Source organism: Triticum urartu, chromosome 2A, assembly GCF_056163025.1.
Source record: "Triticum urartu cultivar PI428250 chromosome 2A, HENAU_Tu73, whole genome shotgun sequence".
NCBI lineage: Eukaryota > Viridiplantae > Streptophyta > Magnoliopsida > Poales > Poaceae > Triticum > Triticum urartu.
This window is the reverse complement of record NC_141874.1, coordinates 183,345,416-183,417,504: the sequence shown is the minus strand read 5'-3', so window position 1 is coordinate 183,417,504 and position 72,089 is coordinate 183,345,416.

Here is a 72,089-nt window from a genome sequence, read left to right as displayed (position 1 = left end):
TTAAGTCCGTCCGAATCATGTTAGAAATTGCCGCATTTTATGATTATGAAATTTGGCAAATGGATGTCAAAACTGCATTCCTTAATGGATACCTTAAGGAAGAGTTGTATATGATGCAACCAGAAGGTTTTGTCGATCCAAAAGGTGCTAACAAAGTGTGCAAGCTCCAGCAATCCATTTATGGATTGGTGCAAGCCTCTCGGAGTTGGAATATACACTTTTATAGTGTGATCAAAGCATATGGTTTTGTACAGACTTTTGGAGAAGCATGTATTTACAAGAAAGTGAGTAGGAGCTCCGTAGCATTTCTAATATTATATGTAGATGACATATTGTTGATCGGAAATGATACTGAATTTCTGAATAGCATAAAAGGATACTTGAATAAGATTTTTTTAATGAAAGACCTCGGTGAAGCTTCTTATATATTAGGCATCAAGATCTATAGAGATAGATCAAGACGCTTGATTGTACTTTCACAAAGCACATACCTTGATAAAGTTTTGAGGAAGTTCAAAATGGATCAGGCAAAGAAAGGGTTCTTGCCTGTATTACAAGGTGTGAAGTTGAGTCAGACTCAATGCCCGACCACTGCAGAAGATAGAGAGAAAATGAAAGGTGTTCCCTATGCTTCAGCTATAGGTTCTATCATGTATGCAATGCTGTGTACCGGACCTGATGTGTGCCTTGCTATAAGTTTAGCAGGGAGGTACCAAAGTAATCCAGGAGTGGATCACTGGACAGTGGTTAAGAACATCCTAAAATACCTGAAAAGGACCAAGGAAATGTTTCTCGTATATGGAGGTGAAAAAGAGCTCATCGTAAACGGTTACGTCGATGCAAGCTTTGACACCGATCCGGATGACTCTAAGTCAGAAACCGGATACGTATTTTTATTAAATGGTGGAGCTGTCAGTTGGTGCAGTTCCAAGCAGAGCGTCGTGGCGGGATCTACGTGTGAAGTAGAATACATAGCTCCTTCGGAAGCAGCAAATGAAGGAGTCTAGGTGAAGGAGTTCATATCCGATCTAGGTGTTATACCTAGTGCATCGGGTCCAATGAAAATCTTTTGTGACAATACTGGTGTAATTGCCTTGGAAAAGGAATCCAGATTTCACAAGAGAACCATGCACATCAAGAGACGCTTTAATTCCAGCCGCGATCAAGTCAAGGAGGGAGACATACAGATTTGATAGATACATACGGATCTGAATGTTGCAGACCCGTTAACTAAGCTTCTCTCATGAGCAAAACATGATCAACACCAAGACTCCATGGGTGTTAGAATCATTACAATGTAATCTAGATTATTGATTCTAGTGGAAGTGGGAGACTGAAGGAAATATGCCCTAGTGGCAATAATAAAGTTGTTATTTATATTTCCTTATATCATGATAAATGTTTATTATTCATGCTAGAATTGTATTAACCGGAAACTTAGTACATGTGTGAATACATAGACAAACAAAGTGTCACTAGTTTGCCTCTACTTGACTAGCTCGTTGAATCAATGATGGTTACGTTTCCTAACCATAGACATGAGTTGTCATTTGATTAACGGGATCACATCATTGGAGAATGATGTGATTGACTTGACCCATTCGTTAGCTTAGCACAATGATCGTTTAGTTTGTTGCTATTGCTTTCTCCATAACTATACATGTTCCTATAACTATGAGATCATGCAACTCCCGAATACCAGAGAACACTTTGTGTGCTACCAAACGTCACAACGTAACTGGGTGATTATAAAGGTGCTCTACAGGTGTCTCCGATGGTGTTTGTTGAGTTGGCATGGATCAAGATTAGGATTTGTCACTCCGATTGTCGGAGAGGTATCTCTGGGCCCTCTCGATAATGTACATCACAATAAGCCTTGCAAGCGATGTACCTAATGAGTTAGTTACGGGATGTAGCATTATGAACAAGTAAAGAGACTTGCCGATAACGAGATTGAACTAGGTATTGAGATACCGATGATCGAATCTCGGGCAAGTAACGTACCGATGACAAAGGGAACAACGTATGTTGTTATGTGGTTTGACCGATAAAGATCTTCGTAGAATATGTAGGAACCAATATGAGCATCCAGGTTCCACTATTGGTTATTGACCGGAGATGAGTCTCGGCCATGTCTACATAGTTCTCGAACCCATAGGGTCCGCACGCTTAACGTTCGCTGACAACCGGTATTATGAGTTTATGTGTTTTGATGTACCAAAGGTAGTTTAGAGTCCCAGATATGATCACGGACATGACGAGGAGTCTCAAAATGGTCGAGACATAAAAATCAATATATTGGACAGCTATATTCGGACACTGGAAGTGTTCCAGGTGATTTCAGAGAAAACCGGAGTGCCAGAGGGGTTACCGGAACCCCCCGGGGAAGTATTGGGCCTTAGTGGGCCTTAGGGGAGAGAGAGGGCAGCAACCGAGGAGGTGGCGCCCCCCCAAGGGGAGTCCGAATAGGACTTGGGGAAGGGGGCGCGACCCCTCTTTCCCTCTCGCTCTCCCTCTCTTTCCTTCCCGCATCCTCCTTCCTAGTAGGACTAGGAAAGGATGAATCCTACTCCTACTAGGAGGAGGATTCCTCCTCTCCTTGGGCACCACTAGGGCCGTCCGGCCTCCCCCTTGCTCCTCTATATACGGGGGAAGGGGGGCACCCTAGGACACACAAGTTGATTGTTCCAAGCCGTGTGAGGTGCCCCCCTCCACCATAATTGTCGGCGTCCTGGGAACAGGGGTCCCCAGACTTGCCTTCCTGCGGCCCACAACGTGGCTGAGCTAGCAGGTCTGGACGGCCCATCTTCATCGATGAGGTATTCAAGACCCTCGCGAGGGGGCCAAGCCTCGCGAGGCGGACGACACAAGACCTCCTCAGAAGCGGCCTCGCCAGGCAGGCTCACTAGGGGTGGAGAGATCAAGGCAAGGCAAACCTCACGAGGTCCTCGTGATGTGAGCCATGGCGATCGAGGCCAGGCAGGCGCCAGGCGGGCGCCAGCGCGCGCAGCGTCCTTGCTTCCTCTTTGGTGCCAAGGGGGCAAGTGCAGGCGCGGAGTACCGAGGCATCAAGGAAAGGTTTCCATATCGGTGCAACGAGACCAAGACCAGCAGGACGGCAAGATAGAGGTCACCATGGAGCCCAAGACGGCGTCACCACCAGAGCCTTTTGCAGGCGAAGACTACTATTGTGAGGATAAGCTATACTAGTTGTCCCCTTTCAAATTGGCCGTTGTTGGCTCCCTTCCCGCTCAATATTTGGGAAGAGGACCAGGGCCCATATAAGTAGAATTAGCCACCATAGTAGGGGAGAGGAAAAAAGAGGAGAAAGGAGGGAGAACTCATTCAGAGGCATCTCACCCACACAAGTTCGCCAAGCACAAGAACACCTCAACCTCAGGAGGCTCTTCTTCCCCTTGTACTGTTCATCATCAGCCCAAGAGGCAATCCACCACAACCACACTGGAGTAGGGTATTACACCACAATGATGGCCCGAACCAGTATAAATCTTGTGTCTTTGTGTCGCCAAGTTCGTCGAGTTCGTCCACGAGATCTTAGAGACCTAGGGCGTGGAACGATAGGGAGAAAACCTTCACACGCACCCCAGTGTTTGAACCTCGAGGGTTTTGCCGGAACCCGTGATCCGACAATAATCCACCTCGGTCATATCGTAGCGGTGCTTAGGCGAAGCCCTGTTCCGGTAGCAACATCATCACTGTCATCATGCCGTCGTGCTGACGAAGCTCTCCCTTGAAGCTCTACTGGATCGTGAGTTCGTGGGACGTCACCGAGCCGAACGTGTGCAGATCGCGGAGGTGTCGTATCTTCGGTGCTGAGATCGGTCGATCGTGAAGACGTACGACTACATCAACCGCGTTGTCATAATGCTTCCGCTTATGGTCAACGAGGGTACGTAGTCAATACTCTCCCCTCTCGTTGCTATGCATCACCATGATCTTGCGTGTGCGTAGGAATTTTTTTGAAATTACCGCGTTACCCAACAAAAGAGACATGGTTTAAAGTAGGATGAACATACTATGACATCATTCATATCATGGGCAAACAGATATAAAACAGACAGGCTGTTGTATCATTGTGTGCGCACGTGAACATCACAACTAGATTACAGATCAAGACCAAAAGAATATCCTTCATCTCTTTTAAACCATGTAAGGTGAAATGATACGTTAAGACAACTGTGTATAAAAGTGAACAGAGTAACTGACATTGGCTGCAAACCAAGCAGTTAAATGAACACATCATAGTACCAATCAGTTCAAAGGCAGGAGAAGTAAGGACTTACAACAGCGGCCTGAACTGGTGTGCTCATGCCCTTCATCTTGCTGGTGTGGCAATCCTTGAAGATTTGCACTGCATTCGGTTCAGGTTCTTTTTGGTCCGTACGGGTTTTCCTCTATATTTGGAACAAGTCAATATAGATACGATAATATGGCACAGAAAAAAGAAGGAAGTAGCAGCTTACTCTTTTCCTTCCTCTTTTTTGATTTTGCCTTGTCAAGTCAAACCCATAAGAAAAAGGAATAAAATTTGCTCTTCAGAACTCATTGATGCATGATACCGACGATCACTGCTTTCATGTAAGACAACCGCATGATAGGAGGACGGAACATGTATGAAAAACAGTACAACATGACATATTGACATGTATGATGTATAAAGTGTAAACTAAGAACAAGGTGTTTGAACTAGTTAGAAGCAATGCAAGCTAGAAACCATATGAAAGATGAAACCAATATCACTCTACCAAATTAAAAGGGTGCCCTAACAAATGTATTTGACCAAATTAGAAGCTATACATCACAACAGGCTGTTGGGGATCGTAGCAGAAATTTAAAATTTTCTACGCATCACTAAGATCAATCTATGGGGTAATCTAGCAACGAGGGGAAGGGGAGTGCATCTACATACCCTTGTAGATCGCTAAGCAGAAGCGTTACTAGAACACGGATGAGGTAGTCGTACTCGTAGCGATTCAGACCGCGGTCAATTCCGATCTAAGCGCCGAACAACGACGCGTCCGCGTTCAACACATGTGCAGCCCGGTGACGTCTCCCATGCCTTGATCCACCAAGGAGAGAGGGAGAGGTTGGGGAAGACTCCGTCCAGCAGCAGCACGACGGCGTGGTGGTGGTGGAGGAGCGCGGTACTCCAGCAGGGCTTCGCCAAGCACTACGAGAGACGAGGAGGGAGAGAGGTAGGGCTGAGCCTTGGGAGAGAGAGACTCGTGTGTTGTGCAGCACCAAAACCTCCACTATATATAGGGGCAATGGCAAGGGGAGGCGCCCTAGGGTTTTCCCTAGGGGGGGCGGCGGCCAGGGCAGATGGGATCTCCCCCTTGGGTGACTTGGCCCCCAAGCCAGGAGGTGGGAACCCTAGATGGGGCGCCCCAAACCCCCTGGTCATGTGGGAATAGGTGAGGGGGGCGCACAGCCCCTTAGTGGGCTGGTTTGCCCCTTCCCTTGGCCCATGAAGCCCCCCAACACTTGCCGGGGCTCCCGAAACACCTTTCGGTCATGCTGGTCATCACCCGGTACCTCCGGAACACTTCCGGACTCCAAAACCCTTCGTCCAGTATATCAATCTTCACCTCCGGACCATTCCGGAACTCCTCGTGACGTCCAGGATCTCATCCAGGACTCCGAACAACATTCTGTAACCATGTACATACTTTCCCTATAACCCTAGCGTCATCGAACCTTAAGTGTGTAGACCCTACGGGCTCGGGAATAATGCAGACATGACCGAGACATCTCTCTGGTCAATAACCAACAGCGGGATCTGGATACCCATGTTGGCTCCCACATGTTCCATGATGATCTCATCGGATGAACCACGATGTCAAGGATTCAGTCAATCCCGTATACAATTCCCTTTGTCTACCGGTATAGTACTTGCCCGATATTCAATCGTCGGTATCCCGATACCTTGTTCAATCTCGTTACCGGCAAGTCTCTTTACTGGTTCCGTAACACATCATCCCATGATCAACTCCTTGGTCACATTGTGCACATTATGATGATGTCCTACCGAGTGGTCCCAGAGATACCTCTCCGTTTACATGGAGTGACAAATCCCAGTCTCGATTCGTGCCAACCCAACAGACACTTTCGGAGATACCCGTAGTGCACCTTTATAGCCACCCAGTTACGTTGTGGCATTTGGTACACCCAAAGCATTCCTACGGTATCTGGGATTTGCACAATCTCATGGTCTAAGGAAATGATACTTGACATTAGAAAAGCTTTAGCGGACGAACTATACGATCTTGTGCTAGGCTTAGGATTGGGTCTTGTCTATCACATCATTCTCCTAATGATGTGATCCCGTTATCAATGACATCCAATGTCCATGGTCAGGAAACCATGACCATCTATTGATCAACGAGCTAGTCAACTAGAGGCTTACTAGGGACATGTTGTGGTCTATGTATTCACACATGTATTACGGTTTCCGGTTAATACAATTATAGCATGAACAATAGACAATTATCATGAACAAGGAAATACAATAATAACCATTTTATTATTGCCTCTAGGGCATATTTCCAACAGTCTCCCACTTGCACTAGAGTCAATAATCTAGTTCACATCACTATGTGATTGCAATGAATCCAACACCCATGGGGTTTGTTCATATCTTGCTTGTGAGAGAGGTTTATTAGTCAATGAGTCTGAACCTTTCAGATCCATGTGTCCTTTACAAATCTCTATGTCATCTTGTAGATGCAGCTACCACGCGCTACTTGGAGCTATTCCAAATAACTGTTCTACTATACGAATCCGGTTTACTACTCAGAGTCATCCGGATTAGTGTCAAAGTTTGCATCGACGTAACCCTTTACGACGAACTCTTTTACCACCTCCATAATCGAGAAAATTCCTTAGTCCACTAGTTACTAAGGATAAGTTCAGCCGCTGTCGTGTGATCCATTCCTGGATCACTCTTGTACCCCTTGACTGACTCATGGAAAGGCACACTTCAGGTGCGGTACACAGCATAGCATACTGTAGAGCCTACGTCTAAAGCATACGGGACGACCTTCGTCCTTTCTCTCTCTTCTTCCGTGGTCAGGTCTTGAGTCTTACTCAATATTCACACCTTGTAACACAACTAAGAACTCCTTCTTTGCTGATCTATTTTGAACTCCTGCAAAATCTTGTCACGGTATGTATTCATTCGAAAGTACTATTAAGCGTTTTTGATCTATCCTTATAGATCTTGATGCTCAATGTTCAAGTAGCTTAATCCAGATTTTCCATTGGAAAACACTTTTCAAATAACCCTGCATGCTTTCCAGAAATTCTACATCATTTCTGATCAACAATATGTTAACAACATATACTCATCAAAAATTCTATAGTGCTCCCACTCACTTCTTTGGAAATACAAGTTTCTCATAAACTTTGTATAAACCCAAAATCTTTGATCATCTCATCAAAGCGTACATTCCAACTCTGAGATGCTTACTCCAGTCCTTAGAAGGATTGCTGGAGCTTTGCATACTTGTCAGCATCTTTCAGGATTGACAAAACCTTCTGGTTGTGTCACATACAACCTTTCCTCAAGAAAAATGTCGAGGAAACAATGTTTTTTACATCCTATCTGCAAGATTTCATAAATAATGCAGTAACTGCTAACATAATTCCAACAGACTCTTAGCATCGCTACGAGTGAGAAAGTCTCATTGTAGTCAACTCCTTGAACTTGTCGGGAAACATCTTAACGACAAGTCGAGCTTTCTTAATGGTGACACTTACCATCATTGTGTGTCTTCCTTTTAAAATCCATCTGCACCCAACAGCCTTACGACCATCAAGTGGTTCTTTCAAAGTCTATACTTTATTTTATACATGGATCCTCTCTCAGATTTTATGGCCTCGAGCCATTCTTTGGAATCTGGGCCCACCATCACTTCTCCATAGCTCGTAGGTTCATGGTTGTCTAGCAACATGACTTCCAAGACAGGATTACGTACCACTCTGAAGTAGCATGCATCCTTGTCGACCTATGAGGTTTGGTAGTGACTTGATCCGAAGTTTCATGATCACTATCACAAGCTTGCACTTCAATTAGTGTAGGTGCCACAGGAACAACTTCCTGTGCCCTGCTACACACTAGTTGAAGTGACGGTTCAATAACCTCATCAAGTCTCCACCATCCTCCCACTCAATTATTTCGAGAGAAACTTTTCCTCGAGAAAGGACCCGTTTCTAGAAACAATCACTTTTGCTTCCGGATCTGAAATAGGAGGTATACCCAACTATTTTTGGGTATTCTATGAAGATGCATTTATCCACTTTGGGTTCGAGCTTATCAGCCTGAAACTTTTTCACATAAGCATCGCAGCCCCAAACTTTTAAGAAACGACAGCTTAGGTTTCTCTAAACCATAGTTCATACGGTGTCATCTCAACGGAATTGTGTGGTGCCCTATTTAAAGTGAGTGCGGTTGTCTCTAATGCCTAACCCATAAACGATAGTGGTAATTCGATAAGAGACATCATGGTATGCACCATATCCAATAGGGTGCAGTTGTGATGTTCGGACACACCATCACACTATGGTGGTCCAAGCGGTATTAGTTGTGAAACAATTTCCACAATGTCTTAATTGTGTGCCAAACTCCTAACTCAGATATTCATCTCTATGATCATATCATAGACATTTTATCATCTTGTCACGACGATCTTCAACTTCACTCTGAAATTACTTAAACATTTCAATAATTCAAACTTGTGTTTCATCAAGTAAATATACTCAGCATCTACTCAAATCATCTGTGAAGTAAGAACATAACGATATCCACTGCGTGCCTCAGCACTCATTGGACTGCACACATCAAAATGTATTACTTCCAACAAGTTGCTTTCTTGTTCCATCTTACTGAAAACGAGGCCTTTCAGTCATCTTGCCCATGTGGTATGATTTGCATGTCTCAAGTGATTCAAAATCAAGTGAGTCCAAACGATCCATCTGCATGGAGTTTCTTCATGCATATCTACCAATAGACATGGTTCACATGTCTCAATCTTTTAAAAAACGAGTGAGTCCAAAGATCCATCAACATGGAGCTTCTTCATGCATTTTATACCAACATGACTCAAATGGCAGTGCCACAAGTATGTGGTACTATCATTACTATCTTATATCTTTTGGCATGAACATGTGTATCACTACGATCGAGATTCAATAAACCATTCATTTTAGGTGCAAGACCATTGAATGTATTATTCAAATAAACAAAGTAACTGAGGGAGTCCTGGATTAGGGGGTCTCCGGACAGCCGGACTATCTCCGTTGCCGGACTGTTAGACTATAAAGATACAAGATTGAAGACTTCATCTCGTGTCCGGATGGGACTCTACTTGGCGTGGAAGGCAAGCTAGGCAATACAGATATGGATATCTCCTCCTTTGTAACCGACCTTGTGTAACCCTAACCCTCTCCGGTGTCTATATAAACCGAAGGGTTTTAGTCCGTAGGACAACAATCACAACATACAATCATACCATAGGCTAGCTTCTAGGGTTTAGCCTCTCTGATCTCGTGGTAGATCTACTCTTGTAACACCCATATCATCAATATTAATCAAGCAGGACGTAGGGTTTTACCTCCATCAAGAGGGCCCGAACCTGGGTAAAACATCCTGTCACCTGCCTCCTGTTACCATCCGGCCTAGACGCACAGTTCGGGACCCCCTACCCGAGATCCGCCGGTTTTGACACCAACAGTAACCATTATTCTCCTTAAATGAATAACCGTGTGGCGATAAACATAATCCAATCATGTCTATGCTCAACGCAAACCGCAAATATCAATTATTTCGGTTTAATACCAATCCCGATGGTAGAGGGAGCGTGCGATGTTTGATCACATCAACCTTGGAAACACTTCCAACACATATCGTCATCTCACCTTTAGCTAGTCTCCGCAACCTTTTATTTCGAGTTACTAACGCTTAGCAACCGAACCGGTATTTATTACCCTGGTGCTACTAGGAGTACTAGTAAAGTACACAATAATATGACGTATATCCAAAATACTTCTGTCGACCTTGCCAGCCTTCTCATCTACCAAGTATCTAGGGTAGTTCTGCTTCAGTGACCGTTCCCCTCATTATAGAAGCACTTAGTCTCGGGTTTGGTTCAACCTTGGGTTTCTTCACTAGAGTAGCAACTGATTTGCCGTCTCATGAAGTATCCCTTCTTTCCCTTGCCCTTCTTGAAACTTGTGGTTTAACCATCAACAATTGATGCTCCTACTTGATTTCTACTTTCGCGGTGTCAAACATCGCGAGTTGCTCAAGGATCATCATGTCTATCCCTGATATGTTATAGTTCATCATGAAGCTCCAATAGCTTGGTGGCAGTGACTATGGAGAACCATCACTATCTCATCTGGAAGATTAACTCCCACTCGATTCAAGCGATTGCAGTACTCAGACAATTTGAGCACATGCTCAACGATTGAGTCTTTCTCCCTTAGTTTGCAGGCTTAAGAAACTTGTCAGAGGTCTCATACCTCTTGACGTGGGCATTAGTCTGAAATTCCAATTTCAGTCTTTGGAACATCTCATATGTTCTGCGACTTTTCAAAAACGTCTTTGGTGCCACAATTCTAAACCGTTAGTATTATGTACTGAACTATCACGTAGTCATCAAAACGTGTATGTCAGATGTTTCCCAACATATACAGACGATGCTTGAGGTTCAACACACTGAGCGGTGCATTAAGGACATAACCCTTCTATGCAGCAATGAGGACAATCCTCAGTTCACAGACCCAGTCCGCATAATTGCTACTGTCAACTCTCAACTAAATTTTCTCTAGGAACATATCTAAAACAGTAGAACCAAAGCGTGATCTACGACATAATTTGCAAAGACCTTTTGACTATGTTCATGATAATTAAGTTCATCTAATCAAATTATTCAATGAACTCCCACTTAGATAGACATCCCTCTAGTCATCTAAGTGATACATGATCCGAGTCAACTAGGCCGTGTCCGATCATCACGTGAGACGGACTAGTCATCATCAGTGAACATCTTCATGTTGATCGTATCCACTATACGACTCATGTTCGACCTTTCAGTCTTCCGTGTTCCGAGGCCATGTCTGTACATGCTAGGCTCGTCAAGTTAACCTAAGTGTATTGCATGTGTAAATCTGGCTTACACCCGTTGTATGCGAACGTTAGAACCTATCACACCCGATCATCACATGGTGCTTCGGAACAACGGACCTTAGCAACGGTGCACAATTAGGGGGAACACTTTCTTGAAATTACTGCGAGGGATCATCTTATTTATGCTACCGTCGTTCTAAGCAAATAAGATGTAAACATGACAAACATCACATGCAAATCATAAAGTGACATGATATGGCCAATATCATCTTGCGCCTTTGATCTCCATCTTCGAGACGCGGCATGAACACCATCGTCACCGGCATGACACCATGATCTCCATCATCGTGTCTTCACGAAGTTGCCTCACTAACTATTACTTCTACTACTATGGCTAACGGTTAGCAATAAAGTAAAGTAATTACATGGCGTTTTCATTGACATGCATGTCATAAATAAATTAAGACAACTCCTATGGCTCCTGCCGGTTGTCATAGTCATCGACATGCAAGTCGTGATTCCTATTACAAGAACATGATCAATCTCATACATCACATATATCATTCATCACATCCTTTTGGCCATATCACATCACATAGCATACCCTGCAAAAACAAGTTAGACGTCCTCTAATTGTTGTTGCATGTTTTACGCGGCTGCTATGGGTTTCTAGCAAGAACGTTTCTTACCTACGAAAAACCACAACGGTGATATGCCAATTGCTATTTACCCTTCATAAGGACCCTTTTCATCGAATCCGATCCGACTAAAGTGGGAGAGACAGACACCCGCCAGCCACCTTATGCATCAAGTGCATGTCAGTCGGTGGAACCTGTCTCACGTAAGTGTACGTGTAAGGTCGGTCCGGGCCGCTTCATCCCACCATGCCGCCGAATCAAGATAAGACTAGTAACGACAAGAAAATTGAACAAATCATCGCCCACAACCGCTTTGTGTTCAACTCGTGCATAGAATCTACGCATAGACCTAGCTCATGATGCCACTGTTGGGGATCGTAGCAGAAATTTAAAATTTTCTACACATCACGAAGATCAATCTATGGAGTAATCTAGCAACGAGGGGAAGGGGAGTGCATCTACATACCCTTGTAGATCGCTAAGCGGAAGCGTTACTAGAACGCGCATGAGGTAGTCGTACTCGTAGCGATTCAGATCATGGTCGATTCCGATCTAAGCGCCGAACAATGGCGCCTCCGCGTTCAACACACGTGCAGCCCGGTGACGTCTCCCATGCCTTGATCCAGCAAGGAGAGAGGGAGAGGTTGGGGAAGAATCCGTCCAGCAGCAGCACGACGGCGTGGTGGTGGTGGAGGAGCGCGGTACTCCAGCAGGGCTTCGCCAAGCACTACGAGAGACGAGGAGGGAGAGAGGTAGGGCTGTGCCTTGGGAGAGAGAGACTCGTGTGTTGTGCAGCCCCAAAACCTCCACTATATATAGGGGCAAGGGCAAGGGGAGGCGCCCTAGGGTTTCCCCTAGGGGGGGCGGTGGCCAGGGCAGATGGGATCTCCCCCTTGGGTGACTTGGCCCCCAAGCCAGGAGGTGGGAACCCTAGATGGGGCGCCCCAAACCCCCTGGTCACGTGGGAATAGGTGAGGGGGGCGCACATCCCCTTAGTGGGCTGGTTTGCCCCCTTCCCTTGACCCATGAAGCCCCCAACACTTGCCGGGGCTCCCGAAACACCTTTCGGTCATGCTGGTCATCACCCGGTACCTCCGGAACACTTCCGGACTCCAAAACCCTTCGTCCAATATATCAATCTTCACCTCCGGACCATTCTGGAACTCCTCATGATGTCCGGGATCTCATCCGGGACTCCGAACAACATTCGGTAACCGCGTACATACTTTCCCTATAACCCTAGCGTCATCGAACCTTAAGTGTGTAGACCCTACGGGCTCGGGAATAATGCAGACATGACCGAGACATCTCTCTGGTCAATAACCAACAGCGGGAACTGGATACCCATGTTGGCTCCCACATGTTCCACGATGATCTCATCGGATGAACCACGATGTCAAGGATTCAGTCAATCCCATATACAATTCCCTTTGTCTACCGGTATAGTATTTGCCCGAGATTTGATCGTCGGTATACCGATACCTTGTTCAATCTCGTTACCGGCAAGTCTCTTTACTCGTTCCGTAACACATCATCCTATGATCAACTCCTTGGTCACATTGTGCACATTATGATGATGTCCTACCGAGTGGGCCCAGAGATACCTCTCCGTTTACACGGAGTGACAAATCCCAGTCTCGATTCGTGCCAACCCAACAGACACTTTCGGAGATACCCGTAGTGCACCTTTATAGCCACCCAGTTACGTTGTGGCGTTTGGTACACCCAAAGCATTCCTACGGTATCCGGGAGTTGCACAATCTCATGGTCTAAGGAAATGATACTTGACATTAGAAAAGCTTTAGCAGACGAACTATACGATCTTGTGCTAGGCTTAGGATTGGGTCTTGTCCATCACATCCTTCTCCTAATGATGTGATCCCGTTATCAATGACATCCAATGTCCTTGGTCAGGAAACCATGACCATCTATTGATCAACGAGCTAGTCAACTAGAGGCTTACTAGGGACATGTTGTGGTCTATGTATTCACACATGCATTACGGTTTCCGGTTAATACAATTATAGCATGAACAATAGAAAATTATCATGAACAAGGAAATACAATAATAACCATTTTATTATTGCCTCTAGGGCATATTTCCAACACATGCTAGAAATAATATGCAATATGCAACGAATAAAGGTATCTCATCGTAAGTGATTGATGCAGGATACAGAAGAGAGGTAGTTTCATGTAAGAACATGGTTAACACATAGATGTAGTGTGTACCAAAAATAGGAAGGCATGTCATATTCACAGGTATAATGTGTAAACTAAGCATATGCAATTTACCCTAAATAGAAGCATTACAAGCTAAACACCGTATGCAACATGCAACCACATATCACGCTGCGAAGTTAGAGCAAGCACCTGCGATGGTGGTGTAGGGGAAGTGCAGTCTTCAAGTACAGAGCTATGTTCAATATCTTCATTTAGGCTTGCTGTTTCTTGAGAATCATGTGGAGAGGATGAAACTGCACTCTTTATAAGAGTAGCGCGTCTCGTACTATCCCACGGGCGTGACTGTCTCATCATAAGCGATAGATGCATGATACACAAGAATAGTAGTTTGATGTAAGAACATGGTGTGATAGGCAGATGTAGTATGTACCAAAAACAGGAAGGCGTGTCGTATTCACATGTATAATGTGTAAGCTAAGGAGATGCAATTTAACAAATTAGGAGCAATACAAGCTAGGAACCATATGCAACATGCAACCAGATATCACACTGCCATGTTAGAGCAAGCACCTGGGGTTGTGGAGTAGGGGAGATGAGATTTGGAACTTGCACTACAGTAGGAGTTGCAGGAGAGTCTGCAGAGATCATCTGTTTCGGTTGCTCCAAAGGACCACCATCATTCTATGCCTTCGTCCTTTTAGATTTTGCCTTGTCAAGTAAACACACAAGAAAAAGGAATGAAATTCGCACTTCCAAATTCGTTGATGCATGATACTGACGAACACAACTTTTATGTATGGCAACCACATTGTAGGAGGATGGAATATGTACGAAAAATGCTAAGCAAAAGGAATTTCAACAAATTGGAAGCAATGCAATCTAGACACCATATGAAAGATCCAACCAAAATCACTCTACCAAGTTAGATGTGTCTCATAATAAGTGGCACTTCAACAAATTAGAGGCAATACATGTTTGAAATGATATGCAAGATGCAACCAATATTTCACTGTCAACTTGAAGGTGTCTCGTCAGCAGTGATTGATGAGGAATACTGTAACACCCCGGATGTAACTTTCCCAATTTGTACTCCAACTCTTGCCGTTTTCGGCGTTAAGTTATTTTATTTTCCTCGGGTTCGGGTCTTTGTCTCCGTGTGTTGTTTTCGTTGTCATGCATCTCATATCATGTCATCATGTGCATTGCATTCGCATACGTGTTCGTCTCTTGCATTCGAGCATTTTCCCCGTTGTCCGTTTTGCATTCCAGCGCTTCGTTCTCCTCCGATGGTCATTTCTAGCTTTCTTTCGTGTGTGGGGATTAAACATTTCCGGATTGGACCGAGACTTGCCAAGCGGCCTTGGTTTACTACCGGTAGACCGCCTGTCAAGTTTCGTATCATTTGGACTTCGTTTGATACTCCAACGGTTAACCGAGGGACCGAAAAGGCCTCATGTGTGTTGCAGCCCAACACCCCTCCAATTTGGCCCAAAACCCACCTAACTCTGCTCCATCATCTAGAGCGTTCGATCACGATCGCGTGGCCGAAAACCGCACCTCATTTGGACTCTCCTAGCTCCCTCTACCTCTATTTAAAGAACCCCTCCGTTTTCGGATCTCCTTCCTCCCCGAAACCCTAAAAAATCCACCTCGAGCGCCGGACGTGTCTGTTCCCGCCGGACACACCGCCGCCGCCCGCCCACGCCTATCAGACGCTGCCACGTGGCGCCCTCAACCGCCTACCGCCGCCGCGGCCCGGGAGCCCATCCGCGGCCCTCCCGGCCCGAAGCCTGCCGCCGCCATCCTCGCCTACCCCGCCGCCCGCGCCGCCTTCGTCTCCCCCGCGACCGGCCGCCACCCCGCCGCCCAAGTCCACCGGCGCTGCCCCATTCCTCGTCGCCGGCGAGGCAAGCTCGACGCCGGCCGCCACGAGTCACCGCCGCCCGCCCGACGCGCTCCGACCGCCGTGCGCCGCCCCTCGCCCTCCACGCCATCCCCTGCGGCCGGATCCGGCGCCTCCCTCTTCTCCGGCCGCCTGCTCCGGTGAGAGCTCCGGGCAGCCATCCTCGGGCGACGTGGGAGCTACAGTGTGTCGGCCGGACCTGGGATCTGTTTTTTTTTCTTTTTAGGGTTGACCCCGTTTTTTTCCTAAGTCCCTAATCCATGTGCCTTTCTTCCTAGCTCCGTAACTTTGCATCCGTAGCTCCGTTTCATGCGTATAGCATATCAAAATGTTCATCTTAGAGAGTACATCATTTCATTCCATTGCATCATTTTCATTTGAGTTCATCTTGATGCCCGAAATGCTGTTAAAAGAGGGCTACTTGAGATAATTGCCAGATCTGCTACTCCGTTTAGGTTTTTGTCATTTTTGCCATGATTAATGTGTGCATGCTATGCCCTGATGCTCTACATGTGTTTTGTTAAGGGTTTTGACATCTTTCCATAGGTGCAACCCATGTATTTTTAGGATGTGTGTGGTGTCTTGTGCAAGCTTGCAAAGTGGTGCACTTGCTAATTCCGTTTTCAGGGACTTAGAAATTCCACTAAGTCCTTGAGCTGTTTATCTCATGATGCCATATGTTCTTGTTGTTTCCTAGTGATCCGTGCCTCTTTTGAGGATTATCAGTAAGGATGTTTTGTTAATATTGTAGTGCTCTATCCATCCATGTCCTTGTCTGCAATTATGGAGCACCCTAGCTTGAGTCAATCAAGCTCTACTTTTGCTACTTTGTGAATCTGGGCAGATTGTCAACTTGTTTGCAATTTTGCCGGTGATGTTGTAGTTGATCCGTGCATGCTATGCTATTGTTCTTGCCATGTCTAGATTGCATTTTGTGCCTTCTTGATGGGTGTATGCTTGTCTTTGCATGACTTGCACCGTAGTGAGTGCATCGAGCTCGTAAACATGCCTACTTGAGTTATATTTCAGCATGTGTTAGTTTTTCACTAAGTATGAAAACTGATTATGTTTTTGCTATGTTCGCATGCTTGCAATTGTATTTTCTGATCCCTTTTGGCTCAAGGTCACTAAGGGACTTTTTTTTAAGCTCTTTGAGTATCTCCATGCCATGCTTTACTTTTCCATGTTCAGGTCCTGTACCATGTAGTTTTGTGGCTCCGAAGAGGGCTACCTGATCTGAAATTCCAGACAAGTGTTAATTTCACTAAGTCTGAGATCTGTTTGTCATATGCATATTTGCCATGCTCGTTTGAACCTGTTAGTGGATGTTTTGGCCATAGCTCAGTGCTAGACTCTTGTTAAGCATCTTGTGTGCATCCCTGCCATATATTTTTTTGTCATGTTTGGGTGCTGTAGCATGTTCATTTCATTGCATTTAGATGCCTACTTGCTGTAAATCGCAGATCGGTGTCATTTTTGAATCGCTTGCCATTTCCAAACCGTAACTCCGATTCCGGCGTTCTTTATATTGTTTTCAAGCAATTTCATCCCATATTTCCAGTGGCACACTTGGATTTCCAAGATGAGGCCAGGTTCGTGCTTTCACTGTCATATCTTGCATTTTGCATCCCGCATCGCATCCCGCATAGCATATCATCTTTGCATTGTGTTGTTTCAGTTTGCACGTGGTTGATTGTGTCCTTGTTGCTTGTTTGTCTTGTTTTGGATAGAGCCGGGAGACGAGTTCGCTAACGAGGAGCCCGTTGAGTTTGCTTTCGAGGATCCAGTCAACTCTGACAATTGTGCAGGCAAGATGATCATACCCTCGAAATCACTACTATCTTTGCTATGCTAGTTTGCTCGCTCTTTTGCTATGCCATTGCTACGATGCCTACCACTTGCTTTCAAGCCTCCCAAATTGCCATGTCAAACCTCTAACCCACCATGTCCTAGCACACCGTTGATTGGCTATGTTACCGCTTTGCTCAGCCCCTCTTATAGCGTTGCTAGTTGCAGGTGAAGATTGAAGGCCGTTCCTTGTTGGAACATTTATTTACTTGTTGGGATATCATTATATTATCTTGTTATCTTAATGCATCTATACACTTGGTAAAGGGTGGAAGGCTCGGCCTCTCGCCTAGTGTTTTGTTCCACTCTTGCCGCCCTAGTTTCCGTCATATCGGTGTTATGTTCCCGGATTTTGCGTTCCTTACGCGGTTGGGTTATAATGGGAACCCCTTGATAGTCCGCCTTGATTAAAGATTTTCTAGCAATGCCCAACCTTGGTCATACCATTTGCCACCTAGCCTCTTTTTCCCTTGGGTTTCCGGAGCCCGAGGGTCATCTTATTTTAACCCCCCCGGGCCAGTGCTCCTCTGAGTGTTGGTCCAAACTAGAGTCATGTGCAGCGCCCCCTCGGGGAAACTCGAGGTTTGGTTTTAGTTGTATGGAGAGCTCATCTGAGTGTGCCCTGAGAATGAGATATGTGCAGCTCCTATCGGGATTTTTCGGCACATTCGGGCGGTGTTGCTGGTCTTGTTTTAACCTGTCGAAGTGTCTTGAATTACCGAGATACCGAGTCTGATCGGAACGTCTTGGGAGGAGGCCTATTCCTTCGTTGACCGTGAGAGCTTGTCATGGGCTAAGTTGGGACTCCCCTGCAGGGATTTGAACTTTCGAAAGCCGTGCCCGCGGTTATGGGCAGATGGGAATTTGTTAATGTCCGGTTGTAGATAACTTGAACCTTAACTTAATTAAAATGAATCAACTGAGTGTGTTACCGTGATGGCCTCTTCTCGGCGGAGTCCGGGAAGCGGACACAGTGTTGGAGTAATGTTTGCGCAGGTTGCTCTCTAGTTTCTCGCTCGTGCTTTGCCTCCTCTTCTCGCTCTCTTTTGCGAATAAGTTAGCCACCATATTTGCTAGTCGCTTGCTGCAGCTCCACATATTTTTAGCTTGCCATACCTATAAGCTTAAATAGTCTTGATCGCGAGGGTGCGAGATTGCTGAGTCCCTGTGGCTCACAGATTACTATTACACCAGATGCAGGGCCTGATGGTTCCGCTCCAGGATAAGCACTTGAGCTCAAGTGGGAGTTCGACGAAGACTCTCAACGTTACTATGTTTCCTTTCCCGATGATCAGTAGTGGTGCCCAGTTGGGGGTGAACGGGACCGTTGTCGCATGTTGGGTTCTCTTTTATTTTGGCGCCGTAGTCGGGCCATGAGTGTTTGGTTGATGTAATGTTATTTATGTATTTGATTGACGTGGCGAGTGTAAGCCAACTATGTTATCTCCCCTTTTATTCTTATATTACATGGGATGTTTGTGAAGATTGCCTAACTTGCGACATATGCCTTCAATGCGATTATGTCTCTAAGTCGTGCCTCGACACGTGGGAGCTATAGTCGCATCGAGGGTGTGACAAGTTGGTATCAAAGCCTTCCCTGACCTTAGGAGTCCCATTGCTTGATCGTTATTAGCGGCCGAGTTGTGTCTAGAAAAATGTTTTGAGTCTTTTAGGAATTATATATCGGAGAGATTAGGAATTCTTTTTTACTTCCCAGTCTCCTCATCGCTCTGGTAAGGCATCCTGACGTAGAGTTTTGACTCTTCTCTTCTCAAATTTCACTAAATTTTTTTTAGGATCACGCGGGTATCTTGGAATCGTTCCGATGGTTTTATGATGAGAACATTGTCTTGGTGCCTCCTGTCAGTGGTTTAGTGGAAGTGTCCCGGGGAGTTGAGCTCTGAGGTGTTCTCATCATAATTTTATCGTTGCAGTTCTGGAATACCTGAGTTTAGTACTCCGACATCGAAAATCTCTTTTATGCAGTTCGTTGGTGAGATAACCTCGACGCCACCCAGTACTGGGGCGGGAGTTCGGGAGTATCGCCATAACTTGTATAACAGATGCTTTTCGAAGGTTGAGGTAGATGGTTTTCGAAGGTTTCTTGGTTATGTGTTGAAGGATGGATACAGCTGGATGTAGGATTTGCTAGTTTGGGTGAGATATTATGCTTCCCCTGTATCCCCAACACCTGATTGCATAACCGGAAAGGTTCGGGAGTTTCATAGGTGGGAATTCTAGTAGCTCTAGTTCTTCTTCCACGGATATTGGTTTGAGATTGGGATTTCTTACTGATTATTCGTTCTTGATCCGTACCTTGTTGATTTATTTCTCTACCTTAATTCTACGTGGCTTCTCAATTTATGGATATGTGACCATTTCAAGAGGAATACATTCGTTCATTTTGTTCGGATGTGAAGACTATATGTTGCAGTTTTCATTTCGTTGGATTCAGCTTCAATAATTGTCTGTCTATGTGCTAATGGTGGTCAACCTCTTCAGGATGGCTCCTCCAACGCGCACGACTCCGAATCCTGACCCGCCACCACCTCCACCTCCTCCGGAGGCATGGCAAGCTGTGATGGCCGCAACCAATGCAAACACACAGTTGATCATGCAAATTCTTCAAGAGCGCAATCAAGGCAACCAAGGTAATCAAGGCAACAATCAGAATCACTTTGCTACACTCAACCAGTTCCTTGCTAACGGGCCAAAGACTTTCAGCAATTGTGTTGAGGCAACCGATGCTGACGATTGGCTTGTGGATCTGTGCAAGCATTTCGAGTGCAGTAACGTCAGGCCTGAGGACTTTGTTAAGTTCGCTTCCTTCCAACTCCAAAGATCAAGCTGCAGAATGGTTCCAGCAGTACAAGGATTCCCGAGGTGGACGTGTTATCACTTGGGATGATTTCCGTAGAGATTTCCGAGCTCATCATATTCCTCAGAGCGTGGTTGAAAGCAAGCGTGAGGAATTCTGCAATCTGAAGCAAGTCTCTTTGTTTGTCTATGACTACAACAAGTTGTTCCAGAAGCTCGCCCGCTTTGCCAAGCAGGACGTCCCTGATGAGAAGAGCATGATATATCAGTTCAGGGGTGGTCTCAGAGAAGAAATTCAGCTAGCTCTTGTTCTCTTTGAGCCCTTGAGATACGATGAGTTCTACAACATGGCACTGAAGCAAGAGGCTGCTCAGTTGAGGTGTGATGCTTCCAAGAAGCGAGCCAGAAATGTTACTTCTTCTTCCTCTACTCAAGTGGCCAAACAGCAGAAGTTTTGGCTTCCTCCTCCTCCGTTCCGTCAGCCGTTTCAGCAGAAGAGCAAAGGTGGCAGTGGTTCTTCCCACCCACCCAACCCTGGCTTTCAGAACAAGACTTCGTCTCAAGCTCCAAGATTGAGTGCTCCATATCACCGTCCGCTTTCAGAGGTCACGTGCAACAAGTGCCAACAGAAGGGTCACTATGCCAACAAGTGTTTCAACCAGAGGCGTCTTCCTCTTCCTCCTCCTGTCAGATCGGCAAGTACAGCTGTGGTCAAGCATAACCCCAAGCACGCCAAGGTCAATTTGATGAATGCAGCTCAGGCAGAGGATTCTTCAGATGTCATCATGGGTAACCTTCCTGTTAATGATATTCCTGCAAAAGTTCTTTTTGACACTAGTGCATCGCATTGCTTCATTTCCAAACCTTTTGCATCAAAGTATGGGTGCGATTATCAGTATTTGCAAAATTCCTTGCAAATTGTGTCACCGGGCAAGCAAATGACAGCTAATTTCTGCGTTCCGGATCTTACAATCACTTTGGGTGACTATAAGTTTCTCTCTTCTTCGGTGGTTCTTGGTAACTCGGATATTGATCTTATTCTCGGGATGGATTGGCTTTCTAAGCACAAGGCTTAGCTTGATTGTGCAGCCAGGCAGATTCAATTGACTCATTCGTCTCAGGATGTAATTGTCTTTGCCGCTCGTGATAATACCATCCGTCTGTTTTCTCTCAATGAGAGGGGTGAATTGGATGCCATCTCTCAAATTCTAGTCGTTTGCGAATATCAAGACGTCTTTCCAGAAGAGCTTCCAGGAATGCCTCCGCACCGGCCAGTTGAATTCGTTATTGATCTTGAGCCTGGCACGGAACCTGTGTGCAAGCATCCTTACAAGCTCGGACCTGAAGAGTTGAAGGAGCTGAAGAAGCAACTCGATATTCAAGATAAAATGGGTCTCATCCGGCCTAGTTCTTCTCCGTGGGGTTGTGGTGTTCTTTTTGTGAAGAAGAAGGATGGAATGGACCGACTTTGTGTTGATTACCGTCCAGTGAACAAGAAGACCATAAAGAACAAATACCCACTTCCCAACATCAATGAGCTGTTCGAACAACTCAAAGGTGCCCAAGTATTCTCCAAGCTTGATCTCCGTATGGGTTATCTTCAGATTCGAATCCGTGAGCAAGATATTCCCAAGACAGCCTTCAGGACAAGCTTTGGTTCATATGAATACACTGTCATGTCTTTTCGCCTCGTCAACGCTCCTTCGACTTTCTCTCGCATGATGAACTTCATCTTCAATGCCTACACCAATGACTCCGTTTTGGTCTATCTCGACGACATTCTGGTTTTCTCGAAGAACAAGGAAGATCATGACAAGCACTTGCGTTTGGTTCTTGATAAGCTCAGAGAACATCAGTTCTACGCCAAGTTCTCCAAGTGTGAATTTTGGCTCGATGAGATTCTTTATCTTGGTCATATCATCTCTGCCAAGGGCATTGCCGTGAATCCTGAGAAGGTGTCTGCAATTGTGAATTGGGAACCTCCTCAGAACGTGAAGCAACTCCGCAGCTTCCTTGGTCTCGCAAGCTATTGCCGAAGATTCATTGAAAACTTTTCTAAGATCGCGAAGCCTCTCTCTATTCTTCTTCAGAAGCACGTCAAGTACGTTTGGTCTCCGGAGTGTGACATTGCTTTCAACACTTTGAAAGAGAAATTGATCACTACTCCAGTTCTGACTCCGCCTGATGAATCCAAGCCGTACGAGGTCTTTTGTGATGCCTCTCTCCAAGGTCTTGGCGCAGTTTTGATGCAAGAGAAGAAAGTTGTTGCTTATACATCTCGCCAGTTGAAGCCTAATGAGAAGAACTACCCCACTCATGATCTCGAGTTGGCGGCAGTTGTGCATGCTCTTTTGACTTGGAGACATCTTCTATTGGGAAGAAAAGTGGATATTTTCACTGATCACAAGTGTCTCAAGTACATCTTCACTCAGCCTAATCTCAACCTCAGGCAAACTCGTTGAGTCGAAATGATTCAAGAGTATAATCTGAGTATCGAGTATACTCCAGGCAAGGCCAATGTGATTGCTGACGCTTTGAGCAGGAAAGCTTACTGCAACAGTCTGATTCTCAAGCCTTATCAACCCAAGCTTTGTGAAGCTTTCCGCAAACTTAATCTGCAAGTTGTTCCTCAAGGTTTCCTCGCAACCCTTCTAGTCTCTCCTACCTTGGAAGACCAGATTCGCCAAGCCCAGCTTCTTGATGCTATGGTGAAAAAGGTGAAGATTGGGATTGCCAAGAGCCAGTCCAAGTACAAGTGCTACCGCCTTGATGACAAGGACACTCTCTTCTTCGAGGATCGTATTGTTGTACCCAAAGGTGACCTCCGTAAAGTGATCATGAACGAGGCTCACAATTCTCTCCTCTCCATACACCCTGGGAGCACGAAGATGTATCAGGACCTTAAGCAGGCTTATTGGTGGACTCAAATGAAGCGCGAGATCGCTCAATTTGTGAATGAATGTGATGTCTGCATAAGAGTGAAGGCAGAACACCAAAGGCCAGCATGTCTCCTCCAACCTCTTGCCATTCCAGAATGGAAGTTTGACCACATTGAAATGGACTTCGTGACTGGGTTTCCAAAGTCCAAGCGTGGCAATGATGCTATATTCGTTGTCATCGACAAACTCACCAAAGTGGCTCACTTTCTGCCTATCAAAGAGTCAATCACTGCAGCTCAATTGGCGGAACACTATACCTCTCGTGTTCTCTCTCTGCATGGTATTCCACAAGTGATCTCTTCAGACCGTGGCAGCATCTTTACCTCGAAGTTTTGGGATTCTTTCCAGAAGGCCATGGGCACCAACATCCGCTTCAGCACAGCTTTCCATCCTCAAACTAGCGGTCAAGTCGAGCGTGTCAACCAGATTCTTGAAGATATGCTCAGGGCTTGTGTGATCTCCTTCGGCATGAAGTGGGAGGATTGCCTTCCTTATGCTGAATTCTCCTACAACAACAGTTTTCAAGCAAGTTCGGGCAAGGCCCCATTTGAAATTCTGTATGGCAGGAAGTGCCGTACCCCTCTCAACTGGTCTGAAACCGGTGAACGTCAGCTCTTGGGTAATGACTTAATCACAGAGGCAGAAGAAATGTGCAAAGTCATTCGAGATAACCTCAAAGCAGCCCAATCCCGCCAGAAGAGCTACTATGATAGTAAGCACCGTGATTTGGCTTTCGAGATCGGAGATCATGTTTACCTCCACATCTCTCCTATGAAAGGTACTCGTCGCTTCGGTATCAAAGGGAAGCTTGCCCCCAGATACGTGGGACCTTTCAAGATTGTCAGCAAGAGAGGCGACCTCGCCTATCAACTCGAGCTTCCTTCAAACTTTGCAAATGTTCATGACGTGTTCCATGTCTCTCAGCTTCGAAAGTCCTTCAAGACTCCTGACCGCACCGTCAACTTCGAGGACATTGAGCTCCAAGAAGATCTCTCCTATCGTGAGCACCCAGTTGCTATTCTTGAAGAGACTGAACGCAAGACTCGCAACAAGTCAATCAAATTTCTCAAAGTCAAGTGGTCACACCATTCCGACCGTGAAGCTACCTGGGAACGTGAGGATCACCTCCGTTCTGAGTACCCGGTGTTCTTTCAGTCCTAGATCTCGGGACGAGATCCTTTCGTAGTGGTGGAGTGTTGTAACACCCCGGATGTAACTTTCCCAATTTGTACTCCAACTCTTGCCGTTTTCGGTGTTAAGTTATTTTATTTTCCTCGGGTTCGGGTCTTTGTCTCCGTGTGTTGTTTTCGTTGTCATGCATCTCATATCATGTCATCATGTGCATTGCATTCGCATACGTGTTCGTCTCTTGCATTCGAGCATTTTCCCCGTTGTCCGTTTTGCATTCCGGCGCTTCGTTCTCCTCCGATAGTCATTTCTAGCTTTCTTTCGTGTGTGGGGATTAAACATTTCCGGATTGGACCGAGACTTGCCAAGAGGCCTTGGTTTACTACCGGTAGACCGCCTGTCAAGTTTCGTATCATTTGGACTTCGTTTGATACTCCAACGGTTAACCGAGGGACCGAAAAGGCCTCGTGTGTGTTGCAGCCCAACACCCCTATAATTTGGCCCAAAACCCACCTAACTCTGCTTCATCATCTAGAGCGTTCAATCACGATCGCGTGGCGGAAAACCGCACCTCATTTGGACTCTCCTAGCTCCCTCTACCTCTATTTAAAGAACCCCTCCGTTTTCGGATCTCCTTCCTCCCCGAAACCCTAAAAAATCCACCTCGCGCGCCGGACGTGTCCGTTCCGGCCGGACACGCCGCCGCCGCCCGCCCGCGCCTATCAGACGCTGCCACGTGGCGCCCTCCGCCGCCAACCACCGCCGCGGCCCGGGAGCCCATCCGCGGCCCTCCCGGCCCGAAGCCTGCCGCCGCCATCCTCGCCTACCCCGCCGCCCGCGGCGCCTTCGTCTCCCCCGTGACCGGCCGCCACCCCGCCGCCCAAGTCCGCCGGTGCCGCCCCGTTCCTCGTCGCCGGCGAGGCAAGCTCGACGCCGGCCGCCGCGAGTCGCCGCCGCCCGCCCGACGCGCTCCGGCTGCCGTGCGCCACCCCTCGCCCTCCACGCCGTCCCCTGCGGCCGGATCCGGCGCCTCCCTCTTCTCCGGCCGCCTGCTCCGGCGAGAGCTCCGGCCGGCCATCCTCGGGCGACGTGGGAGCTACAGTGCGTCGGCCGGATCTGGGATCTGTTTTTCTTTTTCTTTTTAGGGTTGACCCCGTTTTTTTTCCTAAGTCCCTAATCCATGTGCCTTTCTTCCTAGCTCTGTAACTTTGCATCCGTAGCTCCGTTTCATTCATATAGCATATCAAAATGTTCATCTCAGAGAGTACATCATTTCTGTACATTGCATCATTTTCATTTGAGTTCATCTTGATGCCCGAAATGCTATTAGAAGTGGGCTACTTGAGATAATTGCCAGATCTGCTACTCCATTTAGGTTTTTGTCATTTTTGCCATGATTAATGTGTGCATGCTATGCCCTGATTCTCTACATGTGTTTTGTTAAGGGTTTTGACATCTTTCCATAGGTGCAACCCATGTATTTTTAGGATGTGTGTGGTGTCTTGTGCAAGCTTGCAAAGTGGTGCACTTGCTAATTCCGTTTTCAGGGACTTAGAAATTCCACTAAGTCCTTGAGTTGTTTATCTCATGATGCCATATGTTCTTGTTGTTTCCTGGTGATCCGTGCCTCTTTTGAGGATTATCAGTAAGGATGTTTTGTTAATATTATAGTGCTCTATCCATCCATGTCCTTCTTTGCAATTATGGAGCACCCTAGCTTGAGTCAATCGAGCTCTACTTTTGCTACTTTGTGAATCTGGGCAGATTGTCAACTTGTTTGCAATTTTGCCGGTGATGTTGTAGTTGATCCGTGCATGCTATGCTATTGTTCTTGCCATGTCTAGATTGCATTTTGTGCCTTCTTGATGGGTGTATGCTTGTCTTGCCATGAATTTCACCGTAGTGAGTGCATAAAGCTTGTAAACATGCCTACTTGAGTTATATTTCAGCATGTGTCAGTTTTTCACTAAGTATGAAAACTGATTATGTTTTTGCTATGTTCGCATGCTTGCAATTGTATTTTCTGATCCCTTTTGGCTCAAGGTCACTAAGGGACTTTTGTTAAGCTCTTTGAGTAGCTCCATTCCATGCTTTACTTTGCCATTTTCAGGTCCTGTAGCATGTAGTTTAGTGGCTCCGAAGAGGGCTACCTGATCTGAAATTCCAGACAAGTGTTAATTTCACTAAGTCTGAGATCTGTTTGTCATATGCATTTTTGCCATGCTTGTTTGAACCTGTTAGTGGACGTTTTGGCCGTAGATCAGTGCTAGACTTTTGTTAAGCATCTTGTGTGCATCCCTTCCATGTATTTTTTTGTCATGTTTGGGTGCTTCATTTCGTTGCATTTAGATGCCTACTTGCTGTAAATCGCAGATCGGTGTCATTTTTGAATCGCTTGCCATTTCCAAACCGTAACTCCGATTCCGGCGTTCTTTATATCGTTTTCAAGCGATTTCATCCCATATTTCCAGTGGCACACTTGGATTTCCAAGATGAGGACAGGTTCATGCTTTCACTGTCATATCTTGCATTTTGCATCCCGCATCGCATCCTGCATAGCATATCATCTTTGCATTGTGTTGTTTGAGTTTGCACGTGGTTGATTGTGTCCTTGTTGCTTGTTTGTCTTGTTTTGGGTAGAGCCGGGAGACGAGTTTGCTAACGAGGAGCCCGTTGAGTTTGCTTTCGAGGATCCAGTCAACTCTGACAATTGTGCAGGCAAGATGATCATACCCTCGAAATCACTACTTTCTTTGCTATGCTAGTTTGCTCGCTCTTTTGCTATGCCATTGCTATGATGCCTACCACTTGCTTTCAAGCCTCCCAAATTGCCATGTCAAACCTCTAACCCACCATGTCCTAGCACACCATTGATTGGCTATGTTACCGCTTTGCTCAGCCCCTCTTATAGCGTTGCTAGTTGCAGGTGAAGATTGAAGGCCGTTCCTTGTTGGAACATTTATTTACTTGTTGGGATATCATTATATTATCTTGTTATCTTAATGCATCTATACACTTGGTAAAGGGTGGAAGGCTCGGCCTCTCGCCTAGTGTTTTGTTCCACTCTTGCCGCCCTAGTTTCCGTCATATCGCTGTTATGTTCCCGGATTTTGCGTTCCTTACGCGGTTGGGTTATAATGGGAACCCCTTGATAGTTCGCCTTGATTAAAGATTTTCCAGCAATGCCCAACCTTGGTCATACCATTTGCCACCTAGCCTCTTTTTCCCTTGGGTTTCCGGAGCCCGAGGGTCATCTTATTTTAACCCCCCCGGGCCAGTGCTCCTCTGAGTGTTGGTCCAAACTAGAGTCATGTGCAGCGCCCCCTCGGGGAAACTCGAGGTTTGGTTTTAGTTGTATGGAGAGCTCATCTGAGTGTGCCCTGAGAACGAGATATGTGCAGCTCCTATCGGGATTTGTCGGCACATTCGGGCGGTGTTGCTGGTCTTGTTTTAACCTGTCGAAGTGTCTTGAATTACCGAGATACCGAGTCTGATCGGAACGTCTTGGGAGGAGGTCTATTCCTTCATTGACCGTGAGAGCTTGTCATGGGCAAGGTTGGGACTCCCCTGCAGGGATTTGGACTTTCGAAAGCCATGCCCGCGGTTATGGGCAGATGGGAATTTGTTAATGTCCGGTTGTAGATAACTTGAACCTTAACTTAATTAAAATGAATCAACTGAGTGTGTTACCGTGATGGCCTCTTCTCGGCGGAGTCCGGGAAGCGGACACGGTGTTGGAGTAATGTTTGCGCAGGTTGCTCTCTAGTTTCTCGCTCGTGCTTTGCCTCCTCTTCTCGCTCTCTTTTGCGAATAAGTTAGCCACCATATTTGCTAGTCGCTTGCTGCAGCTCCACATATTTTTACCTTGCCATACCTATAAGCTTAAATAGTCTTGATCGCGAGGGTGCGAGATTGCTGAGTCCCTGTGGCTCACAGATTACTATTACACCAGATGCAGGGCCTGATGATTCCGCTCCAGGAGATGCACTTGAGCTCAAGTGGGAGTTCGACGAAGACTCTCAATGTTACTATGTTTCCTTTCCCGATGATCAGTAGTGGTGCCCAGTTGGGGGTGAACGGGACCGTTGTCACATGTTGGGTTCTCTTTTATTTTGGCGCCGTAGTCGGGCCATGAGTGTTTGGTTGTTGTAATGTTATTTATGTATTTGATTGACGTGGCGAGTGTAATCCAACTATGTTATCTCCCCTTTTATTCTTATATTACATGGGATGTTTGTGAAGATTGCCTAACTTGCGACATATGCCTTCAATGCGATTATGTCTCTAAGTCGTGCCTCGACACGTGGCAGCTATAGTCGCATCGAGGGTGTGACAGATACACAAGAAAAGTGGAGACTTGAAGTACGTCACGGATATCCGTGGAGACTTGATCTTCGCCGGATTCGGGAGCTTGAAGTACGTCACGAATATCCGTGGAGACTTGATCTTCGCCGGATTTGATTCCGCGGTGGCCGCTCTCGGTCACCCCGATGATCATGACCTAAATCTGTCATCGGGCCGCATCCAGGAGATCGCTCCTGTAATTGCTCTGGCCCTAGAGCCGGAGCAGGCCGCGCCATCTAGAGACGAAAGGGTTAACCCCACCTCGGAGGCCGTAGATTCCACGGCGTTGGAGCCGTACATGGACCTGGTCTCACACGAGGCCTATGCCACCGGAACGCCGGACTCGTCTTTGGCCGCAGGTTCCGAACCGCATGAGCCCGCGGACGCCGAGCTTGATTGTTTATCGATCTTCAAATTCAGTGCCTTAGACATCTTCCAGCACTCGCCTTTGGGCGATGTGCTGAACTCACTAAAAAACCTGTCCTTGGCGGAGGACCCATGGCCGAACTATATCCGGCTCGAACTAGGGGCTGATGATGGAGAATTTTATGTCCCACCCGCCACCCACTTTATAGCCATGATCGAGGATTTGACCGACGAACTTGATTACGACTCCGAGGACATCGATGGTATGGATGACGATGCCGGAGAATAGGAGGCCCAGAACCCGCCGTTCATCGGACGCTGGACGACCACTTCCTTGTATGACGTATACATGGTGGATGCACCAAAGGAGCACAACGGCGACGATAAGGAAGACCCAGTTGAGGATAAACCTACCAAAATACAGTCCAAGCGCCAGCGTCAGCGACGCCGCTCTAAATCACGCCGCAGTAAAGACAGCAACACCGGCACAGTAGAAGATGACACTCCGGAAGGTGCCAAAGACAACGAAGACCCCGTCGATAAAGCAAACGAACAAGATGAATGGGAAGATGAGCAGGTTAGCCTTGTTAAATAGGCCACACATGAAGATTTGGAGGACGATAATTACCTCCCGCTCTCCGAAGATCAGGTGAGCCTCGGCACCGAAGATTTCATCATGCCCGAGGAACCTCTTGAGCAGGAGCGCTTGAAGCGCCAGCTAATAGCCACGACAAGGAGCCTGAAAAAGAAGCAGCAGCAGCTTCAAGCTGACCAAGATCTACTCAATGATAAATGGACTGATGTCCTAGCAGCCGAAGAGTACGGCCTCAAGCGCCCAACCAAAAGCTACCCAAAACGCAAATTGCTACCTCAGTTCAACGAGGAGGCGCTGGAGTACATAGCACAATACAGCCGACCGACCACCACATGGTCGGGACAGAACGACAACTCATGCCGAACACCAACCCGCCCCGCCTCATCACTCAGGCAGAGGTAAATTAGCCCACGGCCATACATATGACCTACGGCAGAACCTGAACAATAAAGTAGGACATACAAGATCAATCTACGGATCGCGAGGACGCGCTTCGACACGCGACCACGTCCACCTATTCGGACATGACAAACCCAGTCATGCGGGGGCCGAACACCGCAGACGGACTCTACCAGAGTTGCGTCATGATACGGCTCGATATATAGGCCCCACAGACCCTCATTGCTTCTCTAATGAGGTCCTGGATCACGAATTTCCCGAAGGATTCAAGCCCGTGAACATGGAATCATACGATGGAACCACGGACCCCGCGGTGTGGATCAAGGACTTCATTCTCCACATCCATATGGCCCGCGGAGATGACCTCCACGCCATAAAATACCTCCCTCTAAAACTCAAAGGGCCAGCTCGGCATTGGCTAAACAGTCTACCTGAAAATTCCATCGGCAGCTGGGAGGACTTGGAAGAGGCTTTCCTCGATAACTTCCAAGGTACATATGTTCGACCTCCGGACGCTGATGACTTAAGCCATATAGTTCAACAGCCCGGAGAGTCCGCCAGGAAATTCTGGACAAGGTTCTTAACTAAAAAGAACCAAATTGTCGACTGTACGGATGCCGAAACTCTAGCAGCTTTTAAGCATAGCATCCGCGATGAATGGCTCGCTCACCACCTCGGCCAAGAAGAGCCAAAATCCATGGCAGCCCTCACGACACTCATGACCCGCTTTTGTGCGGGTGAGGACAGTTGGTTGGCCCATAGCAAAAACAATGCAAGCGACTCCGGCACCCCTGAAGTTAAAAGCAACAAAGACAAGTCTCAACGCAATAGATACAAGCGCCGAAACAATAGTGACAACACCGAGGATACGGCGGTCAACGCCGGATTCAGTGGCTCTAAGTCCGGTCAGCGGAAGAAGCCGTTCCAAAAGAACAATTCGGTCCCATCTAGCTTAGACCGCATACTTGATCGTCCGTGCCAGATTCATGGCACCCCCGACAAGCCTCCTAATCATACAAATAGAGAGTGCTGGGTTTTCAAACAGGCCGGCAAATTAAATGCCGAGAACAGGGAAAAGGGATCGCAAAGCGAGGACAATGACGAAGAGCCACGACAACCAAAAATAGGGGGACAGAAGAAGTTTCCCCCTGAGGTCAAAACGGTGAACGTGATATATGCTACCCACATCCCCAAGAGGGAGCGCAAGCGTGCGCTCAGGGACGTCTACGCGATAGAGCCAGTCGCCCCAAAATTCAATCCATGGTCGTCATGCCCGATCACTTTTGATCGCCGGGATCACCCGACCAGTATCCGTCATGAAGGCTCAGCAGCACTGGTCTTAGACCCGATAATTGATGGGTTCCACCTGACTCGTGTCCTTATGGATGGCGGTAGCAGCCTCAATCTGCTTTATCAGGATACGGTGCGAAAAATGGGCATTAACCCATCAAGGATCAAGCCTACAAAGACTACCTTAAAAGGAGTCATTCCAGGCATAGAGGCCCGTTGTACGGGCTCAATCACACTAGAGGTTGTCTTCGGATCTCCGGACAACTTCCGAAGCGAGGAGTTAGTCTTCGATATCGTCCCATTCCGCAGCGGCTATCACACATTGCTCGGACGAACTGCGTTTGCTCGATTCAACGCAGTGCCACACTATGCTTATCTCAAGCTCAAGATTCCCGGCCTGCGTGGCATCATAACAGTGAATGGAAATATGGAACACTCTCTCCGTACAGAAGAGCACACAGCTGCCCAAGCATCAGAAGTACAAAGTGGCCTTCTCAAGTAGAACCTTCATTCGGCTGCCGAGCCCCCGGACACTGATACGTCTCCGTGTATCTACTTTTCCAAACACTTTTGCCCTTGTTTTGGACTCTAACTTGCATGATTTGAATGAAACTAACCCAGACTGACACTATTTTCAGCATGATTGCCATGGTGTTATTTATGTGCAGAAACAAAAGTTCTCGGAATGACCTGAAACTTCACGGAGACTATTTTTGGAAATAATAAAAAATACTGGCAAAAGATCAAGACCAGGGGGTCCACACCCTAGCCACGAGGGTGGGGGGCGCGCCTGCCCCCTGGGCGCGCACCCCTACCTCGTGGGCCCCCTGGAGCTCCTCCGACCTCAACTCCAACTCTATATATTCGTGTTCGGAGAGAAAAAAAATAGAGGAGAAGGATTCATCGCGTTTTACAATATGGAGCCGCCGCCAAGCCCTAAACTCCCTCGGGAGGGCTGATCTGGAGTCCGTTTGGGGCTCCAGAGAGGGGAATCCGTCGCCATCGTCATCATCAACCATCCTCCATCACCAATTTTATGATGCTCACCGTCGTGCGTGAGTAATTCCATCGTAGGCTTGCTGGACAGTGATGGGTTGGATGAGATTTATCATGTAATCGAGTTAGTTTTGTTAGGGTTTGATCCCTAGTATCCACTATGTTCTGAGATTGATGTTGCTATGACTTTGCTATGCTTAATGCTTGTCACTAGATCCCGAGTGCCATGATTTCAGATCTGAACCTATTATGTTTTCATCAATATATGAGAGTTCTTGATCCTATCTTGCAAGTCTATAGTCACCTACTATGTGTTATGATCCGGCAACCCCGAAGTGACAATAATCGGGACCACTCCCGGTGATGACCGTAGTTTGAGGAGTTCATGTATTCACTATGTGTTAATGCTTTGGTCTGGTACTCTATTAAAAGGAGGCCTTAATATCCCTTAGTTTCCGCTAGGACCCCGCTACCTCGGGAGGGTAGGACAAAAGATGTCATGCAAGTTCTTTTCCATAAGCACGTATGACTATATTCGGAATACATGCCTACATTACATTGATGAATTGGATCTAGTTCTGTGTCACCCTAGGTTATGACTATTACATGATGAACCACATCCGGCATAATTCTCTATCACCGATCCATTGCCTACGAGCTTTCCATATATTCTTCTTCGCTTATTTACTTTTCCGTTGCTATTGTTACAATCACTACAAAATACCAAAAACATTACTTTTGATATCATTACCTTTTGCTACCATTACCACTACTATCATATTACTTTGCTACTAAATACTTTGCTGCATATATTAAGTTTCCAGGTGTGGTTGAATTGACAACTCAGCTGCTAATACTTGAGAATATTATTTGGCTCCCCTTGTGTCGAATCAATAAATTTGGGTTGAATACTCTACCCTCGAAAACTGTTGCGATCCCCTATACTTGTGGGTTATCAAGACTATTTTCTGGCGCCATTGTCGGGGAGCATAGCTCTATTCTTTGAGTCACTTGGCATTTATATCTGCTTATCATTATGAAGAACTTGAAAGATCCAAGAACCAAGATTTATCCCTCAACTACGAGGGGAGGTAAGGAACTGCCATCTAGCTCTGCACTTGATTCACCTTCTGTTTTGAGTAAGCTTGCGACACCTAAACCTACTTTTGTTATTCAATCTGATATGTCACATGTTATTGATGATGCCACGTCTGCTATGCACGATACTTATGATGAAACTACTTCTATGCCTGATACTATTGTGCCACTTGGTGAATTCCTTGATGAACAACTTGCTAGGGCTAGAGAGAATGAAATTATTGAAACTGATAATACTGATGAAAGTGATTATGAAGGCTCTCCTAATAAATATGAATTACCTGTTGTGCCTGAGGGCTATGTTATGGATGAAGAAACTAAAAGAGACTTCCTTGCTTGCAATGATAGAAGTGATCTTAAGAAATTATTAGCTAAGCTTAAACAAAAACCTCTGAATGCTAGAATAAAATATGATCCTGCTTATGCTACTTCACCTATCTTTGTTACTGATAAGGATTATGAATTCTCTATTGATCCTGATATAATTACTTTGGTTGAATCTGATCCTTTTTATGGCTATGAATCTGAAACTGTTGTGGCACATCTTACTAAATTAAATGATATAGCCACCCTGTTCACTAATGATGAGAGAACTCGCTAATTTTATATTCTTAAAATATTTCCGTTCTCATTAAAGGGTGATGCTAAGATATGGTTTAATTCTCTTGATCCTGGTTGTGTGCGTAGTCCCCAGGATATGATTTATTACTTCTCTGCTAAATATTTCCCTGCTCATAAGAAACAAGCTGCCTTAAGGGATATATATAATTTTGTGCAAATTGAAGAAGAGAGTCTCCCACAAGCTTGGGGGAGGCTTCTCCAATTACTTAATGCTTTGCTTGATCATCCTCTTAAGAGAAATGAAATACTTGATATCTTTTATAATGGACTAACCGATGCTTCCAGAGATTAGCTGGATAGTTGTGCTGGTTCTGTTTTCAGGGAAAGAACACTAAGCTGAAATTCTATTGAATAATATGTTGACAAATGAAAATAATTGGACACTTCCTGAGCCAACTCCTGAGCCTATTCCTAAACCAACTCAGAGGAAAAGGGGTGTTCTATTTCTCAGTCGTAAAGATATGCAAGAGGCAAAGAAATCTATGAAAGAAAAGGGTATTAAAGCTAAAGATGTTAAGAATTTACCTCGTATTGAAGAAATATGTGGTCTTAATTTACCGCCCACTAAAGAAATACATGGTCTTGATAACCCGACACAGGTAGTAAAGGTAAATTCTCTCTATAGATATGATAAAGCTGGAATGCCATTTACTAAGTTTGCTAGCCCATGCTTAGATGAGTTTGATAAATTTATGGTTAAGCAAGAAGACTTCAATGCTTATTTTGGTAGAGAATTAAAACGCAATGCTGATATGCTTGAACACTTGGGTGATTATATGGATAATGTCAAAGGTGAACTTAAACTTATTAGTAAACATGCTTCTATGGTTACCACTCAAGTAGAACAAGTACTTAAAGCTCAAAATGATTTGCTCAATGAATTGAATAGTAAGAATAAGGACTATGCTGTTAGAGTGGCTACTAGAACTGGTAAAATGACTCAGGAACCTTTGTATCTTGAAGGCCACCCTAAGAGAATTGAGCAAGATTCTCAGAGAAATAATATAGTTGCACCTAGTCCTTCTAAAAGGAAGAAAAAGAAAAATGATAGGACTTTGCATGCTTCTAGTGAACCTATTGCTGAAACACCTGAGAATCCAAATGCTATTTCTATTTCTGATGCTGAAACACAATCTGGTAATGAACCTAAAACTAGTGATAATGTGAATGATAATGTTCATGTTAATGCTTAACCTAGCAATGATAATGATATATAAATTGAACCTGCTGTTGATCTTGATAACCCACAATCAAAGAATCAACGTTATGATAAGAAAGACTTTGTTGCTAGGAAACACGGTAAAGAAAGAGAACCATGGGTTCAAAAACCCATGCCTTTTCCTCCCAAACCATCCAAGAAAAAGGATGATGAGGATTTTGAGCGCTTTGCTGAAATGATTAGACCTATCTTTTTGCGTATGCGATTAACTGATATGCTCAAAATGAATCCTTATCCTAAGTACATGAAAGAAATTGTTACTAATAAAAGAAAGATACTGGAAGCTGAAATTTCCACCCTGCTTGCTAATTATACTTTTAAAGGTGGAATACCAAAGAAACTTGGAGATCTAGGAGTACCCACTATACCATGCTCCATTAAAAGAAACTATGTTAAAACTGCTTTATGTGATCTTGGAGTCGGTGTTAGTGTTATGCCTCTCTCTTTATATGATAGGCTTGATTTGAATAAGTTGACACCTACTGAAATATCTTTGCAAATGGCTGATAAATCAACTGCTATACCTGTCGGTATTTGTGAGGATGTGCCTGTTGTGGTTGCAAACGTTACTATTTTAACGGACTTTGTTATTCTTGATATTCCCGAGGATGATAGTATGTCTATTATTCTTGGAAGACCCTTTTGAATACTGTAGGGGCTGTTATTGATTGCACCAAAGGCAATGTCACTTTTCATGTTAATGGTAATGAGCATACGGTACACTTTCCGAGGAAACAACCTCAAGTCCACAGTATCAATTCTATTGAAAAAATTCCATCGATTATTTTTGGAGGTTTTGAATTTCCTCTTCCTACTGTCAAGAAGAAATATGATATTCTTATTGTTGGGGATGTGCATATCCCCATTGAGGTAACCTAGTGTTATTCGAAAATTCTCCGGTTCCATGTTATTCGGAATGAGTTTGTTAACAAGACTTGATCAACCTTGTTAATGGATTCCTTTTGATGATCATGAGATGGATGAATTTAGAAAACACAACTCTCTGTACCCTGCTTTTACTTTCTGTTATTTATATTAAATAGAATAAAAATAGTATTTTCTGTCTGTTATCTGAATTATCCGTGCAATATAAAAATACCCTGAAAATAAAAGTTCTCCAAATGCCCTGAAATTTAAATATGATTTTTTCGAGTATATTTGAGAATATTTGGCACTGAGAACACAGCAAGGGGGGGGGCATCCACCTGGCCACGAGGGTGGAGGGCGCGCCCCCTGCCTCGTGGGCCCATGGTGGCCCTCCTCCACTTATTCCTGCACCCACACACTTCTTCTTCCTCCCACAAACACCATTATCCAGCTCAAGCACGAGTTCTAGCTCATTTTGCTGCAATTTTCGATCTCCTTGCTCAAAGCACCTCTCACAAAACTGCTTTGGGGGATTGTTCCTTGGTATGTGACTCCTCCAATGGTCCAATTAGTTTTTGTTGTAGTGCTTTATTCATTGCATATTTTCCTGCTTAGGTGACCCTGTTCTTAAGCTTGCATGTCAAATTTATGTGGTTCCAAGTAGTTTTGATGCATGATATAGGCTCTAGGCACTTGTAGGAGTAGTTGCTATCAATTTTGTTGAGTTTGGTTCACTTTTATTTGAAGTTACTAAAAATTTCAGAATTTTTCAGAAAATAATGAAGAGATTTTTGAGGGGCTCATCGAGCCGAAGCTCGAAGGAAAAGAAAAATGAAGAAGCAAAGAGGCCCAAATATAATCTGCCTCGCATCACGGAGGTTCGGCCGTGTGAATGGTATTGTGATGATTTCTTGAGAGCAGCCGGGATTTATGATGATTTCTATGAATTGGCTGAGAATGCAGGCCTCACCGCCTTCCTCCACGACCAGCGCGAACAGTATCTCTTACTCACCAATATCTTTGTGCAAAACTTTCATTTCCATGCTAGGAGCTCACCACCTACGGTGGAGTTTTATTTATATGATGAGCATAAGGAGATGTCACTTCGTGATTTTTGTCGGGTTTGTTTGATCCCTTTCGAGGTCATCATAGAGGAACCACATCGCGGCGATGTGGATGAGTTTATTGATACCATCACTGTAGGGGAAACGAGGAAGGTTTCCGATGCATGAACTACTAGCATACACTTTCCTGTTCTACATTACTTTGCTATATTTGCTAGTAGATGCTTAATTGGGCACGGAAACTGTGGAAACCTAAGTGCCCCTGATATTGTTATTTTGTGCCACGCCTTATTTTGTGATGATACATTCAGCATGGGTGCTATTATTGCAAAGCGGTTAAATCTTAACCGTACTAAGGGCCCCGTCTTTGGAGGCATCTTCGCCTCGCGCCTAGCTGCACATTTTAACATACCTATTAGGCATTATGAGAAGGAAGAAAAATTGCTGCCTCCTGTTTATTTAGATTATAAGAGTATGGTAGCACAAGATTTTATTGTTAAGCATAGGGAAAATGAGCCCAAATACAAATTGTTCTTTGATAAACATCATCCTGAGACTATTACCCTCACTACAAAAAAGACACATCCATGACATTTTGGGCCGAACGAATTTTTTTCTGTCATACATATGACACTTCTATGACAATAATTGTGACAAAACCCGGTATCATCATAGATGTGGTGGGCTCCTACTTCTATGACAAAAAATCATGACAGAAAATGGGCTTTTCGTCCTGGGCGGGCCGGAGACGCAGTTGCATGACATTCTTTGGGCCGTCCATGACGGAAAAAACCGTGGTAGAAGCGAGAGGGAGGAAAGTTTCGGGGAGTTCCCGGTTACGGTGAGAGGTCGGGGGCCGAGCGATGCGCGTTTCTCTCGTACACGTATGCGCGTGTGTGCGAGGCATTGGCTCTAACTGAACCCGAGCAAGGCATTGGGCTCTAACTGAACCCGAGCGATTGCACTGCAGGCTACGCGTTACTGAACCCGAGCGATCGATCGATGGCTATTAACTGAACCCGATCGAGCGATTCCTTCGCTACTGCTGCTAACTGAAGCCGATCGATGATGCCTCTGGGATGAACAGTGAGTGTTGCGGGGGGTTTGGATGAACAGTGAGCGGTGGTGTTGCCTCTGGATGAACAGGACCCCGTGGTGTGGTGGAGGGCTGGATGAACAGTAGACGGTGGAGGGGTGCCCGTGGAGGGGTGGTTGAACAGGACCCCGTGGTGTGGAGGGCTGGATGAACAGTAGACAGTGGAGGGGTGGTTGAATAGTAGCCGGTGGAGTAGCACGCGGTGGAGGCTGGATGAACAGGAGCCCGTGGAAGCTGGAGGAGGTCGACGGTAGCCCGTGGAGGTTGGAGGAGGTCGACGGTGGAGATGAACAGTATCCCGTGGAGTCCCGTTTTGCGGTACGCCACACCCCTCCCGATGAACAGGACCCCCGTTTCGACCGTAGCGCTCCAACACAAGTTCGTTTCGTCCATTTTGCGGTACGCCACACCCCTCCCGATCAACATGACCCCCGTTTCGATCGTAGGAGGTCCGTTTCCTCCGTTTTGCGGTACGCCAGACCCCTCCCGATCAACAGGACCCCGTTCCGAATGTAGGAGGTCCATTTCCTCCGTTGTGCGGTACTCCAGGCCTCATTTCCATCGCCTGTTCCGTCCAAGCCCTCCCGATGAACACGACCACGCATTCCATTCCAACCCAGCCGGTTGGCTCCCACGCGTTCCGTTGCCTCCCGATGAACACGACGCATTCCGTTGCCTCCCCATGAACACGACGCATTCCGTTGCCTCCCCATGAACACGACGACGACGCTGTTTCTCCGTTCCGACCCAGCCATGTACACGAGCCCTGGCCGTACGTATGCGCGAGTAGGCATTCGAGACCCCGCCCGCATGTACACATACGTGGCCGTATTTTCTTTCTTGCACCCTGGCCGCTGTACGTACGTGTACATGCTACGTGCGCGCCTCTACTACGACCCGTACGCGCCTCTACTACGACACATGCGCGCCTCTACATCCACCAGTACATATGTACATACACGTTCGCGACCAGAATGACAACGCCACGTACGCTTCGACCAGGTAGGTCCCGACTGTCAGACACTTCCTTGCCTGCGAAGATGTAGCTGGTGGGTCCCAGCAGTCAGGGGGCGAATTGTTTTTTTTGCCCGGACGCACTTCCTTGCGTGCGAAGATGTAGCTAGTGGGTCCCAGGAGTCAGGGGGAAACGTTTTTTTTTCGCAAAATATAGTGGCCCGTCCAGTGGGTCCCAGCTGTCAGGTGGACGAATCATTATTTTCCGCGTAATAAGGAGGCACATCCTTGCTGTAGCTGTGGATGCTACTTCTTTTAGCACTGCGTTGGTTTTCCCCGAAGAGGAAGGGATGATGCAGCAAAGTAGCGTAAGTATTTCCCTCTATTTTTGAGAACCAAGGTATCAATCCAGTAGGAGGCTACGCACGAGTCCCTCGTACCTGGACAAAATAAATAAATCCTCGCAACCAACACAAATAGGGGTTGTCAATCCCTATAGGGCCACTTACGAGAGTGAGATCTGATAGATATGATAAGATAATATTTTTGGTATTTTTATGATAAAGATGCAAAGTAAAAATAAAGGCAATGTAAATAGCAAAGTAAATAACTAAGTAGTAGGAGATTTATATGATAAAGATAGACCCGAGGGCCATAGATTTCACTAGTGGCTTCTCTCAAGAGCATAAGTATTCTACGGTGGGTGAACAAATTACTGTTGAGCAATTGACAGAATTGAGCATAATTATGCGAATATCTAGGTATGATCATGTATATAGGCATCACGTCCGAGACAAGTAGACCGACTCCTGCCTGCATCTACTACTATTACTCCACTCATCGACCGCTATCCAGCATGCATCTAGAGTATTAAGTTAAAAACAGAGTAACGCCTTAAGCAAGATGACATGATGTAGAGGGATAGACTCATGCAACATGAAGAAAACCCCATCTTGTTATCCTCGATGGCAACAATACAATACGTGCCTTGCTGCCCTTACTGTCATCGGGAAAGGACACCGCAAGATTGAACCCAAAGCTAAGCACTTCTCCCATTGCAAGAAAGATCAATCTAGTAGGCCATTCCAAACTGATAATTCAAAGAGACTTGCAAAGATAACCAATCATACATAAAAGAATTCAGAGAAGATTCAAATATTATTCATAGATAGACTTGATCATAAACCCACAATTCATTGGTCTCAACAAACACACCGCAAAAAGAAGATTACATCGAATAGATCTCCACAAGAGAGGGGGAGAAGATTGTATTGAGATCCAAAAAGAGAGAAGAAGCCATCTAGCTACTAACTATGGACCCGTAGGTCTGAAGTAAACTACTCACACTTCATCGGAGAGGCTATGGTGTTGATGTAGAAGCCCTCCGTGATCGATGCCCCCTCCGGCGAAGCTCCAGAACAGGCCCCAAGATGGGATCTCGTGGATACAGAAAGTTACGGCGGTGGAATTAGGGTTTTGGCTCCGTATCTGATCGTTTGGGGGTACGTGGGTATATATTGGAGGAAGAAGTACGTCGGTGGAGCAACAGGGGGCCCACGAGGGTGGAGGGCGCGCGTGGGGGGGGGGGCAGGCGCGCCCCCTACCTCGTGGCCTCCCGTTAGTTGGCTTGACGTAGGGTCCAAGTCTCCTGAGTTGTATTCGGTGAGAAAATCACGATCCCGAAGGTTTCATTTTGTTTGGACTCCGTTTGATATTCCTTTTCTTCGAAACCCTAAAACAGGCAAAAAACAGCAATTCTGGGCTGGGCCTCCGGTTAATAGGTTAGTCCCAAAAATAATATAAAAGTGGATAATAAAGCCCAATAATGTCCAAAACAGTAGATAATATAGCATGGAGCAATCAAAAATTATAGATACGTTGGAGACGTATCAAGCATCCCCAAGCTTAATTCCTGCTCGTCCTCGAGTAGGTAAATGATAAAAATAGAATTTTTGATGCGGAGTGCTACTTGGCATAATTTTAATTTAATTCTTCTTAATTGTGGTATGAATATTCAGATCTGAAAGATTCAAGACAAAAGTTTATATTGACATAGAAAATAATAATACTTCAAGCATACTAACAAAGCAACTATGTCTTCTCAAAATAACATGGCTAAAGAAAGTTATCCCTACAAAATCATATAGTATGGCTATGCTCTATCTTCACCACACAAAGTATTTAAACCATGCACAACCCCGATGAAAAGCCAAGCAATTGTTTCATACTTTTGACATTCTCAAACTTTTTCAATCTTCACGCAATACATGAGAGTGAGCCATGGATATATCACTATAGGTGGAATAGAGTGGTGGTTGTGGAGAAGACAAAAAGGGGAAGATAGTCTCACATCAACTAGATGTATCAACGGGCTATGGAGATGCCCATCAATAGATATCAATGTGAGTGAGTAGGGATTGCCATTCAACGGATGCACTAGAGCTATAGGTATATGAAAGCTCAAAAAGAAACTAAGTAGGTGTGCATCCAACTTGCTTGCTCATGAAGACCTAGGGCAATTTGAGGAAGCCCATCATTGGAATATACAAGCCAAGTTCTATAATGAAAGATTCCCACTAGTATATGAAAGTGATAACATGAGAGACTCTCTACTATGAAGATCATGGTGCTACTTTGAAGCACAAGTGTGGTAAAAGGATAGTAACATTGTCCCTTCTCTCTTTTTCTCTCATTTTTTTATTTTTATTTGGGCCTTTTCCCTTTCTTTTTTATGGCCTCTTTTCTTTCTCTTTTTTTGGGCTTCTTTGGCCTCTTTTATTTATTTTTCATCCGGAGTCTCATCCCGACTTGTGGGGGAATCATAGTCTCCATCATCCTTTCCTCTCTGGGACAATGCTCTAATAATGATGATCATCACACTTTTATTTTTCTTACAACTCAACAATTACAACTCGATACTTAGAACAAAATATGACTCTATGTGAATGCCTCCGGCGGTGTACCGGGATATGCAATGATGCATGAGTGACAAGTATGAAAGAATTATGAACGGTGGCTTTGCCACAAATACTATGTCAACTACATGATCATGCTAAGCAATATGACAATGATGGAGTGTGTCATAACGGAACGGTGGAAAGTTGCATGGCAATATATCTCGGAATGGCTATGGAAATGCCATAATAGGTAGGTATGGTGGTTGTTTTGAGGAAGGATATGGTGGGTGTATGATACCAGTGAAAGGTGCGCGGTATTAGAGAGGCTAGCAAGGGTGGAAGGGTGAGAGTGCGTATAATCCATGGACTCAACATTAGTCATAAAGAACTCATATACTTATTGCAAAAATCTACAAGTTATCAAAGAAAAGTATTACGCGCATGCTCCTAGGGGGATAGATTGGTAGGAAAAGACCATCGCTCGTCCCCGACCGCCACTCATAAGAAAGACAATCAATAAATAAATCATGCTTCCGACTTCATCACATAACGGTTCACCATACGTGCATGCTACGGGAATCACAAACTTCAACACAAGTATTTGTCAAATTCACAACTAATCAACTAGCATGACTTTAATATCACCATCTCCATATCTCAAAACAATTATCAAGTATCAAACTTATCATAGTATTCAACACACTCATAAGAAAGTTTTATTATTAATCTTGCATACCAAGCATATTAGGATTTTAAGAAAATTACCATGATATTAAGACTCTCAAAATAATCTAAGTGAATCATGAGAGATAAATAGTTTCTATAAAACTAATCCACCACCGTGCTCTAAAAGATATGAGTGAAGCACTAGAGCAAAATTATATAACTCAAAAGGTATAAGCGAAGCACATAGAGTATTCTAACAAATTCCAAATCATGTATGGCTCTCTAAAAAGGTGTGTACAGCAAGGATGATTGTGGTAAACTGATAAGCAAAGACTCAAATCATAGAAGACGCTCCAAGTAAAACGCATATCATGTGGTAAATAAAAATGTAGCTCCAAGTAAAGTTACTGATAGAAGTACACGAAAGAGGGGATGCCTTCCGGGGCATCCCCAAGCTTTGGCTTTTAGGTGTCCTTAGATTATCTTGGGGGTGCCATGGTCATCCCCAAGCTTAGACTCTTGCCACTCCTTGTTCCATAATCCATAAAATCTTTACCCAAAACTTGAAAACTTCACAACACAAAACTTAAAGTAGAAAATCTCGTGAGCTCCGTTAGGGAAAGAAAACAAAAGACCACTTCAAGGTACTGTAATGAACTCATTATTTATTTATATGGGTGTTATACCTACTGTATTCCAACTTCTCTATGGTTCATAAACTAATTTACTAGCCATAGATTCATCAAAATAAGCAAACAACACACGCAAAACAGAATCTGTCAAAAACAGAACAGTCTGTAGTAATCTGTATCTAGCGCAAGACTGGAACCCCAAAAATTCTAAAATAAATTTCTGCACGTGAGTAATTTATCTATTAATCATCTGCAAAAAGAATTAACTAAATATCACTTTCTAAATAAAAATGACAGCAGTTCTCGTGAGCGCTAAAGTTTCTGTTTTTTACAGCAAGTTCAACAAGACTTTCCCAAGTCTTCCCAACGGTTCTACTTGGCACAAACACTAATTAAACACAAACAAAAAAGAGGCTATATAATTTATTTATTACTAAACAGGATCAAAAATCAAGGAATAAAAATAAAATTGGGTTTCCTCCCAACAAGCGCTATCGTTTAACGCCCCTAGCTAGGCATAACAAGCAAGAATAGATCTAGGTATTGCCATCTTTGGTAGGCAATTCTTCAATGAGGCATCTACCATCTTTAGAAATTTCTTTCTTTTTATTGATTATCAAATGTTTAGGCACAAGATCGAAATATTCATTTGTAACAAATGGTTCCTTAATGATAGCAAAAAGATTGGGATGAACACTTATAGATTTAAGATCCACATTTTCCTTACTAGATGATTCACCCTTATTTTTAGGAACATACATAAGCTTGGCAACTTTAGTGGAGGAACCTGGAGTATTCTTTACGGAATAAAAAGCGGTTCCCAAATTGGTAATCATATTCTCAAGTTTATCGATCCTAACGGAATCGTGATTTATTTTATCATTAACTATGGGTTCCTTTTCTTTAATATCTTTCAAAGTAACTCCTACTTTAGATCCATATTGAGAGATTTGGCTGTGGATCCTTTTATCCAAATTTTCAATTAACTCTACGGTAGCAACCTTATTTTAAATAATTTCAAGCCTTTGCATTACATGCTCCAAAGTTAATATAGTTCCATTAACCAAAAGAGGGGGGGGGGCAAATAAATCTAACATAGCGTTATAAGAATCAAAAGTATGGCTACCCAAAAAATTCCCTCTGGTAATAGTATCAAGAACATAACGGTGCCAAGGAGTAATGCCTACATAAAAATTGCGAAGGAGAATGGTAGTAGATTGCTTCCTAGCAGATTTATTTTGAGCATTGCAAATTCTATACCAAGCATATTTTAGATTTTCACCCTCCCTTTTCTTAAAATTTAGAATTTCATTCTCGGGCGACAACGGAGAAGATAAGGGACTAGCCATAATGACAAGCAAGCAAACTAACACACAAGCAAACAAAAAGCAAGCGGACAAAAAGAGGCAAATAGAGAGGGAGGATAGAGAGAGAGAGGGCGAATAAAACGGCAAGGGTGAATTGGGGGGAGAGGAAAACGAGAGGCAAATGGCAAATAATGTAATGCGGGAGATAAGGGTATGTGATGGGTACTTGGTAAGTTGACTTTTGCATAGACCTCCCCGGCAACGGTGCCAGAAATCCTTCTTGCTACCTCTTTTAGCACTGCGTTGGTTTTCCCCGAAGAGGAAGGGATGATGCAGCAAAGTAGCGTAAGTATTTCCCTCAGTTTTTGAGAACCAAGGTATCACTCCAGTAGGAGGCTACGCGCGAGTCCCTCATACCTGCACAAAACAAATAAATCCTCGCAACCAACGCAAATAGGGGTTGTCAATCCCTATAGGGCCACTTACGAGAGTGAGATCTGATAGATATGATAAGATAATTTTTTTGGTATTTTTATGATAAAGATGCAAAGTAAAAATAAAGGCAAAGTAAATAACTAAGTAGTAGGAGATTGATATGATAAAGATAGACCCGGGGGCCATAGGTTTCAGTAGTGGCTTCTCTCGAGAGCATAAGTATTCTACGGTGGGTGAACAAATTACTGTTGAGCAATTGACAGAATTGAGCATAGTTATGAGAATATCTAGGTATGATCATGTATATAGGCATCACGTCCGAGACAAGTAGACCGACTCCTGCCTGCATCTACTACTATTACTCCACTCATCGACCGCTATCTAGCATGCATCTAGAGTATTAAGTTAAAAATAGAGTAACGCCTTAAGCAAGATGACATGATGTAGATGTTGGGGAACGTAGCAATTTCAAAAATATTGTTACGCACACGCAAGATCATGGTGATGCATAGCAACGAGAGGGGAGAGTGTTATCTACGTACCCTCGTAGACCGAAAGTGGAAGCGTTATAACAACGCGGTTGATGTAGTCGTACGTCTTCATGGCCCGACCGATCAAGCACCGAAACTACGACACCTCCGAGTTCTAGCACATGTTCAGCTCGATGACGATCCCCGGACTCCGAACCAGTAGAATGTCGGGGAAGAGTTCCGTCAGCACGATGGCGTGGTGATGATCTTGATGTTCTACCGTCGCAGGGCTTCGCCTAAGCACCGCTACAATATTATCGAGGATTATGGTGGAGGGGGGCACCGCACACGGCTAAGAGATCAATGATCAATTGTTGTGTCTACGGGGTGCCCCTGCCCCCGTATATAAAGGAGCAAGGGGGGAGGCGGCCGGCCTAGGAGGAGGGCGCGCCAAGGGGGGAGTCCTACTCCCACCGGGAGTAGGACTCCTCCTTCCTTTGTTGGAGTAGGAGAGAAGGAAAGAGGGGGAGAGGAACAAGGAAAAGGGGGCTGCACCCCTTGTCCAATTCGGACTAGAGGGGGGGGGGGCGCCTCCTTCCTTTTGGCCTCTCTCCTCTATTCCCGTATGGCCCAATAAGGCCCATATACTCCCCGGCGAATTCCCGTAACTCTCTGGTACTCCGAAAAATACCCGAATCACTCAGAACCTTTCCGATGTCTGAATATAGTCGTACAATATATCGATCTTTACGTCTCGACCATTTCGAGACTCCTCGTCATGTCCTCGATCTCATCCGGGACTCCGAACTCCTTCGGTACATAAAAACTCATAAACTCATAATATAACTGTCATCAAAACCTTAAGCGTGCGGACCCTACGGGTTCGAGAACAATGTAGACATGACCGAGACACGTGTCCGGTCAATAACCAATAGCGGAACCTGGATGCTCATATTGGCTCCCATATATTCTACGAAGATCTTTATTGGTCAAACCGCATAACAACATGCGTTGTTCCCTTTGTCATCGGTATGTTACTTGCCCGAGAATCGATCGTCGGTATCTCAATACCTAGTTCAATCTCGTTACCGGCAAGTATCTTTACTCGTTCCGTAATACATCATCTCGCAACTAACTCATTAGTTGCAATGCTTGCAAGGCTTAAGTGATGTGCATTACCGAGAGGGCCCAGAGATAACTCTCCGACAATCGGAGTGACAAATCCTAATATCGAAATACGCCAACCCAACAAGTACCTTCGGAGACACCTGTAGAGTACCTTTATAATCACCCAGTTACGTTGTGACATTTGGTAGCACACAAAGTGTTCCTCCGGTAAACGGGAGTTGCATAATCTCATAGTCATAGGAACATGTATAAGTCATGAAGAAAGCAATAGCAACAAACTAAACGATCAAGTGCTATGCTAATGGAATGGATCAAGTCAATCACATCATTCTCCTAATGATGTGATCCCGTTAATAAAATGACAACTCATGTCTATGGTTAGGAAACATAACCATCTTTGATCAACGAGCTAGTCAAGTAGAGGCATACTAGTGACACTCTGTTTGTCTATGTATTCACACATGTATTATGTTTCCGGTTAATACAATTCTAGCATGAATAATAAACATTTATCATGATATAAGGAAATAATTAATAACTTTATTATTGCCTCTAGGGCATATTTCCTTCAGTCTCCCACTTGCACTAGAGTCAATAATCTAGTTCACATCGCCATGTGATTTAATACCAATAGTTCACATCAACATGTGATTAACACCCATAGTTCACATCGACATGTGACCAACACCCAAAGGGTTTACTAGAGTCAATAATCTAGTTCACATCGTTATGTGATTAACACCCAAAGAGTACTAAGGTGTGATCATGTTTTGCTTGTGAGAGAAGTTTAGTCAACGGGTCTGCCACATTCAGATCCGTAAGTATTTTGCAAATTTCTATGTCAACAATGCTCTGCACGGAGCTACTCTAGCTAATTGCTCCCACTTTCAATATGTATCCATATTGAGACTTTGAGTCATCTGGATTAGTGTCAAAACTTGCATCGATGTAACCCTTTACGACGAACCTTTTGTCACCTCCATAATCGAGAAACATATCCTTATTCCACTAAGGATAAACTTTGACCAATGTCCAATGATCTACTCCTAGATCACTATTGTACTCCCTTGCCAAACTCAGGGCAGGGTATACAATAGTTCTGGTACACAACATGGCATACTTTATAGAACCTATGGCTAAGGCATAGGGAATGACTTTCATTCTCTCTCTATCTTCTTCCGTGGTCGGGTTTTGAGTCTTACTCAACTTCACACCTTGTAACACAGGCAAGAACTCCTTCTTTGACTGTTCCATTTTGAACTACTTCAAAATCTTGTCAAGGTATGTACTCATTGAAAAACTTATCAAGCATCTTGATCTATCTCTATAGATCTTGATGCTCAATATGTAAGCAGCTTCACCGAGGCCTTTCTTTGAAAAACTCCTTTCAAACATTCCTTTATGCTTTGCAGAATAATTCTACATTATCTCCGATCAACAATATGTCATTCACATATACTTATCAGAAATGCTGTAGTGCTCCCACTCACTTTCTTGTAAATACAGGCTTCACCGCAAGTATGTATAAAACTATATGCTTTGATCAACTTATCAAAGCGTATATTCCAACTCCGAGATGCTTGCATCAGTCCATAGATGGATTGCTGGAGCTTGCATATTTTTGTTAGTACCTTTAGGGTTGACAAAACCTTCTGGTTGCATCATATACAACTCTTCTTTAATAAATCCATTAAGGAATGCAGTTTTGTTTATCCATTTGCCAGATTTCATAAAATGCGGCAATTGCTAACATGATTTGGACAGACTTAAGCATAGATACGAGTGAGAAACTCTCATCGTAATCAACACCTTGAACTTGTCGAAAACCTTTTTGCGACAATTCTAGCTTTGTAGATAGTAACACTACTATCAGCGTCCGTCTTCCTCTTGAAGATCCATTTAATCTCAATGGCTCGCCGATCAATGGGCAAGTCAATCAAAGTCCATACTTTGTTCTCATACATGGATCTCATCTCAGATTTCATGGCCTCAAGCCATTTCGCGGAATCTGAGCTCATCATCGCTTCCTCATAGTTCATAGGCTCGTCATGGTCAAGTAACATGACCTCCAGAACAGGATTACCGTACCACTCTGGTGCGGATCTCACTCTGGTTTACCTACGAGGTTCGGTATAACTTGATCTGAAGTTACATGATCATCATCATTAGCTTCCTTACTAATTGGTGTAGTAGTCACAGGAACAGATATCTGTGATGAACTACTTTCCAATAAGGGAGCAGGTATAGTTACCTCATCAAGTTCTACTTTCCTCCCACTCACTTGTTTCGAGAGAAACTCCTTCTCTAGAAAGGATCCATTATCAACAATGAATATCTTGCCTTCGGATTTGTGATAGAAGGTGTACCCAACATTTTCTTTTGGGTATCCTATGAAGATGCACTTCTCCGATTTGGGTTTGAGCTTATCAGGTTGAAACCTTTTCACATAAGCATTGCAACCTCAAACTTTAAGAAACGACAGCTTAGGTTTCTTGCCAAACCATAGTTCATACGGTGTCGTCTCAACGGATTTAGATGGTGCCCTATTTAATGTGAATGTAGCTGTCTCTAATGCATAACCCCAAAACGATAGTGGTAAATCGGTAAGAGACATCATAGATCGCGCCATATCTAATAAAGTACGGTTACGACGTTCGGACACACCATTACACTGTGGTGTTCCAGGTGGCGTGAGTAGTGAAACTATTTCACATTGTTTTAACTGAAGGCCAAACTCTTAACTCAAATATTTTACCTCTGCGATCAAATCGTAGAAACTTTTATTTTCTTGTTATGATGATTCTCCACTTCACTCTGAAATTCTTTGAACTTTTCAAATGTTTCAGACTTGTGTTTCATCAAGTAGATATACTTATATCTGCTCAAATCATCTGTGAAGATCAGAAAATAATGATACCTGCCGCGAGCCTCAATATTCATCGGACCACATACATCAGTATGTATGATTTCCAACAAATCTGTTGCTCGCTCCATTGTTCCGGAGAACGGAGTCTTAGTCATCTTGCCCATGAGGCATGGTTCGCAAGCATCAAGTGATTCCAAAATTCCATCAGCATGGAGTTTCTTCATGCGCTTTACACCAATATGACCTAAACGGCAGTGCCACAAATATGTTGCACTATCATTATTAACTTTGCATCTTTTGGTTTCAATATTATGAATATGTGTATCACTACGATCGAGATCCAATGAACCATTTTCATTGGGTGTGTAACCATATAAGGTTTTATTCATGTAAACAGAACAACAATTTATTCTCTTACTTAAATGAATAACCGTACTGCAATAAACATGATCAAATCATATTCATGCTCAACGCAAACACCAAATAACACTTATTTAGGTTCAACACTAATCCCGAAAGTATAGGGAATGTGCGATGATGATTATATAAATCTTGGAACTATTTCCAATACACATCGTCAGTTCACCCTTAACTAGTTTATGTTCATTCTGCAACTCCCGTTTCGAGTTACTTAAGAACTCCCACTTAGACAGACATCCCTCTAATCTTCTAAGTGATCACGTGATCCATATCAACTAAACCATGTCCGATCATCACGTGAGATGGAGTAGTTTCAATGGTGAACATCACTATGTTGTGTTGGAAATATGCCCTAGAGGCAATAATAAAAGGATTATTATTATATTTCCTTGTTCATGATAATTGTCTTTTATTCATGCTATAATTGTGTTATCCGGAAATCGTAATACATGTGTGAATACTTAGACACCAACATGTCCCTAGTAAGCCTCTAGTTGACTAGCTCGTTGATCAACAGATAGTCATGGTTTCCTGACTATGGACATTGGATGTCATTGATAACGAGATCACATCATTAGGAGAATGATGTGATGGACAAGACCCAATCCTAAACATAGCACAAGATCGTATAGTTCGTTTGCTAGAGTTTTCCAATGTCAAGTATCCTTTCCTTAGACCATGAGATCGTGTAACTCCCGGATACCGTAGGAGTGCTTTGGGTGTACCAAACGTCACAACGTAACTGGGTGACTATAAAGGTATACTACGGGTATCTCCGAAAGTGTCTGTTGGGTTGGCATGGATCAAGACTGGGATTTGTCACTCCGTATGACGGAGAGGTATCACTGGGCCCACTCGGTAATGCATCATCATAATGAGCTCAAAGTGACCAAGTGTCTGGTCACGGGATCATGCATTACGGTACGAGTAAAGTGACTTGCCGGTAACGAGATTGAACGAGGTATTGGGATACCGACGATCGAATCTCGGGCAAGTAACATACCGATTGATGAAGGGAATTGTATACGGGGTTGCTTGAATCCTCGACATCGTGGTTCATCCGATGAGATCATCGAGGAGCATGTGGGAGCCAACATGGGTATCCAGATCCCGCTGTTGGTTATTGACCGGAGAGCGATCTCGGTCGTGTCTACATGTCTCCCGAACCCGTAGGGTCCACACACTTAAGGTTCGGTGACGCTAGGGTTGTAGGGATATGTATATGCAGTAACCTGAATGTTTTTCGGAGTCCCGGATGAGATCCCGGACGTCACGAGGAGTTCCGGAATGGTCCGGAGGTAAAGAATTATATATGGGAAGTCTTGTTTTGGTCGCCGGAAAAGTTTCGCGCATTATCGGTATTGTACCGGGAGTGCCGAAAGGGGTCCGGGGGTCCACCAAGGGAGTCCACCTGCCCCGGGGGGGCCACATGGGCTGTAGGGGTGTGTGCCTTGGCCTATATCGGCCAAGGGCACCAGCCCCAAGAGGCCCATGCGCCAAGAGATAAGGGAAAGGAAGAGTCCTAAAGGGGGAGGGCACCTCCTAGGTGCCTTGGGGAGGATGGACTCCTCCCTGGCCGCACCCTTCCTTGGAGGAAGGGCCAAGGCTGCGCCCCCCCTCTCCCTTGGCCCTATATATAGTGGGGGGAAGGGAGGGCAGCCAGACCCAAGCCCTAGCGTCTCCCTCTCCCTCTCCAACACCTCCTCCTCCTCCATAGAGCTTGGCGAAGCCCTGCCGGAGTACTGCAGCTCCACCACCACCACGCCGTCGTGCTCCTGTTGGAGCCATCTTCCTCAACCTCTCCTTCCCCCTTGCTGGATCAAGAAGGAGGAGACGTTACGCTAACCGTACGTGTGTTGAACGCGGAGGTGCCGTCCGTTCGGCGCTAGGATCTCCGGTGATTTGGATCACGTCGAGTACGCCTTCCTCATCCCAGTTCTTTGAACGCTTCCGCGCGTGATCTACAAAGGTATGTAGATGCAATCCGATCACTCGTTGCTAGATGAACTCCTAGATGGATCTTGGTGAAACCGTAGGAAAATTTTTGTTTTCTGCAACGTTCCCCAACAGTGGCATCATGAGCTAGGTCTATGTGTAGTTCTCTATGCACGAGTAGAACACAATTTGTTGTGGGCGTTGATGTTGTCAACTTTCTTGCCGCTACTAGTCTTATCTTGCTTCAACAGTATTGTGGGATGAAGCGGCCCGGACCAACCTTACACGTACGCTTACGTGAGACCGGTTCCACCGACTGACATGCACTAGTTGCATAAGGTGGCTGGCGGGTGTCTGTCTCTCCCACTTTAGTTGGAGCGGATTCGATGAAAAGGGTCCTTATGAAGGGTAAATAGAAGTTGACAAATCACGTTGTGGCTTTCACGTAGGTAAGAAAACGTTCTTGCTAGAACCCTTTTTTCAGCCACGTAAAACTTGCAACAACAATTAGAGGACGTCTAACTTGTTTTTGCAGCAAGTGCTTTGTGATATGATATGGCCAAAGTTGTGATGAATGATGAATGATATATATGTGATGTATGAGATGTTCATGCTATTGTAATAGGAATCACGACTTGCATGTCGATGAGTATGACAACCGGCAGGAGCCATAGGAGTTGTCTTTATTTTTTTGTATGACCTGCGTGTCATTGAGAAACGCCGTGTAAATTACTTTACTTTATTGCTAAACGTGTTAGCCATAGTAGTAGAAGTAATAGTTGGCGAGCAACTTCATGGAGACACGATGATGGAGATCATGGTGTCATGCCGGTGACAAGATGATCATGGAGCCCCAAGATGGAGATCAAAGGAGCTATGTGATATTGGCCAGATCATGTCACTTTTATTATTTGATTGCATGTGATGTTTATCATGTTTTTGCATCTTGTTTACTTAGAACGATGGTAGTAAATAAGATGATCCCTCATAATAATTTCAAGAAAGTGTTCCCCCTAACTGTGCACCGTTGCGACAGTTCGTTGTTTCGAAGCACCACGTGATGATCGGGTGTGATAGATTCCAACGTTCACATACAACGGGTGTAAGACAGATTTACACATGCAAACACTTAGGTTGACTTGACGAGCCTAGCATGTACAGACATGGCCTCGGAACACAGAAGACCGAAAGGTCGAGCATGAGTCGTATAGAAGATACGATCAACATGAAGATGTTCACCGATGTTGACTAGTCCGTCTCACGTGATGATCTGACACGGCCTAGTTAACTCGGATCATGTTATACTTAGATTACAGGAGGGATGTCTATCTAAGTGGGAGTTCATTGAATAATTTGATTAGATGAACTTAATTATCATGAACTTAGTCTAAAAATTTTACAATATGTCTTGTAGATAAAATGGCCAACGTAGTCCTCAACTTCAACGCGTTCCTAGAGAAAACCAAGCTGAAAGACGATGGCAGCAACTACACGGACTGGGTCCGGAACCTGAGGATCATCCTCATAGCTGCCAAGAAAGATTATGTCCTACAAGCACCGCTGGGTGACACACCTGTTCTCCCTGCAGAACAAGATGTTATGAACGCTTGGCAGGCACGTACCGATGACTACTCCCTCGTTCAGTGCGGCATGCTTTACAGCTTAGAGCCGGGGCTCCAAAGGCGTTTTGAGAGACACGAAGAATATGAGATGTTCGAAGAGCTGAAAATGGTTTTCCAAGCTCATGCCCGGGTCGAGAGATATCAAGTCTCCGACAAGTTCTTCAGCTGTAAGATGGAGGAAAACAGTTCTGTCAGTGAGCACATACTCACTATGTCTGGGTTGCATAACCGCTTGACCCAGCTGGGAGTTAATCTCCCAGATGACGCGGTCATTAACAGAATCCTTCAGTCGCTTCCACCGAGCTACAAGAGCTTTGTGATGAACTTCAATATGCAGGGGATGGAAAAGACCATTCCTGAAGTATTTGCAATGCTGAAATTAGCAGAGGTAGAAGTCAAAAAGGAACATCAAGTGTTGATGGTGATTAAAACCACTAAGTTCAAGAAAGGCAAGGGTAAGAAAACCTTCAAGAAGGACGGCAAGGGAGTTGCCGCGCCCGGCAAGCAAGCTACCGGGAAGAAGCCAAAGAATGGACCCAAGCCCGAGACTGAGTGCTTTTATTGCAAGGAACGTGGTCACTAGAAGCGGAACTGCCCCAAATACTTAGCGGACAAGAAGGCCGGCAAAACGAAAGGTATATGTGATATACATGTAATTTATGTGTACCTTACCAGTACTCGTAGTAGCTCCTGGGTATTTGATACCGGTGCAGTTGCTCACATTTGTAACTCAAAGTAGGAGCTGCAGAATAAGCGGAGACTGGCGAAGGACGAGGTGACGATGCGCGCCAGGAATGGTTCCAAGGTCGATGTGATCGCCGTCGGCATGCTACCTCTACATTTACCTACGGGATTAGTTTTGAACCTCAATAATTGTTATTTAGTGCCAAGTTTGAGCATGAACATTGTATCAGGATCTCGTTTAATACGAGATGGCTACTCATTTAAATCCGAGAATAATGGTTGTTCTATTTATATGAGAGATATGTTTTATGGTCATGCTCTGATGGTGAATGGTTTATTCTTAATGAATCTCGAGCGTATTGCTACACATGTTCATAGTGTGAGTACCAAAAGATGTAAGGTTGATAATGATAGTCCCACATACTTGTGGCACAGCCGCCTTGGTCATATAGGTGTCAAACGCATGAAGAAGCTCCATGCTGATGGACTTTTAGAGTCTCTTGATTACGAATCATTTGACACGTGCGAACCATGCCTCATGGGTAAAATGACCAAGACTCCGTTCTCAGGAACAATGGAGCGAGCAACCAACTTATTGGAAATCATACATACTGATGTGTGCGGTCCAATGAGTGTTGAGGCTCGCGGTGGCTATCGTTATGTTCTCACCCTCACTGATGACTTGAGTAGATATGGGTATGTCTACTTAATGAAACACAAGTTTGAGACCTTTGAAAAGTTCAAGGAATTTCAGAATGAGGTTGAGAATCAACATGACAGGAAAATCAAGTTCCTGCGATCAGATCGTGGAGGAGAATACTTGAGTCACGAGTTTGGCACACACTTAAGAAAATGTGGAATAGTTTCACAACTCACGCCGCCTGGAACACCTCAGCGTAATGGTGTGTCCGAACGTCGTAATCGCACTCTATTAGATATGGTGCGATCTCTGATGTCTCTTACCGATTTACCGCTATCTTTTTGGGGCTATGCTTTAGAGACTGCCGCATTCACTTTAAATAGGGCTCCGTCGAAATCCGTTGAGACGACACCGTATGAATTATGGTTTGGGAAGAAACCTAAGCTATCGTTTCTAAAAGTTTGGGGATGCGATGCTTATGTTAAGAAACTTCAACCTGAAAAGCTCGAACCCAAGTCGGAAAAATGCGTCTTCATAGGATACCCTAAAGAAACTATTGGGTACTACCTTCTACCTCAGATCCGAAGGCAAGATATTTTTTGCCAAGAATGGATCCTTTCTAGAGAAGGAGTTTCTCTCGAAAGAAGTAAGTGGGAGGAAAGTAGAACTTGATGAAGTATTACCTCTTGAACCGGAAAATGGCGCAACTCAAGAAAATGTTCCTGAGGTGCCTGCACCAACTAGAGAGGAAGTTAATGATGATGATCAAGATACTTCTGATCAAGCTCCTACTGAAATTCGAAGGTCCACAAGGACACGTTCCGCACCAGAGTGGTACGGCAACCCTGTCTTGGAAATCATGTTGTTAGACAACGGTGAACCTTCAAACTATGAAGAAGCGATGGCGGGCCCGGATTCCGACAAATGGCTGGAAGCCATGAAATCCGAGATAGGATCCATGTATGAAAAGAAGTATGGACTTTGACTGACTTGCCCGTAGAGCGGCGAGCCATCGAAAATAAATGGATCTTTAAGAACAAGACAGACGCGGATGGTAATGTGACCATCTATAAAGCTCGGCTTGTCGCTAAGGGTTATCGACAAGTTCAAGGGGTTGACTACGATGAGACTTTCTCACCGGTAGTGAAGCTAAAGTCCGTCCGAATCATGTTAGCAATTACCGCATTCTATGATTATGAAATATGGCAAATGGACGTCAAAACGGCATTCCTTAATGGTTTCCTTAAGGAAGAATTGTATATGATGCAGCCGGAAGGTTTTGTCGATCCTAAGAATGCTGACAAGGTGTGCAAGCTCCAACTCTTGATTTATGGGCTGGTGCAAGCATCTCGGAGTTGGAACATTCGCTTTGATGAGATGATCAAAGCGTTTGGGTTTACGCAGACTTATGGAGAAGACTGTGTTTACAAGAAAGTGAGTGGGAGCTCTGTAGCATTTCTCATATTATATGTAGATGACATACTTTTGATTGGAAATGATATAGAACTCTTGGACAGCATTAAGGCCTACTTGAATAAGAGTTTTTCAATGAAGGACCTTGGAGAAGCTGCATATATATTAGGCATCAAGATCTATAGAGATAGATCAAGACGCCTCATAGGTCTTTCACAAAGCACATACCTTGATAAGATATTGAAGAAATTCAATATGGATCAGTCTAAGAAGGGGTTCTTGCCTGTGTTACAAGGTGTGAAATTGAGCTCAGCTCAATGTCCGACCACGGCTGAAGATATAGAAGAGATGAGTGTCATCCCCTATGCCTTAGCCATAGGTTCTATTATGTATGCCATGCTGTGTACCAGACCTGATGTAAACCTTGCCGTAAGTTTGGTAGGAAGGTACCAAAGTAATCCCGACAAGGAACACTGGACAGCGGTCAAGAATATCCTAAAGTACCTGAAAAGGACTAAGGAAATGTTTCTCGTTTATGGAGGTGACGAAGAGCTCGTCGTAAAAGGTTACGTCGATGCTAGCTTCGACATAGATCTGGATGACTCTAAGTCACAAACCGGATACGTGTATATTTTGAATGGTGGGGCAGTAAGCTGGTGCAGTTGCAAGCAGAGCGTCATGGCGGGATCTACATGTGAAGCGGAGTACATGGCAGCCTCGGAGGCAGCGCATGAAGCAATTTGGGTGAAGGAGTTCATCACCGACCTAGGAGTCATACCCAATGCGTCGGGGCCGATCAAGCTCTTCTGTGACAACACTGGAGCTATTGCTCTTGCCAAGGAGCCCAGGTTTCACAAGAAGACAAGGCACATCAAGCGTCGCTTCAACTCCATTCGTGAAAATTTTCAAGATGGAGACATAGATATTTGTAAAGTACATACGGACCTGAATGTAGCAGATCCGTTGACTAAACCTCTCCCTAGAGCAAAACATGATCAACACCAGAATTCCATGGGTGTTCGATTCATCACAATGTAACTAGATTATTGACTCTAGTGCAAGTGGGAGACTGTTGGAAATATGCCCTAGAGGCAATAATAAAAGGATTATTATTATATTTCCTTGTTCATGATAATTGTCTTTTATTCATGCTATAATTGTGTTATTCGGAAATCGTAATACATGTGTGAATACTTAGACACCAACATGTCCCTAGTAAGCCTCTAGTTGACTAGCTCGTTGATCAACAGATAGTCATGGTTTCCTGACTATGGACATTGGATGTCATTGATAATGAGATCACATCATTAGGAGAATGATGTGATGGACAAGACCCAATCCTAAACATAGCACAAGATCGTATAGTTCGCTTGCTAGAGTTTTCCAATGTCAAGTATCCTTTCCTTAGACCATGAGATCGTGTAACTCCCGGATACCGTAGGAGTGCTTTGGGTGTACCAAACGTCACAACGTAACTGGGTGACTATAAAGGTATACTACGGGTATCTCCGAAAGTGTCTGTTGGGTTGACACGGATCAAGTCTGGGATTTGTCACTCCGTATGACGGAGAGGTATCACTGGGCCCACTCGGTAATGCATCATCATAATGAGCTCAAAGTGACAAAGTGTCTGGTCACGGGATCATGCATTACGGTACGAGTAAAGTGACTTGCCGGTAACGAGATTGAACGAGGTATTGGGATACCGACAATCGAATCTCGGGCAAGTAACATACCGATTGACGAAGGGAATTGTATACGGGGTTGCTTGAATCCTCGACATCGTGGTTCATCCGATGAGATCATCGAGGAGCATGTGGGAGCCAACATGGGTATCCATATCCCTCTGTTGGTTATTGACCGGGGAGCGATCTCGGTCATGTCTACATGTCTCCCGAACCCGTAGGGTCCACACACTTAAGGTTCGGTGACGCTAGGGTTGTAGGGATATGTATATGCAGTAACCCGAATGTTGTTCGGAGTCCCGGATGAGATCCCAGACGTCACGAGGAGTTCCGGAATGGTCCGGAGGTAAATAATTATATATGGGAAGTCTTGTTTTGGTCGCCGGAAAAGTTTCGCGCATTATCGGTATTGTACCGGGAGTGCCGAAAGGGGTCCGGGGGTCCACCAAGGGGGTCCACCTGCCCCGGGGGGCCACATGGGCTGTAGGGGTGTGTGCCTTGGCCTATATGGGCCAAGGGCACCAGCCCCAAGAGGCCCATGCGCCAAGAGATAAGGGAAAGGAAGAGTCCTAAAGGGGGAAGGCACCTCCTAGGTGCCTTGGGGAGGATGGACTCCTCCCTGGCCGCACCCTTCCTTGGAGGAAGGGCCAAGGCTGCGCCCCCCTCTCCCTTGGCCCTATATATAGTGGGGGGAAGGGAGGGCAGCCAGACCCAAGCCCTGGCGCCTCCCTCTCCCTCTCCAACACCTCCTCCTCCTCCATAGAGCTTGGCGAAGCCCTGCCGGAGTACTGCAGCTCCACCACCACCACGCCGTCGTGCTGCTGTTGGAGCCATCTTCCTCAACCTCTCCTTCCCCCTTGCTGGATCAAGAAGGAGGAGACGTTACGCTGACCGTACGTGTGTTGAACGCGGAGGTGTCATCCGTTCGGCGCTAGGATCTCCGGTGATTTGGATCACGTCGAGTACGCCTTCCTCATCCCCGTTCTTTGAATGCTTCCGCGCGTGATCTACAAAGGTATGTAGATGCAATCCGATCACTTGTTGCTAGATGAACTCCTAGATGTATCTTGGTGAAACCGTAGGAAATTTTTTGTTTTCTGCAACGTTCCCCAACATGTTGATCATATCTACTATATGATTCACGCTCGACCTTTCGGTCTCCGTGTTCCGAGGCCATATCTGTTATATGCTAGGCTCGTCAAGTTTAACCTGAGTATTCCGCGTGTGCAACTGTTTTGCACCCGTTGTATTTGAACGTAGAGCCTATCACACCCGATCTTCACGTGGTGTCTCAGCACGAAGAACTTTCGCAACGGTGCATACTCAGGGAGAACACTTGTACCTTGATAATTAGTGAGAGATCATCTTATAAAGCTACCGTCAAACTAAGCAAAATAAGATGTATAAAAGATAAACATCACATGCAATCAAAATATGTGACATGATATGGCCATCATCATCTTGTGCCTTCGATGTCCATCTCCAAAGCATCGTCATGATCTCCATCGTCACCGACATGACACCATGATCTCCATCATCTTGATCTATATCAATGTGTCGTCACATGGTTGTCTCGCCAACAATTGCTCTTGCAACTATTGCTATCGCATAGCGATAAAGTAAAGCAATTATTTGGCGCTTGCATCTTATGCAATAGAGAGATAACCATAAGGCTTTTGCCTGTTGCCGATAACTTCAACAAAACATGATCATCTCATACAACAACTTATATCTCATCACGTCTTGACCATATCACATCACAACATGCCCTGCAAAAACAAGTTAGACGTCCTCTACTTTGTTGTTGCAAGTTTTACGTGGCTGCTACGGGCTGAGCAAGAACCGTTCTTACCTACGCATCAAAACCACAACGATAGTTTGTCAAGTTGGTGCTGTTTTAACCTTCGCAAGGACCGGGCGTAGCCACACTCGGTTCAACTAAAGTTGGAGAAACTGTCAGCCGCTAGTCACCTGTGTGCATAGCACGGCGGTAAAACCAGTCTCGCGTAAGCGTACGCGTAATGTCGGTCCGGGCCGCTTCATCCAACAATACCACCGAACCAAAGTATGACATGCTGGTAAGCAGTATGACTTATATCGCCCACAACTCACTTGTGTTCTACACGTGCATATTACATCAACGCATAAAACCTAGGCTCGGATGCCACTGTTGGGGAACGTAGTAATTTCAAAAATATTCCTACGCACACGCAAGATCATGGTGATGCATAGCAACGAGAGGGGAGAGTGTTATCTATGTACCCTCATAGACCGAAAGCGGAAGCGTTATAACAACGCGGTTGATGTAGTCGTACGTCTTCATGGCCCGACCGATCAAGCACCGAAACTACGGCACCTCCGAGTTCTAGCACACGTTTAGCTCGATGACGATCCCCGGACTCCGATCCAGCAGAATGTCGGGGAATAGTTCCGTCAGCACGATGGTGTGGTGACGATCTTGATGTTCTACCATCGCAGGGCTTCGCCTAAGCACCGCTACAATATTATCGAGGATTATGGTGGAGGGGGGCACCGCACACGGCTTAGAGATCAATGATCAATTGTTGTGTCTATGGGGTGCCCCCTGCCCCCGTATATAAAGGAGCAAGGGGGGAGGCGGCCGGCCTAGGAGGAGGGCGCGCCAAGGGGGGAGTCCTACTCCCATCGGGAGTAGGACTCCTCCTTCCCTTGTTGGAGTAGGAGAGAAGGAAAGAGGGGGAGAGGAAAAAAGAAACGGGGGCTGCACCCCTTGTCCAATTCGGACCAGAGGGGGGGGGCGCCTCCTTCCTTTTGGCCTCTCTCCTTGTAGGATCTAGAAGTAGATGTGTCTAGAGGGGGGTGATTAGACACTTAGTGCTAAAGTTGGAATTTTTTAAACTTTTTCGGTTTAAGTGAAGTTTAGGCACAATTTCAGCACACACAATACATATCAAGCAAGCATGCAAAGAGTATATGAGCAGCGGAATGTAAAGCATGCAACTTGCAAGAATATAAGGGGAAGGGTTTGGAGAATTCAAACGCTATTGGAGACACGGATGTTTTTCCCGTGCTTCGGATAGGTGGTGCTATCCTACATCCATGTTGATGGAGACTTGAACCCACAAAGGGTAACGGTTGCGCGAGTCCACACAGGGCTCCACCCAAGGGTAACGGTTGCGCGAGTCCACACAGGGCTCCACCCACGAAGGGTCCACGAAGAAGCAACCACCCACAAAGGGTCCACGAAGAAGCAACCTTGTCTATCCCACCATGGCCATCGCCCACACATGACTTGCCTCAATAGCGGTAGATCTTCACGAAGTAGGCGATCTCCTTGCCCTTACAAACTCCTTGGTTCAACTCCACAATCTTGTCGGAGGCTCCCAAGTGACACCTAGCCAATCTAGGAGACACCACTCTCCAAGAAGTAACAAATGGTGTGTAGGTAATGAACTCCTTGCTCTTGTGCTTCAAATGATAGTCTCCCCAACACTCAACTCTCTCTCATAGGATTTGGATTTGGTGGAAAGAGGGTTTGAGTGGAAAGCAACTTGGGAAGGCTAGAGATCAAGATTCATATGGTAGGAATGGAATGTCTTGATCTCAACACATGAGTAGGTGGTTCTCTCTCAGAACATATGAGTTGGAATGGTGTGTGTGTTCTGATGGCTCTCTCACAGAATGAGAAGGAGGTGGAGGGGTATATATAGCCTCCACACAAAATCCAACCATTACACAGTTTTCCAATCTCGGTGGGACCGAATCAATAAACTCGGTCGGACCGAAAATGTAAACCTAGTGACCGTTAGTGATTTCGGTGGGACCGACTGGATCAACTCGGTGGGACCGATGTGCTAGGGTTAGGATAAATCCAAAACTCGGTTTGACCGATTACTCAAACTCGGTGGGACCGATTTGGGTAATAGGTGAAACTGAGATTTGGTCAGGCAAACTCGGTGGGACCGATTGCATATCTCGGTGGGACCGAGAATATTGCAATGGGTAACAGAGAGTTTGCAAGCCCATCTCGGTGAGACCGAGATCCCATCGGTGAGACCGAACTGATTAGGGTTTGGCAGTGGCTAATGACAAGTGAAACTCGGTGGCGCCGGATAGGAAGAATCGGTAGGACCGAGTTTGGCTTAGGGTTTAGGTCATATGTGGATATGGGAAAGTAGTTGAGGGTTTTGGATCATATCACTAAGCACATGAAGCAAGAGGCTCATTAAGCAACACCTCATCCCTCCTTGATAGTATTGCCTTTTCCTATGGACTCAATGTGATCTTGGATCACTAAAATGTAAAATGAAGAATCTTGAGCTTGAAGCTTTAGCCAATCCTTTGTCCTTAGCATCTTGAAGGAGTTCCCACAACCTTTAGTCCATGCCACTCCATTGTTGAACTTATCTGAAACATGCTAGATTGAAATGTTAGTCCAACAAGAGATATGTTGTCATCAATTATCAAAACCACCTAGGGAGCACTTGTGCTTTCAATCTCCCCCTTTTTGGTAATTGATGGCAACATACATGAAAGCTTTAGATAAAGATATAAAGAACATCAAGTAAAGCTTTGGAAGGACATGTAACAAGCATAGGCTCCCCCTACATGTATGCACTCATGTAAATATGAAATATAGAGACATGTGAGAGCATAATCATGACAGAGTAGGCAATGTGTTACATGCATCTTGGCCATATGCATCAGAGTAAAAGATTATCAAGGAAAATACCTTCATGCTCATGAGTCCTTCTTGCAAACAGTATGTACATAAGCAAGAACTCCTCATACTCATGATTTTGATGCATATACTTACCTTGTGGTCTTGAGTTGGCTTAGGATGGAATGAACCTGCACAAACAAAGTTAGATAACACAGGTACATCCACTAGCCAGAGCAAACAAAAGAAACCACAAGAATACCAAGACTGGGATGACATGTAGAGAGTGAGTACAAGGTACCATATTGAAATTAACATGTCCCCAAGAATAAAGATATGCAATGAATTTGACTGATTTCTTTCCCTTAGGTGTCTTGCTCCCCCTGAATCTTACATGGGATATTGGGAGAAGATAGGAAAGGGAAAATCAGAGCTGAAGGATACAAATGGATAGAGCTTAATGCAAATACATGTCTTTCCCCAAAAAGACATGTGACATCTCTCCTCTTGAACGTCAAGCATCTGGGATCCTTGAGTATTTTCTCTCTCTCCCCCTTAACAACATCTGGGACTTTCTCTCCCCCCTTGAGGTCTCTCTCTCCCCCTTAATATTTTTTCTCTTGTAGGTTTGGTCCTTGAGACTGTTTCTCTCCCTTGATGTGATCTCTCTCTCCCCCTTTGACATCAATTTCCAAGAAAGTTTCTCCTGGAATCCGTCGAATAGGTTTGGTCCTTGAGATTCAGCACAAGGTAGAGGATAAAATTGTGATGCTTGTAGAGGACAAGATTCATTGAGTGGAGCTGGATCAGAAGAAATGTAGAACAAGTGGCAATCTGTTTTTCTGATTGCAAAGTCGGTGGCCCCGAGTGGCATTTTTCAGTGGTACCGAAAAGATTCGGTTGGACCGAAAATTGCAAGTTGGTGAAACCGAGTTTACAAAAAAACACTTGTTACCTCAGCTCACTAGACAAGTAAGATCTCACAAAGATTTGCAATGAATTAGCTGAAAGATTTGCAAGGAATTTGGTGTAGAAATATGCAGAACAAGAACGAAAAGGAAAAGAGTGAAAGTTTCTAGATGAAGTTTTTTTTTGAAAGAGAAGGAAATAAATATGCAAGGGACAAATGCAATAACTTAAAAAAGAACACAATAGAACTTCATCTAGAATTGGGCGGTGACATAGTCACCTATGTTAGAGTATATTGACTTAGGAGTCAAGTGAGAAAACTTGATCATAGGTCACACTCATCGTTTAAGCTCAAAATGGGGTTACCATTTTTCGTTTAAGCATCTTGATGTATTCACATCTTGTTGAGTTGCTTTGACTCATGTCTTGGAGTAAAGCTTCTCTAAGATGGAATGACATACCTTGGGTGGTGATGTGGTTCTTGCTCATGTAGTTGAACTTGTGTGGGTGCTCAAGGTTGATGTAATCAAGAGTTGGGAGCACCACTTGGAGTTTGAGTTCATCTACCTACATGGGTTAGTTCTTGCAAGGAAGAGCACTTGTGTATCCAAAAATGACAATCATGAAGCTTAATATAGAATTTGTCAAAGGATATGTTTGAATGGTTTTGTGCTTCCTTGTCTTCAACCACTATTGTGTAGAGTCTTGGTGATGTAGAGATTGCTCAAGATATGAGTGAGTCGCAATCTCATGGAATTAGATTCAACCAAGCACCTACATGGGTTAGACAGCATGCAAGGTGCAAATATATCCAAGACATAAGATAGTTATCATAAGAAATATATCATGGATTAGTCATAAGCTCATGTCTTGCATGTATCCAATGGAGTTTCTACTCCAAGTTCGAAGCATCGATGATGTTCAATTCTCCTCTCAACTTGCAAAACACTTTCTCATCAAGTGGTTTAGTGAATATATCCGCTAATTGCTTGTCGGTGCAAACATGCTTAAGATTGATGTCACCCTTAGCAACATGATCTCGAATGAAATGATGACGAACTTCAATATGCTTAGTTCGAGAATGTTGTACAGGATTATGACCAATTTTGATAGCACTTTCATTATCACAAAGCAGTGGAACATGTTTCACATAAATCCCATAATCTTTAAGAGTTTGGGTCATCCAAAGTAATTGAGCGCAACATGAACCAGCGACAATGTATTCCGCTTCGGCGGTGGATAAGGATACCGAGTTTTGTTTCTTGGAAGACCAAGACACAAGAGATCTGCCAAGAAATTGACAAGTACCCGAAGTGGACTTTCTATCAACCTTGTCTCCGGCATAATCCGAGTCGGAATAGCCAACAAGATCGAAAGAAGACCTCTTAGGATACCAAATGCCAAAATTTGGTGTATGGATTAAGTATCTCACTATCCTTTTCACAGCCTTAAGATGACAATCTTTAGGAGCAGCTTGATATCGTGCACACATGCACACACTTAGCATAATATCAGGACGTGAAGCACATAGGTATAACAATGAACCAATCATAGAGCGATAAACCTTTTGATCAACCGGTTCACCATCTTTGGTCAAATCATTATGTCCACTAGTAGGCATGGGTGTAGACATACCTTTGCATTCTTGCATATTGAACTTCTTGAATAATTCCTTGGTGTACTTTGTTTGAGAGACAAATGTACCTTCCTTAGTTTGCTTGATTTGCAACCCGAGAAAGAATTTGAGTTCACTCATCATAGACATCTCAAACTTCTCTGACATTAGCTTTCCAAACTTTTCACTAAAGAGAGGGTTAGTTGAACCAAATATGATATCATCAACATAAATTTGGCATACGAATAGTTCTCCATTAACCCTTTTAGTAAAAAGAGTAGAATCAATTTTACCAATTTCAAAACCACTTGTAGTAAGGAACTTGGTCAAGCATTTGTACCATGCTCTAGGAGCTTGTTTAAGACCATAAAGAGCTTTGTGAAGTTTGTAAACATGATTTGGTTTCTTAGGATTGATAAAGCCGGGAGGTTGTTTGACATAAACTTCCTCCTCTATTTCACCATTTAGAAAAGCACTTTTAATGTCCATTTGGTACAAGGTGATATTATGGTGATTAGCATAGGCAAGTAAGATGCGAATGGACTCAAGTCTAGCAACGGGAGCATATGTCTCACCATAGTCCATACCTTCGACTTGTGTGTACCCTTGGGCGACGAGACGTGCTTTGTTGCGAACCACTTGTCCATCTTCATCTTGCTTGTTGTGAAACACCCATTTGGTACCAATGATGTTGTGGTTGTTGTCGGGCTTCTCGACCAATGTCCAAACTTGGTTTCTCTCAAAATTATGTAGCTCTTCATGCATAGCATTTATCCAATCTGGATCTTCCAATGCTTCTTCAACCTTCATAGGTTCAATACTCGAGATGAATGAATAGTTTTCACAAAAGTTAGCTAAAAGAGTTTTTGAGCGAGTGATTCTCCCGGTTTGTATATCATTGAGGATTTGCTCGACGGGATGATCTTTGGCAATTCTTGCTCGAACTCGTGAGAGCTTTTGCTTGGGTCTTCGTTGAACATCTTCTTCATCTTGTTCTTCTTCTTGGCCTTCTTCATTGTTGACGTCGTCGTTCTCTTGTCGTGGTGGAGAAGGAGGTTGTTGATGTTCATCTTGACGTACTTCCTCGTTTTCTTCATCTTGGTGTGTCCCACTTGTGGATGCTTCCGTGTCGATTCTTGGTTCACCTTGTCGTGAAGTAGAAGCTTCCACTTGGACGGATGAAGTACTCTCCTTCACCTCCGTTGGACGAATTTTGCCAATGGACAAGTCTTGAATTGCTTCTGAAGAGTCTTTGTCTCCTACATCAATTGGCATTTGCTCTACTTGCGAGCCATTAGATTCATCAAACTTCACATCTACCGTCTCTTCAACCTTTCGGGTGAAATTGTTGTAGACACGGTAAGTGTGAGAGTTTGAGCCAGAACCAAGTAGAAAACCTTCATGAGATTTAGGAGCAAACTTTGAACGATGATGCTTATCAAGAATGTAGCACTTTGAGCCGAATACTCGAAAGTATCCAACTTGGGGTTTGTTACCGGTGAGAAGCTCGTATGCCGTCTTGCCGAGTAGCTTGTGAAGGTATAAGCGATTTGTTGCGTGACAAGCTGTCTCAACCGCTTCTGCCCAAAAGTGCTTTGGCGTCTTGTATTCATCAAGCATCGTTCTTGCCATTTCGATGAGCGTCCGGTTCTTCCTCTCAACAACTCCATTTTGTTGAGGTGTGTACGTAGCCGAGAACTCGTGTGAAATCCCTTCTTCGTTAAGAAAGGTGTCCACATTTGCGTTCTTGAACTCCGTTCCGTTGTCACTCCGAACCTTCTTGATCTTCACATCAAACTGATTTTGGGCCTTCCTAGCGAAGTTTCTGAAGATCTTCTGGACCTGCGATTTGTCATTAAGAAAGAACACCCACGTAAATCTTGAAAAGTCATCAACTATAACTAGACCAAAAGAATTTCCACCGAGACTCTTGTAGGCGTTGGGACCAAAAAGATCCATGTGAAGTAACTCGAGTGGCCTCCTTGTGGTCATGATGTTCTTCACGGGATGTCTTCCTCCAACCTGTTTACCTGCTTGACAAGCACTACAAAGTCTATCCTTATCAAATATGACATCGTTAACTCCAAGGATATGATTTCCTTTAATAAGCTTGTCAAGGTTTCTCATGCCAACGTGACCTAGTCATCTATGCCACAACCAACCTTTTGAGGATTTAGCAACAAAGCAAGTTTTAGGTTGAGCCTTTTTAGAGAAATCGACAATGTAAAGATCTCCTCTACGCATACCCGTAAAGACCATTTTATGATTGTCTCGACGAAATACTTGGCAATCTACCTCAGTAAATAGGACATTTAAACCGAAATCAGCAAGTCTAGATACTGAAAGTAAGTTGTATCCAGAGATTCAACGAGCATGACATTTTGAATGGAACTATCATGTGAGATGGCCACCTTACCAAGGCCAACCACTTTACCCTTTGAATTATCACCAAAGGTGACATATTTTCGAGGGCCGTCATTTTCAGCAAGCTCATGAAACATCTCTTCATCTTCGGTCATATGATCAGTACATCCACTATCAAGAACCCATTCCTTTCCTCCTGATTCATATCCCCGAAGATTTGCCATAAGACCAAAATGTCTCATTGCATCATCAAGATCGAAGTCACTATCGTCCTCATCGTAATATTCATGTTCATCATGATCTTGTGATTCATCATTTCCTAGAGAGGGTAATTCATCAGATAAATGATCATCAAAGTGGTCACTTTTATGAATTCTTATAGCTTTGAGTATGATATCATTAATGATTCCAACATCTCCTTTAGCATGCTTAAGATTGGCAAGTTCAAGAAGACATTTACCAAAATTAGGATCACTAGAGTTCATCTTACTCAAGGCAATAGATTTATGGAGAATTTCATCCAAAGTTTTCAAGGAATGATTGGGAAACCGTTCCTCAAGAAATTTCCATATAGTATAGGCGCAATTTTGAGTAGGCAAACTAGCAATCAAATTTTTGGGCAATCCTCTAATGATGAGCTCAATAGTTCTAAGATTGCGAATCATGTCAATATCTTCATCTAGGGTAGGATGCAAGGGATCAATATGGGGTGCACAAGGGCTAGCAATATACTTGTTCAAATGATATTGATTGAAGATTACAAGCATCTCATTTTTCCACTCATGAAAGTACTTTCCATCAAGAATAGGCACTCTATGTCTAAGACTCCCTAGAGTAGACACATCCATCTTCCTCCAATGGTGATAAAACCAAGGCAATGGAGACCAAATCTCTGATACCACTTGTAGGATCTAGAAGTAGATGTGTCTAGAGGGGGGTGATTAGACACTTAGTGCTAAATTTGGAATTTTTTAAACATTTTCGGTTTAAGTGAAGTTTAGGCACAATTTCAGCACACACAATACATATCAAGCAAGCATGCAAAGAGTATATGAGCAGCGGAATGTAAAGCATGCAACTTGCAAGAATGTAAGGGGAAGGGTTTGGAGAATTCAAACGCTATTGGAGACACGGATGTTTTTCCCGTGGTTCGGATAGGTGGTGCTATCCTACATCCACGTTGATGGAGACTTCAACCCACAAAGGGTAACGGTTGCGCGAGTCCACACAGGGCTCCACCCAAGGGTAACGGTTGCGCGAGTCCACACAGGGCTCCACCCACGAAGGGTCCACGAAGAAGCAACCACCCACAAAGGGTCCACGAAGAAGCAACCTTGTCTATCCCACCATGGCCATCGCCCACACAGGACTTGCCGCACTAGCGGTAGATCTTCATGAAGTAGGCGATCTCCTTGCCCTTACAAACTCCTTGGTTCAACTCCACAATCTTGTCGGAGGCTCCCAAGTGACACCTAGCCAATCTAGGAGACACCACTCTCCAAGAAGTAACAAATGGTGTGTAGGTAATGAACTCCTTGCTCTTGTGCTTCAAATGATAGTCTCCCCAACACTCAACTCTCTCTCATAGGATTTGGATTTGGTGGAAAGAGGGTTTGAGTGGAAAGCAACTTGGGAAGGCTAGAGATCAAGATTCATATGGTAGGAATGGAATGTCTTGATCTCAACACATGAGTAGGTGGTTCTCTCTCAGAACATATGAGTTGGAATGGTGTGTGTGTTCTGATGGCTCTCTCACAGAATGAGAAGGAGGTGGAGGGGTATATATAGCCTCCACACAAAATCCAACCGTTACATAGTTTTCCAATCTCGGTGGGACCGAATCAATAAACTCGGTCGGACCGAAAATGTAAACCTAGTGGCCGTTAGTGATTTCGGTGGGACCGACTGGATCAACTCGGTGGGACCGATGTGCTAGGGTTAGGATAAATCCAAAACTCGGTTTGACCGATTACTCAAACTCGGTGGGACCGATTTGGGTAATAGGTGAAACTGAGATTTGGTCAAGCAAACTCGGTGGGACCGATTGCATATCTCGGTGGGACCGAGAATATTGCAATGGGTAACAGAGAGTTTGCAAGCCCATCTCGGTGAGACCGAGATTCCATCGGTGAGACCGAACTGATTAGGGTTTGGCAGTGGCTAATGACAAGTGAAACTCGGTGGCGCCGGATAGGAAGAATCGGTAGGACCGAGTTTGGCTTAGGGTTTAGGTCATATGTGGATATGGGAAAGTAGTTGAGGGTTTTGGAGCATATCACTAAGCACATGAAACAAGAGGCTCATTAAGCAACACCTCATCCCTCCTTGATAGTATTGGCTTTTCCTATGGACTCAATGTGATCTTGGATCACTAAAATGTAAAATGAAGAATCTTGAGCTTGAAGCTTTAGCCAATCCTTTGTCCTTAGCATCTTGAAGGAGTTCCCACAACCTTTAGTCCATGCCACTCCATTGTTGAACTTATCTGAAACATGCTAGATCGAAATGTTAGTCCAACAAGAGATATGTTGTCATCAATTATCAAAACCACCTAGGGAGCACTTGTGCTTTCACTCCTCTATTCCCGTATGGCCCAATAAGGCCCATATACTCCCCGGCGAATTCCCGTAACTCTTCGGTACTCCGAAAAATACCCGAATCACTCGGAACCTTTCCGATGTCCGAATATAGTCATCCAATATATCGATCTTTATGTCTTGACCATTTAGAGATTCCTCGTCATGTCCCCGATCTCATCCGGGACTCCGAACTCCTTCGGTACATCAAGACTCATAAACTCATAATATAACTGTCATCGAAACCTTAAGCGTGCGGACCCTACGGGTTCGAGAACAATGTAGACATGACCGAGACACGTCTCCGGTCAATAACCAATAGCAGAACCTGGATGCTCATATTGGCTCCCACATATTCTATGAAGATCTTTATCGGTCAAACCGCATAACAACATACGTTGTTCCCTTTGTCATCGGTATGTTACTTGCCCGAGAATCGATCGTCGGTATCTCAATACCTAGTTCAATCTCGTTACCGGCAAGTCTCTTTACTTGTTCCGTAATACATCATCTCGCAACTAACTCATTAGTTGCAATGCTTGCAAGGCTTAAGTGATGTGCATTACCGAGAGGGCCTAGAGATAACTCTCCGACAATCGGAGTGACAAATCCTAATCTCGAAATACGCCAACCCAACAAGTACCTTCGGAGACACCTGTAGAGTACCTTTATAATCGCCCAGTTACGTTGTGATGTTTGGTAGCACACAAAGTGTTCCTCTGATAAACGGGAGTTGCATAATCTCGTAGTCATAGGAACATGTATAAGTCATGAATAAAGCTATAGCAACAAACTAAATGATCAAGTGCTATGCTAACGGAATGGATCAAGTCAATCACATCATTCTCCTAATGATGTGATCCCGTTAATAAAATGACAACTCATGTCTATGGTTAGGAAACATAACCATCTTTGATCAACGAGCTAGTCAAGTAGAGGCATACTAGTGACACTCTGTTTGTCTATGTATTCACACATGTATTATGTTTCCGGTTAATACAATTCTAGCATGAATAATAAACATTTATCATGATATAAGGAAATAATTAATAACTTTATTATTGCCTCTAGGGCATATTTGCTTCACTAGAGGGATAGACTCATGCAATATGAAGAAAACCCCATCTTGTTATCTTCGATGGCAACAATACAATACGTGCCTTGCTGCCCTTACTGTCACCGAGAAAGGACACCAAAAGATTGAACCCAAAGCTAAGCACTTCTCCCATTGCAAGAAAGATCAATCTAGTAGGCCAAACCAAGCTGATAATTCGAAGAGACTTGCAAAGATAACCAATCGTACATAAAAGAATTTAGAGAAGATTCAAATATTATTCATAGATAGACTTGATCATAAACCCATAATTCATCGGTCTCAACAAACACACCGCAAAAAGAAGATTATATCGAATAGATCTCCACAAGAGAGGGGGAGAACATTGTATTGAGATCCAAAAAGAGAGAAGAAGCCATCTAGCTACTAACTATGGACCCGTAGGTCTGAAGTAAACTACTCACACTTCATCGGAGAGGCTATGGTGTTGATGTAGAAGCCCTCCGTGATCGATGCCCCCTCCGGCGGAGCTCCGGAATAGGCCCCAAGATGGGATCTCGTGGATACAGAAATTTACGGCGGTGGAATTAGGGTTTTGGCTCCGTATCTGATCGTTT